Here is a 53,104-nt window from a genome sequence, read left to right on the forward strand (position 1 = left end):
TAGTCCCAGTCGGGGTGCCAGATTCTGTCCTAGTTGCCCCCCTTACAGGCCAGCTCTCTGCTGTGGCCCAGGAGTGCAGTGGAGAATGGCTCAAGTGCTTGGGCCCTGCACCCCATGGGAGACCAGGAGAAGCACCTGGCTCCTGCCTTCAGATCAGCACGGTGCGCCAGCCGCCAGCTGCGCGGTGGCCATTGGAGGGTGAACCAATGGCAAAGGAAGACCTTTCTCTGTGTGTCTCTCTCTCACTGCCCACTCTGCCTATCAAAAAAAAAAATATCTTGACTTCCAATTTTACCCACGAGAAATACTTCCACAGAAAGTCACCTTACAATTGGATTATTTACAGACTTTAAATGGTTTTCAAAAACTTCTAGGGGATATGAATTGGCTTTGTCCCCATCTCTGCCTCACAACAGGAGACCTTAAACCTTTATTCGATATCCTGAAAGGAGATAGTTCTCCTACTTCCCAACAAGTGCTTACTCCTGCAGCATGATTGGCCTTGGAAAAGGTACAACAAGCCTTATCTCAGAGCTTTGTTTCTTATATTGACTATAATCAGCCTTTAATTATTATTTTGGTTAAAGATTATTTACCCTCTGCTCTGCTGTGGCAAGAGGCTCCTTTACTTTGGATATATTTACAGGCTACCCCTAAAAAGAATGTCATACCATATTATAATGCAATAGCTGAGATTATAGCTAAAGGGAGATTAGAATGCAGAAAGGTATTTGGGATAGAGCCGGCATGTATATATCAACCATATGCTGACAAACAGCTGATTTGGCTCCTGTCTTTCCCCGAAGATTGGCCTCTTGCATTATCTTCTTTTTCAGGACAAGTTCATAATAACTCTCCAGCAGATAAAGTATTGCAGTTTTTGTGACAACATCCCTGTGTATTCCCACAAAATACAAGCTTTCAACCTTTAGAGAATGCTGCCTTGATATTTACTGACAGTTTCAACACTGGTCAAGCTTCTGTAATTCATGATGGTCACCGTACAGTTATTAACACCCCTTTTTCATCTCTATACCTAGTTACATTTAAAACATAAGGAAAAAGCTCAACAAGTTGTAAAATCCTGTTCAACCTGCTCTATCCTGTTAAGGTACCTTATTATGGAATTAACCCTCGCAGTTTGTTCCCCAATCAACTATGGCAAATGGATATCATCCACTTCATGGAATTTGGTAAACAGAAGTATATACATGTGTCTATCAATACTTGTTCTGGATTTATTTTTGCTTCCTTACATACAGGTAAATTACAAAACATGTTATTGCCCATTGCTTGTAAGCTTTTGCTTCCTTGGGAACCCCAAAACAAATCAAGATGGATAATGGACTACCTATACTTCTACTTCTTTTAAAATTTTTGCACAACATTTTTTATATCTCATGTTACTGGTATTCCTTATAATCCTCAGGGTCAATGCTATGTTGAACACACACATAATATTTTAAAGCAATATTTAAATCAAATAAAAAAGGGAGAGTTTGGGCTTTCTGTCCATTCTCCTAACAAATGGCTCTCACATGTTTTATTCATTTTAAATTTTCTCACATTGGATAAAGATGGTCATTCTGCAGCTGATAGACACTGGCATACACAAACAGCTGCAAAAAGAGCAATGGTGAAATGGAGGGATCCTATCACCAATCAATAGAATGGACCTGATACAGTATTGGTATGGAATGCGGGCTCCTAATGGATGGGTATTTTTCATGCAGCTAATATGCTTTTACATCATTAGCCCTTGATAATTTCTGAAACTGCTCATTGGGCCATGTGTCCCCGATGCTGACATCCGTATTTCCAAAGAGACGGTGGCAATGTTCATTACCTGAGAACTGCAATGACAATGTCATCCTAATCAGAGAAGACACTGCCTTTACCATGGCTATATCGGTAGTAGGAGTTCCTGGATTGGCTTATGGAAATAATCATGGACTATGAAGGCTTGCATGTTTGGTTACCAAAATAATATCTTACTGCTACTGCACTATCCAATATAGCTGAAGAATTGTATAGAGTTCACTCAGGAGTACTTTTAAACCATGCAGCTATCAATTACTTGCTGTTGAAAGATCATATAAGCTGTGAATCTGTGCCTGGGGGATGTTGTTTTAACATTACTAATAAAGTGCCATATATAGAGTCTGTTATTGATAAGCTTAAGAGTAAAATACAACATATGTTCATTAACAAGCCCCTATCATTTGGAGGATTTCAGAGGATTCATTGGTTATTAATGTTGGCTGGACCCCTACTGCTTTTCCTACTTTGTACTGTAAGTTTTCCGTGTGTTTTACAACTTATGTTAACTTCACTACAGTCTATATGAGCTGAGATCCATCATTTAAAACTTCTTACTAAACCTCCTTTGTAATGAAAATAATTTATATTTGGCCAAATATCTTATCAATCCTTGGCTCTCACCTAATGCCTAGCTGGAATGATTCTCAGAGTTGGGTAAGACACTCAGAATCCTGTACCAACCTAAGACAGGGCTCTATGCCAAGCCGCCAGAGTTACCAATGATGGGTATGTACAGAGATGACTGAGGACAACCTAAGACAGAGGCCATTCTCAATAAAATAAAAAAGGAGGAGATGTAGGCAGCCTTTGGACAAGTCAAGGCCAATCTTGGCTTGTGGAATTCCTGGGATAAGAAAGTCACATACTCCCATCCTGAAGGAGGATGATGATCAAGAACACTGTGTTAAAATTATCTGTGTTACTGGAGGCCTGATAAGCTGCTTGCATATGTTGTTATCTTTTGTTCTTCTTTGAGCTGCAGCTGGTTATGTATAAATATCACTGACACACTGGAATTAATGAGCCTTGATCAGCCTTGTTGTCTTGACTCCATTCTCTGCACCTTTGTCCCTCTTTTCATTACCACTCCCTCCTTCAGGTCCTGTTCCACTGGTGCGGCAGGCCAGCACAACTACTAATAAATAAAAGTATCAATGAGACATTATTTGCACATACCAACTCAGGCCACCTGTTAAGATCATCAACGTGAAGGGAATAATATTGTTATAACTGGCTACTATCCATAATCATAAAATTGGAGTGCTCTGCGGACATATGCCTACAATACTGTATCACACGAAATGCTTGTTTGCACAAATCATATGGTACTTTATCATGGATTCTCGGAATCCATTGGCTTACATCATAATGCAAAGATCGATGCCCTAACATCTATCTTCTATCAAAGATCTATGTACTCCCTTTCTACTGACTGCATTATTAATGTAGAAGTCAGTTAGAAAGTGAGGAACATTCAAAAATTGGTTTCAAATAAAATTATGCTAGACCTAAAAATATATTTAGGCCTGAATAATCATAAAGGAAAAAATATTTATCGTATTTTACTATGAAAGGAAAACCTAAGGTAGGAGTCAGAATAACCTATATTTTGAAATATCTATATTTAAGTAGTTGTCTAAACACAAAAATGTTAATCATCTGTAATGAAATATATTCTATCTTGGTCTATCTTTTATTTTCCATTGGGATATTTTTTAAAAATGCATTTCTATAGACCCAAAAACAAGTGCCTTGCAGAAAAGATCAGAGCAAGAAGAAGAGCTCAAGTAAACACAAGGATGTTCATTTCATGGCATCAGTTGGGAGACAGTGTTTGCCGAGGCTTATAGAATTTCTGAGCTGATCAGAGTGGAGAAGAAGAGAAGACAATACCCTCTCTTTTCTTCTATGAGGAGAAGCAGTCTCTCATCCCACAATTCAGAGATAGGTGAAAAAGAAATGTGATCATGAGACCACAAATAATTTATCAACAATTTCTATGTGAGGTAAGGGATGGACAGGCCAGGGACGCAGAATTATATCTTACCAATTATCTAAGCATTTATCTAACAATTTTAAGAATCCTCAAGAAGTAACTAACAGGACAACCACAGAAAACATAAAGAAAGCAAAGGACACTTAAACTTGGCATATGAATAAGGGATTATTGATGCTTCTGTTAGTGATATATCTATACATGGGGAAAAGCAGCAAGCAGCATATCTCCATCCTAATGAAGGCTGTTTTGCATCTCAAGAAAGTACAAACTATCAACCAGCCAACACACAAGGATGGGAACCTGCAGTGGGGGAATGAGAAAAAGCAAAGGAAGCATTTAGGAAATCTGTACAGAACCCTAGAACTCAATTGTGGAGGAACCTTCAGTGCTAGGCAGGTACACACACATACTGTATTTTTCTGCATTCATGTATGCTCATCTGTGTGTGTTTCTACTAGACTGGAGAGGCTGTTCCAATGATCTTCAATCTAACTCCTTTCTGCCAAGCCACCTCCTCTTCCATGGAGTATAGAATCATTCTTCCCTGGGGCTCTGCAGCTGAGGTCTTGTGTCTGGGTGAAAAATACAAGATGGAAATCCTATTTTTGGCCCATCTTTTCTACCCCCAGGTGCTTTGATGATATCAAAGTCTATGGATAGCAAGATCCTAGAGACAAACTGCTATTAGATTTGATCCAAAAACTTTGCTGTTTAATATGACACAAATAGACTGCCTCACAGGGTGCAATGGGAGCTGTCAGGTGAGAACCTAGAAAGGCCAGTCTCAATCAGCACTTAGCCAAGAGCATTCCAGCATCAGACTCCCCAGAGGACAAAAGAGGAAGGGGCAGCCCCACACACCCAGTATCCAGGGCAGCCACAGAACATTTCCTTGTTTCCATACAGATCTCATAGAAATCCTGTGCACAAAGAAACCCACAAGTACAGGTTTCCCAAGTACTGTGGCCCCACTCATTACTCTCAATTCAGAGATTCCTAATCAGTACATCGACATCAATGTATCTTTATGTTCACATATCCATGTATGACACCTATCCCGAATGTTCTAACATTCGCACTAATTCCATGAAGATTTACACCTAAAACCATGGGTATTTCTCATTTAAGCCCTTATGAGGCCATGGGAGCTAAGTGCCAAAGTCTCCATTTTCACCCTAAAGCAGAGAAATCAGCTGGAAATCATCTCTATTCTTACCATGATAACCACCAAGGGCAGAATCATACCCTACAGATATCTATGTATCTGGAGTGCAAGTGGTTTTCAGGACTACTCTCTAGAATACCATCATGGAGAATACATATCATTATTCCACTGCCAAAACTTGTGGATTGTGCAACAAAAAAGCAACCCCAAAGTAACCTAGAAACTTTAGGCAACGTGATGCATCAACAGTGGCTCATCAATTGTCCATTTTATCCTACTATTCTACTGTCATGAGAAGCGTGGGAGTTCAGCAGAGATGGAACAGGACCACACAGAGGGAGCAAAGAGCCACTGAGCGACAGAAGAGGTGTGAAGAAGAACCCAAATGGGGTAACTGATGTAACACCATCCCCCCCACCAGGTGTACCAGGTGTGATGTAATTTTACGAGACCCCAGAGCTGTGGTTAGCAGTGGGCAACTGTTTGAAATTCCCAGAGGGAAGTTATGGGAAAGGTCAGAGAACTAGGGCATACTCCTTCCCACCTATGTCTCCCCCTCCAATCAGCTGGGAGAAGCCATATTATCTGTTTACATCTCCGAAAATAAACACAGTGCTACCATATTTGCCTTCTGTGTGCATATCCATTGACTGTGGGGCTACTTCACTGCACACCTGCCTCCCAGAACAAGGATCACAACATTTCAGAGTACTTTCGCCCACTACCACCACATGAGCTATATGACAGTGAGAAGTTCTAAAGACTGAAATCCCTAGCTCATTTCACACAACAGAGCCTGGCCCAAGTACGCAGGGCTTAGTACACCAGAGCCCTTCTATCGGCCCCCATCACCATCCAGAAGCAAGCAGGACTTCCCGAGGTGTAACTACATATTTCCACTGGCAACGTAGTCACATAGCAGAGGGAAATCTTGCCACAAGCACCAAGACACATATTAAAGAGGAAAGAAATTGGAAGTGTCAAAAAACAAGGGGAAAAATTTTAATAAAACTAAGGATGATAGTATTAGCCCCAGAATGGAAGATTACATCAGCTCTTCAGTAATAGAAGCAGAAGAGCAAGGGATTGAAGATATTCCAGAAACAGATTTCAGAAAACTAATCATCAGAATACTTAGAAGCAATCAGAAACACATTCACAACCTAAATGAAATGTGCTCCCAGGAAATTGAGATATTGAAGAGAAATCAGAATGAAATTGAGATATGAAGAATTCAGTAAAGTAAATAACAATACAGTGGTCTAGTGTCAGAAAAATCCTCAAAGAGAAAGAACATCAGAACTAGAAGAAGCTCTCCTCAGTAGCACATTTTTTTTGTAGGTACTTCAGAATTTTCATGAAAATAGAATGAAAAGCTAATTTTAATTTGCTACAAAAATGTACAACCCACAAATAGTTTTTTCATAATATGAATTTTCCATAGTGTTTCTATAGATCCTTGTATGGATACATTTCAAGAATTTTTGCACCAAAGTAAACTTATCGTTTCATTCCATTTTCTTTTTTTGTAACTTTTATTTAATGAATATAAGTTTCCAACGTACAGAATATGGATTACAATGGCTTCCCCCCCATAACGTCCCTCCAACCCGCAACCCTCCCCTTATCCACTCCCTCTCCCGTTCCATTCACATCAAGATTCATTTTTGATTCTCTTTATATACAGAAGATCAGTTTAGCATACATTAAGTAAAGATTTCAACAGTTTGCTCCCACACAGAAACATAAAGTGAAAAATACTGTTTAAGTACTAGTTATAGCATTAAATCTCAGATCTTAAAATGTGCCCGAGAGAAATGCCAAATTACATTCAGAGGGAACCCAAATAAACTCATCCCAGTCTTCTCTTCACAAACCCTACAGGAAAGGAGAGAATGGCAAGATATATTCCAAGTCTTAAGAGAAAAATCACGGTCGACCCAGATTACTATACCCTGAAAAACTCTCATTTATGAATACATGAGAAAAAGGATCTTTCACAGCAAATAGAAATTGAAACAAACTTTTTTAGTACATGCCCAGCCCTAGGAAACATGCTCAAACATGTGCTGCACACAAACACAGAAACAGGAACATCACTGGAAAAGGACATAATTACCCAGCAAAAGAACAAATGAAATCCAAAGTGAATAAACAGAACAATTTACAGAAAAATGGAAGGGCAAAGTCGGTACATAACAATAATACTACTGACTGTAAATGGTCTCAACTCCTCAGTTAAAAGACACAGACTGGGTGAATGGATTTAGAAGAAAACTCATCTATTTGCTGCCTACAAGAAACACATCTGACCAAAAAACATGCTTGCAGACTGAAAGTGAAAGGATTGAAAAAGATATTCCATGCCGACAGAAACCAGAAAGAGTTGAAGTGGCCATCCTAATATAAGACAAGATAGGCTTTAACACAAAGACCACCAAGAGAGACAAAGAAGGACACTATATAATGATCAAAGGATCAATTCAACAGGAAGGTGTGAACATTATAAATGTATATGCACCCAACTACAGGGAACCTGACTACTAAAAAGAAATGTTAAAAGATTTAAAGGGATATATAAATTCAAATACCATAGGAATGGGGGACTTCAATACCCTACTCCAGAATGGACAGATCAACAAAACAGAAAATCAGTTACGAAACTTCAAATTTAATCAACACCATAGACCAAATAGACCTAGCAGATATCTACAGAACTTTTCATCCTACAGTTGCAGAATACACATTCTTCTCAGCAGTGCATTGAACTGCATACTACGCCATAAAGCTAGTCTCAGCAAATTAAAAAGAATTGAAATCATACCATGCATCTTCTCGAACCACAATGGAATGAAGCTGGAATTTGGCAACTCAAGGATCTCTAGAACATATGCAAACTCATGGAGACTGAACAACATGCTCCTTAATGAACAGTGGATCATAGAAGAAATCCAAAGAGAAATCAAAAAAATTCTGGAAGCAAATGAAGATGGCAATACAACATATCAAAACTTATGGGATACAGCAAAAGCAGTGTTAAGAGGAAAGTATATAGCAATTGGTGACTACATGAAGAAACAACAAAGGTACCCTACAAATGAACTATCTATTGGGACATGCTCAACCTGACATGCCTCAAATGGTAGAGTTAGAAACCTGCCAGGGGATTCCAATTCAATCCCATCTAGGTGGCATGTACCATTGAAATCTCACTAGTCCAAGTGATGAATTTCAGTTCACAATTGAACATAATGATAGGTCTAAGAGTCAGAGACCATATAAAAAAGACTAGTGTCTGCTAATACTATCTGATAGAATAGAAAAGGAGAGAAGGATACAACATGGGAAGCAGGATGCACAGCAGACTCATAGAATGGCAGACGCCCAAAACAGCACTCTGGCCTCAGAATTAGCCCTTAAGGCATTCGGATCTGGCCGAAGAGCCCATGAAAGTATTTTAGGCATGGAAAGCCAAGACACTCTTGCAAATAAAAAAAATGACCTAAATGAAAGATCTCGGTGAGTGAGATCCCAGTGGAAAGAATGGGCCATCAAAGAAGGAGGTACATTTCTCTGAAGGGTGGAGAGAATTTCCACATTTACTATGACCTCATTTAAATAAGATCAGAGTCGGCAAACTCAAAAGGCTTCCATAGCCTTCACAACTCATGACAAGAGCCTAGGGTTATTACTGACACCATAAACAAGAGTGTAAATTTGTTAAGTCAACAACAGGAGTCACTGTGCACTTAATAGTCATGTGGGATCTGTCCTTAATGTGTTGTAAAATGTGAATTAACACTATAACTAGTACTCAAACTGTATTTTACACTTTGTGTTCTGGTGTGGGTGCAAAATGTTGAAATCTTTACTTAATTTATACTAAATCAATCTTCTATATATAAAGATAATTGAAAATGAAAAAAAATAAACGAACTATCTATACACGTGAAGGACTTTGAAAAAAAGCAAACTAAACCCAAGACCAGTAAAAGGAAAGAAATCATTAAAATTAGACAAGAAATCAACAACACTGAAAGCAAGAAAAAAATACAAAACATCAGCAAAACAAAGAGCTTGTATTTTGTTTTGTTTATTTATTTATTTGTTTATTTATTTATTTATTATTGACAGGCAGAGTTAGACAGAGAGAGAGAAAGACAGAGAGAAAGGTCTTCATTTTCCATTGGTTCACCCCCTAAGCAGCTGCTATACCCAGCGCTGCGCCGATCCAAAGCCAGGAGCCAGGTGTTTCCACCTGGCCTCCCATGTGGGTGCAGGGCCCAAGCACTTGGGCCATCCTCCACTGCCTTCCTGGGCCACAGCAGAGAGCTGGACTGGAAGAGGAGCAACAGGGAACAAATCTGGTGCCCCAACCAGGACTAGAACCCAGGGTGCCAGTGCTGCAGGCAGAGGATTAGCCAAGTGTGCCATGGCGCCGGCTGGTTTTTTTAAAAAAATAAACGAAATTGACACACCATTAGCCCAACTAACCAAGAAAAGGAGAGAGAAGACTCAAATCAACAAAATTAAAAATGAAAAAGGAAATGTAACAACAGACACAAGAGAGATAAAAAGAGCTGTATGTACAAAGAGCTGTATGCCAACAAACTGGGAAAGCTAGAAGAAATGAATAGGTTCCTGGACACATACAACTTACCTAAACTGACCTTTGAAGACAGAAAACCTAAAAAGACCCATAACTGAGATGGAAATTGAGTCAGTAATAAAGACCCTCCAACAAAGTAAAGCCCAGGACCAGATGAATTCACTGCACAATTCTACCAAATATTGAAAGAAGAACTAACGCCAATTCTTCTCAAGCTAGTTAAAACAATTGAAAGGCATGGAATCCTCCCAAATTCCTTCTATGAAGCCAGCAACACCTTAATCCCTGTATATGGAAAAGATGCAATAGAGAAAGAAAATTATAGACCAATTTCCCTGATAAACACTGATGCAAAATCCCTCAACAAAATCCTGGCCAGTCGATTTCAACACCAAATCAGGAAGATCATTCACCCAGACCAAGTGAGATTTGTCCCCGGTATGCAAGGATGGTTCAACATTCACAAATCAATCTATGTGATACATCACATTAACAAATCAAAGAATAAAATTATCTCAATAGAAGTAGAGAAAGCATTTGATAAAATACAACACTCTTTCATGATGAAAACTCTACACAAATTTAGTCTAGAAGGAACAGTCCTCAACATAATTAAGGCAATTTATGACAAACCCATGGCCAGCATCCTATTGAATGGGGAAAAACTGGAAGCATTCTCATTGAGATATGGAACCAGAAAAGGATGTCCACTGTCTCCATTGCTATAAATATAGTACTGGAAGTTTAGCCAGAGCCATCAGGCAAGAAAAAGAAATGAGAGAGATTCAGATTGGTAAGGATGAAGTCAAAATATCCTTATTTGCAGATGGCATGATTATATATATAGGGGAACTGAAAGACTCCACAAGGAGACTACTGGAACTCCCAAAAGAGTTTGGTAGAACATCAGGATATAAAATCAATACACAAAAAACTACAGCCCTTGTATACACAGACAATGCCATGGCTGAGAAAGAATTTCTAAGATCAATCCCATTCACAATAGCTACAAAAAAGTAAATACCTTGGAAAAGATTTAACCAAGGAGGTAAAAGATTTCTATCATGAGAATTACAAAACTCTCCAAAAAGAAATACAAGACAACATTAAAAAATGGAAAAAACTTCCATGTTCATAGATCAGAATAATCATCATCATCAAAATGTCCATTCTTCCAAAAATAATTACAGATTTAATGCAATACCATTCAAAATACCAAATACATTCTTCTCAGATGTAGAAAAGATGATGCTGAAATCCGTTTGGAAACCTAAGAGGTCTAGGATAGCTAAAGCAATCTTATACAGCAAAAATACAGCCAGAGGCATCACAATACCAGATTTAAAGACATACTACAAAGCAGTTATAATCAAAACAGCATGGTATTGGTACAAAAACAGATGCATAGACCAATGGAACAGAATAGAAATGCAGAAATCAATCCAACAATCTATAACAGCTAACTTATATTCATTCAAGTAGCTAAAACCACTCCCTAGAGCAAGGATAGGGATTTCCACATGCAGAAATATGAAACAAGGCCCCTACTTTACACCTTACACAAAAATCCATTGAAAATGGATTATAGACCTAAATCTATGACCCAATACCATCAATGTACTAGAGAGCATTGGGGAAACCCTGCAAGACATCAGCCTAGGCACAGTGTTCCTTGAAAAGACCCCAGAGGCACAGGCAATAAAAACCCAGATTAACAAGTGGGATTACATCAAATTGCAAAGCTTCTGTACGGCAAACAGGAAAGTAAAGAAGCAACTAATAGAATGGGATAAATTATTTGCAAACCACACAAGTGATAAAGGCTTAATAACCAGAATATATAAAGCGATCAAACAACTCAACAATAGCCAAGCAAGCAACCTAGTCAAGAAGTGGGTAAAGCATGTAGACATTTCTCAAAAAACGAAATCCAAGTGGCCTACAGACACATGAAAAAATGCTCAGGATCACTAGCCATCAGGGAGATGCAAATGAAAACCACAGTGAGGTTTCACCCCACTCCAATTAGAATGGCTCTCATACTGAAATCTACAAACAAAAATGCCAGTGAGGATGTGGGGAATAAGGTACCCTAATTCACTGCTGCTGGGAATGCAAACTGGTAAAGCCACCATGAAAAACAGTTTTGAGATACCTCAGAAATCTGAATATAGCCCTACCCTAGGATCCATCCATCCCACTCCTGGGAATGTACCCAAAGGAAATGAAATCAGCAAATAAAAGAGACATCTGCACCTGTATGTTTATTGTAGTTCAATTCACAGTAGCCAAGATATGGAATCAACCTAATGCCCATTAACCAAAGACCAGATAAAGAAACTACGGGGCCAGAGACACAGCTCACTAGGCTAATCCTCCACCTGCGGTGCCAACAACCTGGGTACTAGTCCCACTCAGGGCACTGGATTCTGTCCTGGTTGCTTCTCTTCCACTACAGTTATCTGCTGTGACCCCAGAGTACAGTGGAGGATGGTCTAAGTGCTTGGGCCCTGCGCCCGCATGGGAGACAAGGAGAAGCACCTGGCTCCTGACTTCAGAACAGCACGGAGCGCCGGCCACACCACTCCAGCTGCAGTGGCCACTGGGGGGGGGTGAAGCAATGGAAAATGAAGACCTTTCTCTCTGTCTCTCTCACTGTCCACTCTGCCTGTCCCCCCCCAAAAAAAATAAATAAATAAAATAAAAAAAAAAACAGAAAGAAGCTATGGGATATGTACTATATGGAAAACTATCAGCAGTTTAAAAGAATGAAATTTGTTCATTTACAACTAAATGGATGAATCTGGAAAATATCATACTTAGTGAAACAAGCCAGTCCCAAAGGGGCAAATATCATATCTTCTCCCTGATCTGTGACAGCTAACAGAGCACCCAAAAGGAAACATGTAGAAGTGAAATAGACACTATGAGAAGCAATTACTTGAACAGCCCTTGGCTTGACTGTCGAGGAACACTTTATTATTTCACTTTATCTATTACTTCATTCTTTTTTCTTCCCTACTTAATGCCATTTGCTAAACTCCTTACTTAACCTAGAATTAATCACAAATGTATTATCAATTGAAAATAGATTCCAGTTAAAAATAAGAAAGGGAATGAAAGAGGGAGGAGCTGTACAGATCAGCACACATTCACACAGACCTACCCCTAATGGTGAAGCTAAAAATGTTCCATGGACTCCAAATCCCTTTTAGCTGGGTAGCACTGTTCCCATCTTATGTGTAAAAGTGATCATATTAAATATGGATTGGTCATATACATAGGAACATCAGACAAAGGGATCACATAAATAAGACCAAGTGCCTAACTCTACCGTTTGAGGTAAGTCAGCTTGAGCATGTCCCAAATTGCACATCTCTTCCCTCTCTTATTCCCACTCTTATATTTAACAGTGATCACTTTTCAGTTAAGTTTCAACGCTTAAGGATAACTGTGTATTGATTACAGTATTCAACCAAAAGTATTAAGTAGAACAAACAAACAAAAAAAACTAAGAGGGTTAATGTATTAAGTTGTTCATCAACAGTTAGGGCAAGGGCTGATCAAGTCACCGTTTCTCATAGTGTTCATTTCACTTTAACAGGTTTCATTTTTGGTGCTCAGTTAGTTGTCACCGATCAGGGAGAACATATGATATTTGTCCCTTTGGGACTTACTCCTCATGTAGGATCTCTGTCCTTAATGTGCTGTACATTGTGATTTAATGCTATAACAGTAGCCTAACAGTATTTTCCCTTGGTGTTTCTATGTGGGTGCAAACTGTTGAAATCTTCATTTAATATATGCTAAACTGAACTTCTGTATATAAAGAGAATTGAAAATGAATCTTGATGTAAATTCTAGGGGAGGGGGGAGGGAAAGGGGAGGGTTGTGGGTGGGAGGGAAGATATGGGGGGGAAGCCATTGTAATCCATAAGCTGTACTTTGGAAATTCATATTCATTAAATAAAAGTTAAAAAAATACCAAGTGCCTGATAACAACAATAGACAGAATTACAAAGAAGAGAAAGTTCCAACATGGGAAGCAGTCCACACAGCAGACACATAGAATGACAAACACCCTAAACAGCACTCTGACCTCAGAATCAGCCCCTGAGGCCTGACTGAAAACATGATGAGAGAATTTCAGGCATGGAAAGTCAAGACATAGTGGTAAAAACGGTTCTTCATGAAGGATCTGTGTGAGTGAGACCCCAGTGGAAAGAAAGAGCGATCAAAGAAGGATGTACTTTATCCTGAAGGGAGGACAGAACTTCCACTTCACATATGTCCCTGAATAAAAAACTGACAGGGTTTGTGAATTCAAAAGGCTTCCATAACCTTGGAAGCTCATGTTTAGAGCCTCAGGTGATCACTGATGTCATAGCTAAGAGTGTCAGTTGTTAAATCAACAACAGGAGTCACTGTGCACTTGCTCCCCATGCCTCTGTCCTTAATGTGTTGTAATACAAAAATTAAAGGGAAAACTTGTCTTCAAACTGTGCTTCATATTGTGTGTGTCTGTCTGGGTGCAAAGAATCGTAATAGAAAACGAATGGGAAAGGGACCAAGAGTACAGGTGGGAGGGTGGGAAAGGGCACGAGAAACACTATAACCCTAAAAGCTGTATATATGAAAATTTGTATTCATTAAATAAAAACCTTGAAAAATAAAATAAAAATAAAAAATAAAAAATAATGGAAACTGGAGGTGGGCTGTGGTGTAGTATAGTAAGCTTCTACAAGCAGTGCTGGCATCCCATATGTCAATGGCTTGAATCCTGGCTGCTTCACATCTGATCCAGTTCCCTGTAAAAGCAAAGCAATAGAAGCAAAACAGCAACAAACTAAACATCCAGTTAAGAAATGGAAAACTACTTCAACACTCATTTTTAAAAAAGAAGAAACTGAAATGGCCAAAAGCACTTGAAAAAAATGTTCAGAACCACTAGCCATCAGGGAAATGAAATCAAAACCACAATCAGGTTTCACCTCACCCGTCAGAATGGCTTTCATACAGAAATCAACAACCAACCTATGCTGGAGAAGATTTGTGTGAAAAGGTACCCTAATCCACAGGTGGTAGGAATGTCAACTGATGCATTCATTGTGGAAGAGAGTATGGAAATCTCTGAGAGCTGAAAAGAGATCTGCCATATGACCCAGCCAACTGTCTGCTAGGAATTAACCCAAACAAAATGAAATCAGCATGAAAAGGGTCATCTGTACCCCCATGTTCATTGCACCTCCATTCAATATAGCTAAGTATGGAATCAACCCGGCTATCCATCAACTGATGAGTGGATAAAGAAACCATGGTATATATACCCTAAGAATATTAATTAGCAGTAAAAAAAGAAATCGTGTCTTTTATAATAATGAATTCCTACAAGTAATTATCATTTTGTCATAAAAAATGTAAATACCTGCAATAATGTGGAGGCCCCTTGAAAACACCATGCAAAATGAAAGGTTACCTAAATCCACTGAGTCCAATATTTCATTTATATGAAACACTCAGGACCATTAAATCCACAGAAACAGGAACAGATTGCTGGTTGTGTAACTGGCAAGACAAGTAACTGAGAGTGACCATTAATGGATAAGGAACCTGATTTGAAGTGATGAAAATATTTTAAAATATGACAGAGATAACAGTTGCACAATAGAGTGAAAGGTCCAAATGTCATTAGATCAGTTTAAAATTGTTACTTTCTTTTGAATTATTTTCAGGTCGAGATGTAAAATCACTTTCTTTTTTCTGGTATTGGCAAAAGTAAATCTAAAGCCAAATCAATAATGAACAGAAATGAGCAGATGGAAAAGAAGTCTGCATAATCACTTCTATGTATAATGAAAACTTGATGTATGATTATCACATCATTTCAAATCCATACGAAATGGTATAAAATTAAGGAGTTCCAGGAAAATGCATTATACACATTAAAATGATTTAACATGTCTAATATTTCCACTGAAATACTCCAAATATATTATAAAGCCAACTTTAATAGTAAATGAATAATGAATAAATAAACACACTAATGAATGAATAAAAACAGCAAACAGGGGCAGACACTGTGACACTGCAGGTTAGCACCCTGGCCTGAAGATCCGGCATGCCATATGGGGGCCGGTTCGAGACCTGGTGCTCCATTTCTCATCCAGCTCTCTGCTATGGCCTGGCAAAGCAGCAGAAAATGGCCCAAGTTTCTAGGACCCTGCACCAGGAACCCCTGGCTCCTGGCTTCAGATCAGTGCAGCTCTGTCCAATGTGGCTAATAGGGAAGTGAACTGAATAGATGGGAGACCTCTCTCCTTCTGCCTCTCCTCTGTCTATGTAAACTCTTTCAAATAAATGAATAAATCTTAAAAAACAGCAAACATGTAACTCATTTTATTAAAATATGAATAATGCAATGTCCACCAGGTGACAATGAAAACACCGAAATAAAAAGCTTCAAGGAGAGCCTTGATCTGAGATTAGTTTGTGTTTGTGAACATGAAACACAGGCTAAGAAATTTATACACAGTATTATTTTTGAAGAAAGGAGGATTGCGATCAGCATGAGGGTGTAGTGGATATAACCACCACTTGTAACTATGACATCACATGTGGGTGACAGTTGAAATCCTGGCTGTTCCACTTGGAATCCAGCTCCCTGTTAATGATCCAGAAAAAGCAGTAGAAGATGGCCTAAGATGCTGACACTCCAATGGACAACTGAAATGATCTTGCTTTGGATGAACCAGCACTGGGCCACAGCAGATATATTCAGTATTTATCACCAGATGGAAGGTTGCTAAAACTCTCCCTTTCTTTTCTGTGAATTGGTGCATCAGAACAAAAACATTTTAAGGGAAGCATAAACTGTTCATAAGAAGGTTACATTCTGAAAGTTATTTTATAACATCACAATGCAAAATCGGTTTTGTAAATCTTAGTCTCTAACAACTGAAAACTGTGAGAGCATTAAGAGCTAAACCTGAGAACATTTGTTTCCTTGGAAACTATTCTGTCTCTTAATCCTTTCAAAGCATTCTTCTCAGGTCTTAGGAGAATAATGTAGCACTTGGGGACAAAGATGCAGCCTAGGAGACCTGCACCAGAGGACAAGATGGAGAAAACCTCCACAGCCACCATGACCTTCCCCTTGGTGCTGTGGTAGACAGGCAGGAAGGTCACCCAGACACTGCAGAACACCAGCATGCTGAATGTCAGGAACTTGGCTTCATTGAACTTGTCAGGCAGATTCCTGGCTAGGAAAGCCACAGTGAAGCTTGCCAAGGCCAAGGAACCCAGGTAGCCAAGGACACAGTAGAAGGCAGTGACTGAGCCCTTGTTGCACACCAGGATGATGTGGCCATGCTCAGAGTAGGCATCTGTGTCAATAAAGGGAGGAGAAGTCCCAAGCCAGATGGCACAGAGAACCAGTTGGATCAGGGAGCAGATGGGAATAACGGAGTTAGGTACCCCTGAGAGCAACCATTGTCTCATCCTTCCCCCTGGGGCAGTGAACTTGAAGGCCAGAAGCACAGTGATAGTTTTGGCCAGGACAGTGGAAACAGCCATGGTGAACACCACTCCAAACGTGGTCTGCTGGAGGACACAGGTTGTTGTGTTGGGACGACCAATGAACAATAAGGAGCAGAGGAAGCAGAAGATGAGGGCGATGAGTAGGATATAGCTGAGACAACGATTGTTGGCCTTGACTATGGGAGTGTCTCGGTGCTTCACAAAGACCCCAAGAACCACAGCGGTGAGGAGAGAGAAGCACAGAGCTGTGCAGACCAGGGTCATCCCCAGGGGCTCTTCAAAAGACAAAAAGTCACTTTTTTGTAGAAGCACTGGTCTCGCTCTGTGTTGGCATACTGAAAATCTGGACAGTTCACACATTGGTCCATATCTGGTGAGAAATGTACAATAACATCATCCCAAGTTCAGTTATTCCTGATACACAAGTACATTCTAGAATACCCAACATAGCTAGTTTAGGCAAATAGTCCTTATTTAATGTGAAAAACAGCATATAAAAATGACATATAAAATTACTGGCAATTATTTATGTCCATCTTCCTCATGTTAGCCAGAGTTAACACTTTGTCTTTCTAAGTACCTTTCATAATGATGAGTACATTCTCTTTTTCTCCTAACCAAGCCCTAAGGGCTAGTCTCTGAACCTATTCATGGTGCTTTAAAAACATACCTTAGCCTGTGTTATTTTAACAAGACAAATTCATTCTTCATTGTTTCTTTGGATTGGGAACTGATGATCAAGGTGCCAGAGGTTTGCATGTGTGGTGAGGGCTACTCTGCCCTTATACAGGGCACATTCTGATGCATGCTCATTTTGACAAGAGCAAGCAGCAGCCCTCAGTTTTTAAGTTTTTATTTAATGATTGCATTTTTCATACATTCACCTTTAGGAATATAGGGGTTCTTTTCCCTATACCCACCCTCCCACCCCAACTCCCATCACACCTCCTTCTTCCTCTTCCTCTACCATCTCCTTCTTCATTATGGTTCATTTTTAGTTTGATTTTAAATACAGAGGACCAACTCCATGTTAAGCATAGATTTCAACAGTTTGTATCCACACACACAGACCACATATAGGGCACAGTTTGGGGACAAATTTTGCAGTTGATTCTCATAGTACAACTCATTAGGGACAGAGGTCCTACATGGGGACTAAGTACACAGTGACCTCTGTTGTTACTTTAACAATTAACATGTTTATGTATGCATGATGTCAGTGATCACCGAGGCTCTTGCCATGACCTGCCAAGGCTATGAAAGCCTTTTGTGACCAGAGGCTCCATCGGTATTTGGACAGGACCATATGCAAAGTGGTTGCTCTCTCCTCTCTTCAGAGAAGAGTACATCCCTTTTTGATGACCTTTCCTTTCAACAGAGGTCTCAAGAGATCCTCCATGTAGTCTATTTTTTTACTGCAGAGTCATGGCTTTCCATGCCTGAAATGAGCCCTTCTTTTAATGGTGTTATTTCCTCTGTACTCTCATGGCCTATTCAACCACCCAATGGTTGCAGTCTTTGTTTTAATGAGTACTCATTTATTTATAATTTACATGAAAGTCAGAGTTTCAGAAAGAGGAGGAGAAGCAGAATGGAGAGAGAGAGAGAAAGAAGGAGAGGAGGACAGGGAGAAAGAGACAGGGAGAAAGAAAAAGAGGTAAAAAGAGGAGGGGAGAGATCTTACACCCAAAAGACATTAATAGCTGGACCTTGTCTGTTTTGAAGCCAGTAACTGGGAGCATCTTCTGGGCTTCCTGTATTGGTGTGAGCTCTGAAACTTGGGCCATCTTCTGCTGCTTTCCCAAGCATCAGGAGAGAGCTGCATTAGAAGTGAAGCAGCTGGGACTGAAACTGCTGACCAACAGGGATGCTACCATCCCAGCCAGAGGCTTAACCTACTATACCACAGCACCGGCCCTAGGTTCCCACTCTTAATATCATGGACTGGGAGATATACTTTGTGAATTTGGGTTGCACAGAAATCACCTAGCAATCTCACTAAAACATATCTCTTTAAGGTAAAATCTGGATTATGTCATGATAGGGGAAAGCTCTGATTGACAAACCACATTACAAGGCAAATGGTCAGGTTCTAGAGAAACACAAAAGAGCTGTACACTTGATACCAGCTGGATTACTTGCCACCCTTGAACGTTTTCATCAAAGAACACACTAGGATGCTGCCTGTAATCAAAGTCAGTCTGTAGATCAGTTTGAAACTTACTGGCATATTTCCACTTTCCTGTCTTTTTATCCTTAAACATGAATTTTATCTCCAGTCCTGTCTGTATCCTCTTATGTTCAATATATTGTTCCATTGATGACTGATGTCTCAACTTGCAGGTTTCTTTCAATATTTAGTTAGTCTTTCCTTTGGATAGTTCATACTTTTGAGACATTACATGTGCCATCTTTTGTAGCTTTGTTTTCCAGAATTGGTAAGGAAAAGTAACTGCTTTGTCCAATTTGGTATACCAGCAATACTTAATTCAATTACCGATTCACTGATTTCAATACACCATCCCAATATCACTTTAAATGATGCCACTTCTATGTCTTCCTTTTTAGTAAGTTGAATGTCATTCTTTTTTGACAATATGCATGGAGCCGAACCTCTTGGGTAATTTTCTGTGTAAGTTACATTCTTTCATCAACTTTGTATCCAATCTTCAGCTGTAATTTCCATGTTTTGTAGCATTCTAAAATTCACTTTAGGATTGAAAGCTAATCCTACTTTTTGTCATGTTTGAGTGGTTTTGTTCTTTCTTTACAATTCATAGATCACTTAGATTTTATTACCTATTTTTCTTCAGTTATGCTAATTAATGTTACATTTTTCATGTACTATAAACTGAATTAGACTTTATGAAACTCTTTGGGCAAGATGTAGCCTATTTAAAAAATACTGTTGGATTTACATTGTTTGAGATTTCAAATGTATGAATTTATTTCAACAACAGTGTCTTACAATTTCATTCTGCTGAAATATCTGGCAGTATTTTATCCATCAACTTGAGACGTTCCCATAGAAGAAACAGAATTTTATATTTTCCTTTTCTCTATAGGAGTTGAGAAAGGAGTTCATATGAAAATTATTTATCACAATTCAAGTATTGGGAATTATTTTAATAACTGTGAGGATATTTGGATTTTTCAAATATTGCTCAACATATTTCATAATATTTCTATCTGGAAATATCTGAATTTAATCTATATTTATCAATGTATCAGAATTAAATTATTAATAAGCTCTAATATTAGTATTTTATATTTAAATAGACATCTTCATTTCTCTTTGTGTATAGACACACACACACACACACCCAGTAATCTTATTGTTCACACTGTTCCATCTTGCTGAGATCCATAAATCTTTCTTGTTTATGATCACCAACTTTAAATTTTTCCAATGTTTACTTACTTCAGTTTCCTTATAATGTCCACATTTTACCTTCAAGGGCTTGTGCTGAATTTGCAGTCATTGACCTACCTTGGTATGCATACTTATTTTTTAAAGACAGAGTTACAGAGAGAGTTAGAGACAGAGTGAGGTCTTCCATCTGCTGGTTCACTCCCCAGATGGTTGCAGTAGTAGAGCTGTGCTGACCTGAAGACAGGAGATTCTTCAGAGTCTCTCATGTGTGTGCATTGACCCAAAGACATGGGCCATCTTCTACTGCTATCCCAGGCCACAGCAGAGAGCTTGATCAGAAGAGGAGCAGCTGGAACTAGAACAGGCACCCATATGGGATGCTGGTGCTTCAGGCCAGGGCTTAAACCCACTGTGCCACAGTGCCAGGTCCACTATGCATACTTATTACCGTGTATGTCAGCTTGTGTTCTTTTGATGTAAATTTTATAAATGTGTGTACATATGTAAGAATAAGAAGCTTCTTGAAGATTTATATTTTGAGCAGCAATGACTTTTGTCAAAGGCTAGTTTAGCCCCATTTATTTTATTTGATGTCTATTATACTCAGGATGATATGCTGTATGATTTCTAAGATAGTTTTCATATAACACACAGTTTGTTTAGAGTTGCACTTTCTCACTCCAAGCATGCTACACTTGAATTTGGGGACAGCATTTTACTTATACAAGCACAAAGAACTCAGACATGAGTTTTCCTATACTGAATTAGCACATACATCACACTACTTCCATGGACTGTACTCTGTTGCCAGAACCCTTCATTATCAATAATAAGTTTCAAAAAATTAGAATAATACTAAATATATGGTACAAATAACTACTCATACAACACAAGCAAAAACTGGAAAATATTTATGATACATGTGATAGCATAACTCTGATTCATAGAATAAATCTTATAAATGCCACACTGTTTTATGGGGTGATTATTCTCCAATCTTGGTTTCTATTCATTTTTTACCATATGCATATCATCCTGAACTCCAACATGGTCAGCATTTCAGAGACATTCAGTCTTTTATATGCTTTCAAAAATAATACAGATAATGTATTGTGGAAAGTTTTATCCTTCTGTGGATCATTATTGATTATAGGGATTAATTTCTACCTGAAGGTGAGAAGAGTATTCTCAGAAGTCATATTCCCCCTCTTTTTCTTTTCATGGATAAGTTGACAATTTAAGAAACAGGTGGTAACTTCTCCAAGAGGCAGGCACTGACTTACCTGTCTGATTGGAAATCTCATTCTCAGGACAAGGTGTGCAATCAAAACAACAGGCAGGCTTTCCCTCAAGAGGGGTTTTCCTGAATCCAGGGCTGCAACTCACACTGCATACCAAGCGTGGAATCTGAGAAAAATCAGATGAGTGTTGGTCATAGTTCAGACTATAACTTAAGTTCCAAGTAGAGGGTTTTCAAGTCCTGCAAACTTATTCACTTAAACTGTAAACACCTGTTTCTGACACAATGACAACATTCAATTTTATTTTCTTAAATAGATTAAAAAGACGTGGTGGAAAATGTGTGTGTACTGTCCATCCTCAGACACTAAAAACATAAGAAAGTATTTGGATTGGAAGGGGAGTGGTTTAATGTCTCTAAGTGTCTTTTGAATAAGCCATCCTGCACATATTCCCTTAGCAGTTGGGGGGTAACAATGTGTCATATGAACCTTATGATCAGTCCAACTTACCTCTGTAATTCCTGTGGCCCACTCTATCAAACTCTCAGAGAGAGACAACTGTTCACTCTGTGAAACATATGGGGAAAACCGTCCTACTTTAACCTTACGTCCAAAACCATATGGAAAATTCCAAAAGTTGAGAATGTCGTATTCAGCTTCCAAATTTCTCTTGTGATTCAAATTCACTAGGTCACCAGCTGGATTGGTAAACTGGAGGTTCTTCAGAAATGGGAGCAACTGAAAAAATGCATCATATTCTCATGAAGACTGCCCAAGTGATAACCCACCAAACGCAGGTTAGAGAAAGCCTCTCTTTGTCTATAATCACAAATAAACAATAGAACCTGTTTAGGGCCACCCAATGAATTGAAGTAAAAAAAAATAAACCTGATGAGAACTACATCAAGGTAAGTATGATTTCACTCATTTTTCTACAAAAACAAGGGGAGTCAAAAATATCTAGCTGTGAGATTCAGACCATTTCGAACAGTGCAGTCCAAGCTACCAACACTCATTTTCTCACTGTACCTAGCACAACTATCTGTAATAAAGTTACTAGAATAAAGAACTGTGCAAATTAAATGAGATCCCTTATGTTCATTGTAGATGAACATCCTCAGCAACATTTGGACCTCAAAATAATTACCGTACCTCTGAAGTTGAAAATGGAATAATACAGTCTAGGTATTTCACATGTCAAATTTAAATTGATAGAATTGGAGAATATTTTTAAGTCACAGCATTGATGCTTATCCAAATTACCTTCCCACTTTTCCTTGGAGCCCTTTTGCTAATGACAAATTACAGGCAGAGGCTCATTTTTATCTTGTGTTTTGGAGAAAGGTTCCCAAGCTACTTGGATTGAACACCTGCAGAAGCTCTTAAGGGGATCACTTTAGGAGAACATGTCAACAATGGAAACCAAGTTACCTGCCAGGGAGAAAGTGCCACCTTTGTCCCATTGTTCGCTGGCTGCATTTCTACCTCTTGTAGAAGCATCTCATGTATGCTGTGGGCCACAGCATACACAGCATTGTATATGTTGTAACTCCCGTCACTCATGGTCATATCAAAATGATGCGGAGGCAAGGATTCCAAGGAGGCATTCAGTGGACAGTTCTGCAAAGTTTTACAGGATGCCCCAGTAACTGAGCAATTAAAAGCCAGTGACCAGAATCTGGAGAGGTAAGAGTCTTCTGGGTACTTGGAAGGATTAACTGTCCGAAGAAAGTTTTTGAAACCAGAGATCTCACTATGGTGGTCTGAAAAAATGAGGGTCCCATGGAATGAGTTGAGCAGGAAAGGTACCTCAGAACTGGCAAAATCCCATTGTGAGGTGGTGACCCAGACTTTCCACATCATTAACTCCCTCCATGAATGAAAGCTGGTGCCTATGAGTGACTCCGTGACACAGAAAAGAATCACCACATTTGCTGATGATTTTAGGATCTGAATTTGAGCACTATTTTGGTATGAAATTTGTGACTCTACAGTGGCTGGGATCAATTCCACAAAATCTACACAGATGCCATTCTTCTGCAACTCTACTTTCAAATCAGTCATAAACTTAATACCTTTTGGGAGGTCTGAGATGACCAAACCCACCCAGGTCCACCCAAAATGGAGCATCAAGGAGACCATGCCATGGGCCAGAGAAGTGTCTTTGGGTGCCATCTGATAGAGGGAAGGGAACTGACCACTGTCACTCAGAAGAGGATCAAAAGGCCCAAGAGTCAGCTAAGGTAAAAGGCAAGAAATCAGTGTAAGGTTATTGTTGTAGTGTAAAATATTATTCCTGAAAAAGTTAAGCAGATATTGGAAGTGTCAGATTTTAGGATATTTCATTTACACACTCACCTGTGGAATTTTGTAGAGTTCCAGCAGGGTCCCCATTTGGATAGCAATGCTGCTTTCTGAAATTACAGCAACAGACTTGCTCTGTTTCCTACATGTGTAATTAGGAACGTACTTTTCCAGTCCCGCGAGCCAGATGAAGGGGTTCTCCATCACAGTCATATGAGTGTGCATGACATTATAGAGACCAAATCCCAAGGTCATGTTGGGTAAAAGATGGGGTTTTTTGTTGATCTCCTCAATAACGAAAACCAAGGCCAGAGCATACTGGTAGTTTTTGGACTGAAACCTGCATGAAAGGCACAAGGATCTTTAAGGGAAAAGCCTCCAATCCAGATTATCATCAATTCTGTGATTACTCTGACAGATGGATTGGTCATGGCTAAAAATTCATATGTTCTAATCCGTATGTGTAGATTTGCTGAGTACAGAGTGTGAACTGTTGTATTTGCAGGACACATGTCCTCACCAGAACCAAAGCTGCTACCAACTTATACTGGTTTCCAAGCCTAAATGATTCTGAAAAATAAGATCTGCTTTTACATCACAATGTCTTGGGTATGTTATCACATGGTTGTCCATGCAGCCAAAGAACATGATCTTATTTTTGGATGCATACCTCATCAATTTTAATCATTGCTGGCAACAGCTACCTCTTCTAAGTGTTTGTATTTGATATATAAAGTAAATACTACAACAGGTTCTGGAATGCCCTCTCTAAAGTTCATGCACAGCTAGAAGTACACTCCAGTTCTCAAAGTAAGCATGACAAGGAAAGTCACATCATCTTCAATACTGCCTCTAAATGTTTCCTACATCCACAAACTACAATGATTCTTCATCTTACCACATCATTAAGTGCTTTTTGAAATAGCAGTCTTACAATCATAAAGCTGCAGGTTGTAATGGGAAGAGACTATCTCACTTGAAGGCTATGTGATTGAAAAGAAGGATGATGGCAGAGCACTGATAATGGTAGATGGGAGTCTGTAATTGATCCTGAAAAATCTCTTCCCCATTAAACTTATCCATCAACCTCCATCACAAGCCATGAAAATGAAATCATATTCAGAGCTTGAAAGAAGGGAAATAGTGAAAAGGGAGGAGCACTTTAGAGAAGCTGGAAACACTCCCTGGGTGAACATGAATCACTGGGCTACGAGGCACCTGATGGTTTTCAATTAAGCCAGTCATGCATTTAGAACACTAAACATATGTTAAAGTAAATCACTATGAGTGGTATCAGTATTTACTCCAAACAGGCCTTCTTCACTCAAGTTTTCTTACAATATTGAATATAAATAGCCTTCCATGTGAAGGAAATGATGAATTTCTACTTTTCATTATGAGTGATATCAGTATTTACTCCAAACAGGCCTTCTTCACTCAAGTTTTCCTACAATTTTGAATATAAATAGTCTTCCATGCAAAGAAAATGATGCATTTCTACTTTCTAGGATCTGACATTTCACTAAGAATGCAAATGAGGAGCCCCTTGTATTTATTTCTGATGTCCTGTGTGTTAATTCCTCATGAATAGACTAGGTCATGCACACTGCTTGTTAAGGGTCACTGTGTGCTCCAGAGGAAGTGACAGTTTTTCAGTTCTTGGTTCTTGCTGTAACATAGTATGTATATATGTATGCATATTATATACGTATTCTCTCTATATATTTATGTATAGGTATACTATAACCATGCATACAATAGCTATATATATATATAGTGTTTTATGTATATATAGTTTCTATACATATTTGTTATCCAAATACGTCATTCATACTTTGTAGAATGAGGAAATTTGAAAATCATTGCTATGAATCAAATAAAATTCAGTTTTGTATTTCATATATCTGTTTCTCTCCTCATTACTATGACACTTCCATTGTTCCGCATCCTCTCATTTTTTTCTCCAGCTGCTGCCTTGTACCAAAATGCCTAGACGGCTCTTGGACACACTGGAATTTGTAAGAGTTTATCTCTTTTATGCTGTGTTCTTTATCTCTAAAAACAGTTTATCAGTAACTGATGTATATTCTAAAGTTGGTGAATCTAACATTGGAAGGTATAGCACCTAAATCTATTGACAGTTCAGTATTTCTTATTTTTCCAAGAATCATCAACACAGATATTTTCCATGGGTTTATTAAGATTTGATTATGATCTCCAGTTTGCATGGCATACATCTTGGAGGAATTTGAGCTCTATTCATAGCCTCTTTTCCTACTACTGGAAATTCACTATCTCCTGGTCTCCATCATTAAGGGTACACTTAAATGATGTGCTGCATGCATAACCATGGGGAATACTACTACTAATGAATAAATATTTCATGAATTGCATGCCATGTGCACATATCAAATTAGGTGAATTTATAAAAATCAATGTGAAGTGAATAATATTGTTATGCCAAGCTAGTATCCATTAGATTTTTTCTGCAGAGATCTTTGGATAAATGCCTAAAATACTTCATCAGTTGCATCACCTTGGTGGCACCAACTATACTTCTCAAATCCATTGGATTTAATGATACTGAAATGATCTATGTCCTAATACCTACCTTCTATCAAAGTTCTATGCAGCTGCAACCTACTTCCTGTAGCTTTACAGTAGAAACCAATTAGAAAATTGGCACCTTCATAAACAGGTTTGAAGAAAACAATTCCACTGTCTACAAGATACTATATTTGTAGGCATGAAATTTATATATGCTATATATGTATATGAAACATTTATATTTAGCTACAAATAAAGTATCTTTAAGAGGGGCAGAAACAGAATAATCCCCCTTAAGAAATCTATTTTGCCCAGAAAAGGCAGAATCAGAGAAACACTGTAAATGTAGTAGATTACAACCATTGAAATTATTATGGGTATATTCATCATTAAAATATAATTATTATATTTGTGCAAAGCTGTTGCCCTGAGATTACTTTTATATAGAAAAAAACTTTTTGAATCTTTTCTCCTTTACAACTGTAGAAGAAATGAAGTGTTCTCATTGCCCAAATCTAGTACGTAGCAGAAAAGAATGTGAGCACATGTGGAAGAGCTCATGTAACTCAGTTCATTCATTTCAGTGCATGGGTTCTGTAAGAATCTGCTACTGAGGCACAATAGACCCCTGAGCTGATGAAAGCAGACAGGGAAGGATAGGAGGATACCGACCAGATTCTGGTTCCACCTCTGATGAGATAACATTTCCTGAACCATCCATGGTGCCATGCAGAAAAAAATGTCTGCTTCATGCCCCAAATCAATTACCAGCAGTTTTTAGGAGGGACAGAAGATGGACAGGGCAGGGATACAGAACATATTTGCCTATAGAATTGCAGACCCAATAACAAGTAGCTAATATGCAAATAAATGGAAAATGATTATGGCAAGGAGAACTTACCAGCTGAATCTGCGATATTTGCTGAACCCCTTCATGATTATGGGAACCTCATATGTGTAAATGTGCAAAAAAGCAGCAATCTCAATATATCCATCCTTGTAAAATCTCTGTTCCATCTGGGAATAGCAGTCGGTACTATCCTGACAAGTCACAAGGGGAAACAGCTGCAGAAAGAGCAACAGAAAAATCAAAGGAAACATCTGTGAAAAACCCTATGATACAAGAGCAGTGGAACATGCAGGGTCATGCAGGTGGATACACAGTGTGTGTGTGTGTGTGTGTGTGTGTGTGTGTGATTGCTTGAAACAAGTCACTTTAATACTGCTCCATCTGACCTCTTTCCACCAGCTGTCCACTCATCCATGGGGGAACCTGAAACCCTTCCTGCCCTGAGGCTCTGAAGCTCAGGCCTTCTGTCCTGGTGGAAAACACAAGAAGAAAAACATGTTTGTGAATCATCCTCTTCACCCAGGTGCCAGGATTTCCTCCAAGTCCATGGATACAAAGACTCAAGGGAGAAACTTCTGCTAGTTGCATTTGGTCCAAGGGCTTTGTCAATAAACCACTCCATGAACTTTTGGCAATTATGTACTGGGATTGCATCAGAGGGCATGAAGGGAGGCATCAGGTGAGGCTTTCAGTAAGCTTTCAGACCAGAAATCTCCAGTGTCACACACTACAATGACTCAAAGTGCAACAGGGCAGCCTCCCTCAACCAGTGTTCTGGGCAGCCACAAATCACTTTGATAGCACATGGACCCCAAACCAATCCTGTTTACAGAGATACCCACTAGGACATGTGGTTTTCAATCACTGTGCAACCAGTAATCAGCCTGAATTCAGATATGTCCATTCTGCATTTCTAATCACTTCATCTTTAGTTGTAAAACATAAAAAACTTCCATGTTGCTGTTAACCAAGGTAATCCCATGATGATCTGTTTTTGCACCTACAACCTTGCTTGATACTCTCATGAGAACCTGGGATTATTTGAGTACTTATTTATAGCTTTTAACTCTAGGCAGAGAATACCAGCTGGAAGTCACCTCTTTATTCCCTCCACCACAAACACCAAGGTCAGGATCATGCCTGCAGACACCTGTACTTCTTGAATGCAAGTGACTTTCAGGATGCTTATGTAGGACACCATCAGTGCAGCTAGGTACTATTAATCCTTTGCCAAACCACAGACTGCACAACACAAGAGTGAACAAAATGGATTCCATGTCCTATAGGCAATAATGAGGATCAACACTGACTAATCATTTGTGCTTGTATACCTGTGTGAGGTATTGCCAATAGAATAAATCTAATAAGGGGGGTAGAGAGGGCATATATGAGAACTCTATTTTTCTACTCAAAAGTTTTCTAAACTCAAATTACTGTAAATGTGGTGCCTAATATTTTAAGGCAAACACATTTTTCATTGCTTAGCCACTGCTCTGATGCCATTAGGGAGATTTTGATTAGGGGTACATGCAAAGTGAGATGCAGTATAGGAACAAAATACCGAACAGAATTCAGTAACTTGCCTAAAAATGAAAATATAATTTCTTGACGAGTTAAACTTATTACTGATACATTGATGAAGCTTGTTTTCTATTCAGTGATACAAGAAAAATAAATCTAAATCAGAGAACAAGCATCCACTGTTCTCTCTAATGTGTAGGAACTAAAAATAGAGTCAATCTGAATGCACTTGATTCACTGAAAAGAGACTGGGAATGGAGAGGATGAACTCCATGCAATGAGGAGGCTTCAGGAAATCCATGGAAAATGTGTGTTATGAAACAGTTATGGATGAATTTTAAAAAATTGGCATCCAGATATATTCAATATTTTTGCTTAAGTGTTTCCTTCATATTTAACATTTTCATCTTCTATATCCTTAATGCTGCATTTGACATTTTTATAGTTTGTGATGAATGCTTCAATTTTAGAACTCCAGACTTATTTCAGGGAAATATATATTCTAATTGCATAAACTTATATGGAATCTGAGATCATACATTTATGTCAAATTGAACTTTAGCAACAACATCATAAAGGTTGATAATATTTTTCTATTTGAGACTTCTGATAATTTATATTGAAGTCCAATATCACGTAGGTTACTGCAAAGCAATTTCCAAAAACAAAAATATGTGGACATTTGAGTGGGTAGGTACAGAGTTTTCTGTGTGTACAGGGAACACACACACACATGAACTTACACTCATTCCACATCGAGAACACTGTCTCCAATGGACTATCCTGGACTATCTTCTCAGGCTCAATACACTTCAAATCAAAAGTAGAAATTGCTATAAGTACATTGTAGCATTAACGTCTTAGCAAGCAGTAAGGGGAACTAACAAAATCCACAATGCAGGGATGAGCTGGCATGTCAGCACTCACTGTATCAATTCTCAGTAACTCCAAATTAGCTGTGCTGGTATGCAAAGTCTACAACACAGCATTTTTAACCATTTTGAATTATGTACCAGACAAAAATCCCCACATCATCCATCTTCTAGCCATGCTTAATCTGATGCAGCTCCTCTGAATACAACAGAACATGACATTTTGCTAGTGTTGCCATTTATTGTAATCTATCATGAATCTGTTTCCACCATTATCCAACTAACCTAGGAATAATACTGCTGATTACTGAAGAGAGACCAAGATGGCTGAATGGGAAGGACATACTGTTTTAGGCTAGGAGATATAAAAGTAAAAGTGGAAGAAACACATTCTCATGGGAGAGTTAGAGAGAAAACCATAGTGGGAATTCTATGGAAGGAAGAAGAATGCTGTGGATCAGTGTGGAAGTTGCAGACATGCAATATGTTCAAGGACACAACAGACAATCCCAGCAGCCAAGAGCCAGAGAAAGCAACAGTGTTGGAGAGGGAGGGGAGATCAGACTGCAGTGCCTGAGCCACTGGTTATATAATTGGAGGGAGAGATTTCAAGAGTCAACCACCTGAGAGAAAATTGGAGAATATGGCTACATATCCTTCCAGATACATGTTTCCAACATACAAATTAAAAAACAGAAGGGACAATACAAATATCATCCAAACTGCATAGAGGAATTGAACAGACATTGCTGCACAAATAGAAGAGCCAAAGGCCTTACCAAGGGTGCTAAACATTAGTAAACTTGGAATACTATTCAAAATCACACTGAGATATCACCTCACATCTGCTCGATTGGCTACAATAATTTTTGTTTTTGAAGATTTTGAATGGAAGATTGAGAGAGCGAATGTGAGTGATACAGTCAGAGAGAGAGAGAGAGAGAGAGTATCTTCCATCCCATGGTTCACTCTCAAATGATCACAACAGCTGGAGCTGAGCTGATCCAAAGACAGGAGCCAGGGGCTTCTTCAGGTCTCCCAAATAGCTGCAAAGGACCAAAGACTTGGGCCATCTTCCACTGCTTTCCCTGGCCACGAAGGGCACATGCATCCTTAGGGATCTTTGGTAAATGTCTCCAACCATGATTATTATCAACTCCAAACCTAGAACTACTAGAGACTGAATGTTTTGTGCAAATATGTGGAGGTTGAAAGACTGCTCTGTAGCATGATCATAGTTGATGAGGTCTTTGGGTGGAAATAGCAATTTTTTATGGCTTACCTAGTTGCTTTCTTGGAATTTTCAATATGAGACTGCAGAGATGTAACAAACATCTCTGGAACAGGTGAAGACTGTGAGAAGAGGAAAGGAAAACTCTCTTTACTGGAGGCAGGAAACATGTCTTAGACAAACACCAACACCAACCTCATGTATATTGATCCTGGTCTTACCAGCCTCAGCAATTCTGAAAAATAAATTCCTTTTGTTAAGTCACAAAGTCATGGTATGTTGTTAAATGGAAACGAGATGACTAACACAACGAGTCAATTGGGATGAACACTAGTTACTCTCATTTATGTCAACAGACGGCTCTCCCAAGTCCTTGGATTTTGTATTTGTAGCAAATGCCAGAACAGGCTCTGGAATGTTCTGTCTAAATTACATGCTCCACAAGGAAGAGAAACTGATTTTCAAAGGAAAGCAAAATGAATTAAATACAAATCAATCTTGCTGAATTTTGCACATGTTCCATCATGGACCAAAAATGGTTATTTATATTAGCACATCATTAAATGACTCCTCGAACAGCATCATCATGAACATGGCATTGTGCAAGGTCTTGGGAAAGAATAACTCATCTGAGGGCTATGTGGCTAGCAGAGGCAGGATATCTAAGTGTGGAGCATGGTGGAGTACAAGGCTTGGCATTTATAACTGTTAAACCTCCTCCTTTTCAAAACTGGGCATCAGCTCCCACCCCAAATCAGGAAACTAATTCAGATTCAAAGCCTGAATGAAGGAGATTCTTAAATGCAGAACATTTAGAAGATGTCAGAATCACTGGGGGGACTTCAAGTACTGTAGATCAAAAGGCACTGCACCTAGTGAAGCTGAATGGCTGCCATCTAGTTTTCTATGGAAATCTGAAAAGTATTTTCATATAAATAATGACTATTGATAGCACTTCTAACTCCAAATAGGTCTTATTCTCTGAATCTTAACTCAAGACTTGCATGCAGATTGACTTGCAGGTGAAGAAAAACATTGTGTATTTCTACAGGCACTGACACAAAACTTCCCCAAGGTTAGAACACAGGTGCCCTTTGTGTTTCAAGTGTCCTGAGTATTCAGTCATGATAAACAGTCTGTTTCATGTTGATGGCTTATACATGCTCGTATGTTCTGACCAGAAGGGGTATCTTTCAATTGTTGGGCATAGGATTTTATATGTTTCCAACATGACAAATTGTAAACTTGACTTTTCAAGTATCTCTTTATTATCTATGTTGCTTTCTGGGTGAGATAAGTGGAAAATTGCCAATCTAAGCAAAAATATATTTTGTGATCTGTATTTAGTCTTTCTCTTCTTTGTCATTCTTCCAGTTTTCCTCTAATTGCTCTGTTCTCTTCATCTCCTCCTCCTCTTCTCTAGAAAGCTGTATATGATCTCTGCCAAACAGGCTTTTGCTGAGAGTTTGCAAGTGGATACGATATATCATTCCATCCTTTATCTCTTCGAACATGTCATCAGTGGTAAGAAGAGATTCTGACACTGGGAAATCTAACAGTTGGGGGTTTAGTGGCTAAAGCAATTATTTTAAATTTAATATTCTTTTATTCTGCTGTCATCAACAATGTTTATTTTTCCTTCACGTGTCTAATGAGGTTGCTTTATAAGGTGCTTCTTGCATGATTTTTCACTTGTGAGTTGCCTGTGTCCTTATCACAATCTTTTCCTCCACTTAAGAACCATGAGAGTTTCTCCTGGTCATGGAATAATCCCATGTTGAGTGATTTCATTTCCATCTCATGTCTCAGAGTTTATCTGGGATTCCCACATTAAGTTGCCCCAGATGCATAGTGAAATACACATAAATCTTTTCCTTTTAGGATGGCTCATAGCCTTTGTCTGTTGTTTTGTCTGCAAAAGCATTCAACTGTTTGCAATCCATTTCTTTCTTCCTGGGATTTTCTCATCTAGCAAATTTAGGGAAATAATCCAAATCATACTCTTTGAAAGACCTTGATTTGTGTTAAATGAAGAAGGGAAGTCTAAAAACACAAGGAAGTAGAATTGGGCAGAGGCTCCCACTCACCACAGGATTCCTGCCTCTGTCTTCCGATGAGAAAACTGTGTGCACAGTGCTGAGGCTCCAGACTTTGGCTGAAGATCAATTTGGGGGCATTCATTATGGCAGATGTGTGGATCTCTGCAAACTTCAGGTGTTGCTCTTGAAGAGCTGACCTGAGAGGTTCCACAAGAAGGAGCCCTTTAGTCCATCCCCTAACACTTCAGGTGCATTTACTGCAGTCTTGCAGGCAAGGTCAAATCCATGCTCTGCCTCAGGCACCCTCTAGTGCCTGAGGGTGGTATTGACCCTGACTGAAAGGAAGGGAGACATGGGCATAAGAGCAGCAGACAGCTCCAAATCAAGACTGGGTCAACTGAAACATCCAAATATAATGGAAAGGATCTCCATGGGAACATCAGATGGCCATGCAGAAATAAACACGTGTGTGTACAGGAAGTCTGAAAGACTATTTAGATAAGATAAGAGTCAGTGAAATCGAAAGGCTTTCATAGCCTTGGAAACTCATGACTGTAGCATAGGGAGATTACTGATGCCATAAACAGGAGTGTCAATTTGTAAAGTCAACAACAAGAGTCACTGTGCACTTACTCCTCATGTAGGATCTCTGTCCTTAATGTGCTGTGCATTGAGATTTAATGCTATAACGAGTACTCAAACAGTATTTTTCACTTTGTGTTTCTATGTGGGTGCAAACTGTTGAAATCTTTACTTAATGTATACTAAACTGATCTTTATATATAGAAAATTGAAAATGAATCTTGATATGAATGGAAGGGGAGAGAGAGCAGGAAAGGGGAAGGTTGCGGGTGGGAGGGAAGTCATGGTGGGGGGAGCCAATGTAATTCATAAGCTATACTTTGGAAATCTATATTCATTAAATAAAAGTTTAAAAAAATGCAAAAAAAAAGACTATTTAGATAGGAGCAATGGGATTGCAGTAGGTTTCCTTTTCTCTTTATAAATACTTAGATTCATTTGCCTTAAGGATACTATTGAATAATAAAGGATAACTGGCCAATTTCACATTAAATTTAAAAATGAATGCCAATGTGTTTCCTTTTTAATGAAATAAACAAGCCTATCATAAAACATACAACTCATGAAAAGTAAGTCAGCATAGAATATACTATTCAGATAATACATAAACATATGATCTAACTTTGAATGATAGAAATTATAATCAGATATATTATTGGCACATTAACTCAGGACTTAGTTTTTGAATGCAAAAATATAGAATTTCAGTTCCAGTAATCTTGCCTTTACAAACACACATACATACACAACAAAATTGTTTTGAAACTCAAGGACTCAGATACCAATTGACTTGGATATTTGAAGACACACATGCTAATGGCTATTCATACGCAACTGAGTATGACTCAGGAAGTGTTGCTATGTTCTGAGACAGCCACATAAAGTTACTTGGGTGGGAGGTATCATAACTTTAAGTGCTTCTCAGGCTATAGCTGCTGAAGACACTGTTGGAGGGTTTGGGGAGAAAGAAGTAATTCTATGAGGAACTGATGACTCTGCTGGAGATGATGGGGACATTTAATTTAAGATGCCTCAGTTAGGGAAAAGGCTCTCAAAAAGTAGCTGGAATCTAGTGCTTCACTACTTATCTTTGAGAATAATGGAAACTGGAGCTGGGCAGTGGTGCAGTATGTTAAGTTTCCACCTTGAGTGCACACACTTTATAACCTCTGCTGGAGAGCACTAGGGAGAAAGGTACCCTAATCCACAGTTGGTGGGAATGTCAAATGATGCAGCACTGTGGAATACAGTATGGAAATGTCTGTGAAAGAAAACATATCTGCCATATGACCCAGTCAACTGACTCCTAGGAATTTACCCAAACAAAATGAAATCAGCATGAAAAGGGGTCATCTGTACCCCCATGTTCATTGAAGATCAATTCAAAATAGCTAAGTATGGAATCAACCCAGATACCCATCAACTGATGACTGGATAAAGAAACCATGGTTTATACTCTAAGAATATTGATCAGCAGTAAAAAAAAAGGAATACTGTCTTTTGCAATAACATTGATACAACTGGAAACCATGATACTTAGAGAAATAAGCCAGTATCAGAAAAGACATGTACTGTATGTGTTCTCCTATCTGTCATAACAAGTGCCTAAAAAGTAATGTATTGGAGTGAAATTGACAATTGGAGATTTCATGTTTGTTTATAGCCTTTGTCTCTATTTTGGAGGAATACTGTTAGTTTCTTCCTACCATTGTAGAACACTTTACATATGGTAGGGTTAATCTCATGGGTACAAAGTAAACTAGAAAAGGGTTCTTTGTAAAAATAAAGAATGGGAATAGGAGAGGGAGGGGAAGAAGCATAAGATTGTTGACAGGAGGGAGGATTAGGTGGGAAGTATCACTACATTCCTAATCTGTATATATGAAATTCATGAAACTTGTATACCTGAACTAAAATTTGAAATATAAACACATTGAGTAACTTACCAACAATAAAAAAAAATTTAAAGGCAGAAGTTACAACAAAATACAAATAATTCATGACCAATGGGAATAGAATATGATGGACATTTCTGCACAGTTAAATATATGACCAGAGGGCATTACAAAGGATCCTAATCAGCAATAAGTATGGAGAAACCATTCTACACCAGAAGGAGCCTCCACCTTACATCCACTACATGGGTACAATAAATTGAGAAATTTTTCAAGTGATGTAGATAATGTAGGGAATTTGAAAACTTCAAATGTGATAGAAAGTAACAGCACATATGGTATGGAAGGCGGTTGTCATCTCCTTAGCAACTTCAACACAAAATTAATTTATGACCAAAACATTCCACACCTGAGAGTACACTCAAAAATTAGAAAATATGCAAAAATCTCTTCCATATCAGTGTTTGTATCCAAACAGCCAAAGTTGGAAATAGCACACAAATCAGTCTATAGTTAATTGGAAACACAAAACTCAAAAAATTACAGCAAGGATTTATCAGTTTGTCATGAAAAATGCAGATACTTGCAATAATGTGGATGCCCCTTGAAAACACCATGCAAAAATGAAAGGTCATCTAAATCCACAGAGTCCAATATTTAATTTATACAAAACACCCAGGACAATGAAAACCATAGAAACATAAACAGATTGGTGGTTGTGCAAAATCAGTTTTTCAATCTTAGTTTCTAACCATTGAAAACTGTGATTGCCTTAAGACCTACAAATGAGAAAATCTGTTTCCTTGGAAACTATCCTATCCCTTATCCTTTCAAAGCATTCTTCTCAGGTCTTAGGAGAATAATGTAGCACTTGGGGGCAAAGATGCAGCCCAGGAGCCCTGCACCAGAGGACAAGATGGAGAAGACCTCCACGGCCACCATGACCTTCCCCTTGGTGCTGTGGTAGACAGGCAGGAAGGTCACCCAGACACTGCAGAACACCAGCATGCTGAACATCAGGAACTTGGCTTCACTGAACTTGTCAGGCAGATTCCTGGCTAGGAAAGCCACAGTGAAGCTCACCAGGGCTAAGGAACCCAGGAAGCCCAGGACACAGTAGAAAGCACTGGTCTTCAAAGAAGGAGGTACCTTTCTCTGAAGGGAGGAAAGAACCTCCACTTTGACTATGACCTTGTCTAAACAAGATAAGAGTCGGAGAACTCAAGTAGCTTCCATAGCCTTGGAAACTAATGACTAGAGCATGGGGAGATTACTGAGGCCATAAACAAGAGTGTCAATTTGTAAAGTCAACAACAGGAGTCACTGTGCACTTACTCCCCATGTAGGATCTCTGTCCTTAGTGTGCTGTACATTGAAACTTAATGCTATAACGAGTACTCAAACAGTATATTTCACTTTGTGTTTCTATGGGGGTGCAAACTGTTGAAAGCTTTACTTAATGTATACTAAACTGATCTTCTGTAAAAAAAAAAAAAAAGAAATTATCGATTCCCAACTTGACTCTCACTGGGATTAAACATGACAATAGGTCTGATCTGATTTCATCATCATTTAAAAAAATCATCTATTATTTTTCAATTTATGTTTCTGTGTGGGAGCAAACTGTTGAAATCTTTACTTAATATATGCTAAACTGATCTTCTGTATATAAAGGGAATCGAAAATGAATCTTGATGTGAATGGATGGGGAGAGGGAGTGGGAGAGGGGAGGGTTGCGGGTGGGAGGGACATTATGGGGGGGAAGTCATTGTAATCCATAAGCTGTACTTTGGAAATTTATATTCATTAAATAAAAGTTAAAAAAAAGGAAAGCACTCACTGAGCCCTTCTTGCACACCAGAATGATGTGGCCATGCTCTGAGCGTGCATTTGTGTCAATAAAGGGAGGAGAAGTCCCAAGCCAGATGGCACAGAGAGCCAGTTGGATCAGGGAGCAGATGGGAATAATGGAGTTAGGTACCTCTGATATCAGCCAGTGTCTCATCCTTCTCCCTGGGGCAGTGACCTTGAAAGCTAGAACCACAGTGATATTTATGGCCACGACGGTGGAAACAGCTATGGTAAACATTACTCCAAACGTGGTCCTCCAGGAGGACACAGGTTGTTGTTTTGGGATGACCGATAAACACTAAGGAGAAGAGGAAGCAGAAGATGAGGGCGATGAGCAGGTTGTAGCTGAGACAATGATTGTTGACCTTGACTATGGGAGTGTCTTGGTGCTTCACAAAGACCCCAAAAACCACAGCAGTGAGGACAGAGAAGCACAAAGCTGTGCAGATGAGGGTCATCTCAAGGGTGTCTTCAAAAAACAGAAAAGTCACTTTATTTGTAGAAGCACTGGTCTCACTCCATGGTGGCATCTGATGATCTGGACACTTCATACACTGGTCCATATGTAGTGAGAAAAGTACAATAACATCATCCCAAGTTCAGTTATTTCTGATTCACAAGGTTCTTCTGGAATACCCAACTGTGCTATTTTAGGAATATTCTGATTTGATGTTGAAGACAGCATATAAATGACATTTAGGAAATTATTGGCTGTTATTCATTCCCAACTTCCTCATGTTAGCCGCAGTTATTACTACACCTCCCTAAGTACTTACATACTGATGGATACATTCTCTTGTTCTCATAACAAAGCTCGTTCCTTCTTAACCTTTCTTACCAAGCACACATTTCTATACTTGTGATGTTTCCATCTCCAGTTTCCTGGATTTACATTTTTTTAACTTTTTTTAATGAATATAAATTTCCAAAGTATGACTTATGGATTACAATGGCTTCTCCCCCATACCGTCCCTCCCACCCACAATCCTCCCCTTTCCCACTCCCTCTCCCCTTCCATTCACACCAAGATTCATTTTTGATTATCTTAATATACAGAAGATCAGCTTAGTATACATTAAGTAAGGATTTCAACAGTTTGCTCCCACACAGAAACATAAATTGAAAAATAATAGATGAAAGTGAGAGTGACTATGAAAGAGACACTATGAAAAAAGTGACTGTATTCTGCATGCTCACCAGTCCAATGAGATTATCCAAGTTTGGATGCACATCACATAAGAGTTGCAATCTGAGTCACATTGGAGTTGCTCTCCAAGTAATGGCACCAAAAATATTATGGGAAATGGTGGCACAAAAATTATTGTTACCTTGGTTCTTTGCCTCACATGGAAGAAGAATTTCCAAGCGGACAGCAAAGAAATTTAAAAGTATTTATTAGAAACAAGGACCTTCAGCCAGAGTGGCATGGAGGGGGGCTTCCAAGAGAGGAAAACTGCGAAAACCCACATTCATTTGGGTGAACTTCTCAGGTGCACGAAAGCTGTAAAATGGAGATTTTCTTTGTTCATAGGTATGATTAAAGAGGAAGTACTCAGAGATTGGAGTAGCCATATTTGTGGTGCTTGAAGTAGAGAAGAGGAAATGGAAAAGGAGAAAGGGACTTTCCTGGATGACTGTGTCAGAAGAGTTGGGATCTACAAAGCTCTCAAACCATGGGAGATTGTCAGGAAAATTAGAATATTCTAGTCTTCCACCACTTTCAATCATTGTTGACAAATTTCAGGGTTGAGATTGTATTTTATGGCTGTCCTCTTATGTTGAGTGCTATTTTTTCTCTCCCTGTAGCTGACCTTTTGCTCTTTTGAGCCTGCGTGACCATGGTCATGTTTCATTCTCTCTTGCAGATGGCATTGAAGAACACATCTCAGACCCTTGCATGGTCACCTAGATGCTTCATTTCAGCTCACCCCATGTGGGACTGAACATTTCTGATCACCTGAAAGGTATTCAATTTATGTCAGGTTTGAGAGTTATAGATAAACAGGAATAGCATCTGTGAAGTGGTGTGGGATTGATCTCAGTCACTGAGAAAACTCATTAAGCAATGGCCTGGCCATATCAAATACTGCTCAGATCATCATCAGCAAACATGGTTATTCTTTTCTTTGCCAACAAATCTCTAATAGATATTAGCTTTCAAACATAAGAACACTTAATGACATGGAAAATCTGGGTCCCCATCTCCCAGTAGGATTTTACAACCAGTGAGACACATTTCCCGCTCCACTCATTCACTGGTTTTGAAAACTTGATAGCTAACCCTTCCAGATATCCTGCATATGCTTACCTCACTAGATTCTGGCTGATGTCTTTTCATTGCTCAGTTTTTGGGGGCATCCTGCAGTATCTTGCATTACTGTCCACTGAATGCCTCCTTGGAATGGATGCTTCAGCATGATTTTGACATGACCATGAGTGATGGGGTCTACAGAATAGACAATGCTGTGTATGTTTCTGCCCACACCATACCTGAGATGCTTCTATAAGAGTTAGACCTGCAGCCAATGTGCATTGGGGCAAAGGTGGCATTTTCAGCCTGGCAGGTTTCCATTTCATGAGAGGTATCCTTGAACTTTTAAAAATTTTTACTTTTTTACTTTTTTTCTTTTTTTCTGTTATTTATCTTTTTTGTTTAAGGCATACAAATTTCTTGCAAAAACTATTATTGTGGCTGACGCTGTGGCATAACTGGTAAAGCCACTGCCTCTAGTGCCAGCCTCCCATATGTACCAGTTCCAGTACTGGCTGCTCCATTTCTGATCCAGCTCTACCATGATCTTAGAAAGCAGTGGAACCTGGCTGAAGTGCTTGGTCCCCTGTACCTGGCTGGTAAATCCAGAAGAAGCTTTGGCTCCCCGCTTTGAATTGGCTCAGCTCCAGCCATTGTGGCCATTTGGAGAGTGACCTGGGGGATGGAAAACTCTCTCTCTCTCTCTCTCTCTCTCTCTCTCTCATTTTCTCTCTTTTTCTCTCTGTCTCACTCACATTCACCCTCTCCCTCTGCCTTTCAAATGAAATCCTTGAAAACAAAAACTGTTATAGCCAATGGAACAGATGTGAGGTGGTCACTCTAAGTTTACTGATGATTAGCACGTTTGATAAGGCCTTTTGCTCATTTATCTCTGCAGAATGTCTGTTCAATTGCTATACCCATTGTTGATGATATTATTATTGTTCCTTCTGCTTTTTAAAATATAAGTTGTAAACATGTTTCTGAAAGAATGTGTGGCTATATTCTCCCAATTTCTATCAGGTGTTTGACTCTTGAAAGCTCTCCCTCCAGTTATGCAAACATGGCCCAGGCCACTGAGTGCAGTCTGATCTCCCCACCTTCCCCAAGCTGTTGCTTTCTCTGGCTCTGGGCTCCTGGGATTATGTGTGTCCTTGATTGTACTGAACATCTGGACCTTCCACACTGATCCACAACATTCGTCTTCCTTCCATAGAATTCCAACTGCACTTTTCTCTCTAACTCTCCCCTGAGAATGTATTTCTTCCACTTTTACTTTTTCTACTCCTAAACTAGAAGAGTATGCCCTTCCCTCTCAGCCATCTTGGACTCCCCCAGTAATCAACAGTATTAATCCTAGGTAAGATGAATAATGGTGCAGGGTCTTAGTCCACCCAAACAAGGATGAACTGGGAACAAGGAAAGGTAAGTGCACCACTTGCCCGTTTCCCAGCCTTATGATCCCAGAGACAATCGGATGCAGCGGGGAGCCAAGTCAAGCAAAAACTCATTTATTGTGCACATAACAAACCCTTTTAAAGCACAAAACTGCAGAGTCATTGGGGCAGGGCATAAGAACTAACCAATCACTTAAAGGTCATTTTTTTTTTTTTTTGACAGGCAGAGTGGACAGTGAGAGAGACAGAGAGAAAGGTCTTCCTTTGCCGTTGGTTCACCCTCCAATGGCCGCCGCGGCCGGCGCGCTGCGGCCGGCGCACCGCACCGATCCGATGGCAGGAGCCAGGAGCCAGGTGCTTTTCCTGGTCTCCCATGGGGTGCAGGGCCCAAGCACCTGGGCCATCCTCCACTGCACTCCCGGGCCACAGCAGAGGGCTGGCCTGGAAGAGGGGCAACCGGGACAGAATCCGGCGCCCCGACCGGGACTAGAACCCGGTGTGCCGGCGCCGCTAGGCGGAGGATTAGCCTAGTGAGCCGCGGCGCCGGCCCAAAGGTCATTTTATGGGGTGATTTTTACAGGACTAGCCATATGTCTGTACACTCATCATCAATTGTTGTCACTTCTCCTGATGTTGTGTGGCCAATTAGCTTTGGTGGTAAACAACTTTGGGTTCCACCCACCTTACTTCCTTTGGGTGTCATCTTTGAATTGAACCACTTATCTAATTTCCTTACAAAATGGTAGAAACAGATTCTTGGTAGATTACCATATGTGGCAAAATTAGCAAGGTACTATGTATTGTTATACTCAGAGGAGTTGCATCAGATGAAGTATGGCTGGAAAATGCATGATGTGGGGATTCTTGGGTGGGACATAATGAAGAGCAGTTAACAAAAATGCACCATTGTAGGCTTTACATACCAGCATAACTAATTTGGAGCTACTGAGAATTGACACAGTGAGTGCTATGTGCTAGAGCACTTCTGTGTTGTGGATTTGCTTTATTTCTTTTTCTGCTTGCTATGACATTATTCTTGCAGTGGGCTTATAGTCATTTCTACTTTTGATTTGAAGTGTGTTGAGCCTGAGAAGATAGTTCAGGATAAAGTCCATTGGAGACAGTGTTCCCGATGCAGATTGAGTGTAAGTTCATGTGGGTGTTCCCTATACACACAGAGAACTCTGTACTTACCAACTCAAATGTCCACTTGCTTTCATTTTTGTAAATTGCTGTATAGTGAGCTAAATGTTATTAGACTTCAAAAGAAATTACAAAAAGTCTCAAATAGAAAAATATTATTAACTTTTAAGGTAGTGTTGCTAAAGTTAAAGTTAGACAGAAATGTATAATCTCAGATTTTTATACTTTTATGCAATTAGCGTATATATTTCCGTGTAAGACTGAAATTCTGCATTTGAAGCATTCATCCCAAGCTATAAAAAATATCAAATTCAGCATTAAGAATGCAGAAGATAGGGCTGTGCTGTGAGTCACTAGGCTAAGCCTCCACCTGCAGCCCTGGCACTCCAGGCTCTAGTCCCAGTTGGGGCACCGGTTCTGTCAGGGTTGCTCCTCTTCCAGTCCAACTCTCTGCTGTGGCCTGGGAAGGCAGTGGAGGATGGCCCACGTGCTTGGGTGCTTGCACCCACATGGGAGACCAGGAGGAAACACCTGGCTCCTAGCTTCGGATCCACACAGCACACTGACCGTAACGGCCATTTGTGGAGTGAACCAATGGAAGGAAGTCCTTTCTCTCTGTCACTTTCTTTCACTGTCTTACTCTGCCATTCCAAAAAAAAAAAAAAGAATGCAAAAGATAAAAAGTGATGAATATGAGGGAAATAGTTAAGCAAAAAAATAATGAATATATATTGATGAAATTTGTGCATGTTTGGTTCATAACACACATTGTCCATGAATATTCTGAAGTCTACATTCTGGCTGGTATTTTCAGATTTATAGCAAAAAGTGAGAAGTACTCAAAAAGTCCTGAGTTCTCATGAGTGCATCAACCAAGGTTGTAAGTGCAAAAACAGATCAGCATGGGATTACCATGGTTAACAGCACCGTGGAAGGGTTTCATGCTTTACAAATAAAGATGAAGTGATTTGACATCCTGAATGGGAACTTCTGAATTCAGGGTGATTACTGGTCCCACAGTGATTGAAAATCACATGTTCTAGTGGGTATCTCTATAAACAGGATTGGTTTGGGGTCTGCGTGGCATCAAGAAAATGTGTGGTTGCCTGTTGCTATTTAGGTCTTTGAATTCTTTGACACTAGAGATTTCTGGTCTGAAACCCAACTGAGAACCTCACTTGATGCCTCCCTTCATGCCCTCTGATGCAGTCCCAGTACATAATTGCCAAAAGTTCATGGAGTGGTTTATTGACAAAGCCCTTGGACCAAATATAACTAACAGGTGTTATGCCCTTGAGTCTTTGTATCCATGGACTTGGAGGAACTCCTGGCACCTGGGTGAAGAGGATGATTCACAAACATGTTTTTCTTCTTGTGTTTTCCACCAGGACAGAAGGCCTGAGCTTCAGAGCCTCAGGGCAGGAAGGGTTTCAGGTTCCCCCATGGATGAGTGGACAGCTGGTGGAAAGAGGTCAGATGGAGCAGTGTTAAAGTGGCTTGTTTCAAGCAATCACACACACCCAGACACACACACACACACACACACACACACACATGCATGCTATATATATATGCACCTGCATAACCCCGCATGTTCCACTGCAATTGTGTCCTAGGGATTTTCACAGACTTCAAAGATGTTTCCTTTGATTTTTCTGTTGTTCTTTCTGCAGCTGTATTGCCTTGTGACATGTCGTGATGATCGTTACTGCTTTTACCACATGAAACAGAGTTTTACAAGGATGGAGATGTTGAGATTGGTGCCTTTTTCCCCATTTACAGATACTTCATTGATAGAATCATGAATAATTCAAAAAATAATATAACATTCAGAGGGTAAGTTCTCTTTGTCATAATCATTTCCCTTGATTTGCATAACAGCTCTTTGTTATTTGGTCTGCTAATGATTGATAAATGCATTCTGTGTCCCTGCCCTGTCCATCCTCTGTCCCTCCTAAAAATTGCTGATAGTTAGTGTGGGGTCAAGAGAAAGACATTTCTTCTTGCCTGGCATCTTTAATGGTTCAGGAAATGTTACCTCATAGGAGGAAGGAGAGTCTGGTTGCTATCTTTTTGTCATTCCCTATCCATGTTCATCAGCTCAGGGGCCTATTGTGCCTCAGTAGCAGATTGTTAGAGGACCCATGCATTGAAATGAACAAATCTGAGTTAGATGAGCTCTTCCACATGTGCTCACAATGTTTTCTAATATGTGCTAGATTTGGGATCATAAGAACACCTCATTTCTTCTACAGTCATAAAGGAGAAAAGAAATTCAAGAAAGTAAGTTTTTTATTAGATAAAAGAAATCTCAGGGCAACACCTTTGCACAAATAAAATAATAATTAAATTTTAACAATGAATATACCCATAAAAATTTTAATGGTTGTAATCAACAACATTGATGATGTGTCCATGATTCTATCATTTTCTCAGCAAAATACCTTTCAGATGGGGTTTTATCTGCTTCTGCTCCTCTTTCAGATACTTTCTTTTTGTAGCTAAATATAAATGTGTTATACATATACACATATATATATTTAAATTTCATTCCAACACAATATACTGTCTTTTAGGATAGCGTGATACAACTAATTAAGTGTTTTAGGCATTTGTCCAAAGATCTCTCCTGAAAATATCTAATGGATACTAGCTTGTTATAATGATATTATTCACTTCACATTGATATTTATAAATTCACCTAATATTATATGTGCACATGATATCTCATTTATAAATATTTATCCAATATTAGCAGCAGTATTCTCCATGTTTTTGCATACAGCACACCATTTAAATGTTCTCTGAAATGATAGAGACCATGAGGTAGTGAATTTCCAGTAGCAGGAAAAGATGCTATGAATAGAGCCCAGGTTCCTCCAAGATGTATGCCATGCAAATGGGAGATCAAAATTAAATCTTAGCAAACCCAGTAGAAAGTACCTGTATTGGTGATACTTGGGAAAAAAAGCAATACTGAACTATCAATAGACACTATACCCTGCAATGTTAGATTCATAAACTTTAGAACATAAAATAACTACTTATAAACTGTTCTTAGAGACAAGAAACAGAGCACTAAACAGACCAAAAGGGAAACTCTCAAAAAGCCCAGTGTGTCAAAGAGTGTTCTAGATATTTTGGTGCTGGCAGGAGCTGGTGAACAAAATGAGAGGATGGGGAATTGATGGAAGTGTAGAAGAATGAGGAGAGGAGCAGAGATATATGAAATACAAAACTGAACATTATTTGATTCATTTAGCAAGGTCTTTCATTTTCCCTCATTCTACATACAAAGTATGAATGAAATATTTGATAACACATATTTATAGGAACTGTATATATCAAACTATATATATATATATATATATATATATAAAGCAACTGTATACATGATTATAGAACACCTGTATATAAATAGAGAGAATATGTGTATAATATACATACATACATATTATGTTTCACCATGAACCAAGAAATAAAAAAAACTGTCACTTCCTCTGGAGCACAGAATGACCCTTAGCAAGCATTGTACGTGACCTAGTCTATTCATCAAGACTCAACACAAAGGACATCTGAAATAAATACAAAGGGCTCCACATTTACATTTTTTGTGACATGTCAGATCCCAGAAAGGAGAAATGCATCATGCTCATTGAATGGAAGGCTATTTATGTTGAATTCTGTAGGAAAAATTGAGTGAAGAAGGTCTGTTTGAAGTAAACGCTGATACCACTGGTCATGATTTACTTTAACATATGCTTAGTGTTCTAAATAAATCCATAACTGTCTTAGTTGTAAAGTGTCACAGGTCTCACAGCCCAGTGTTTCAAGTCCACCTACTGAGTGTTTCAGGCTTCTCTAAAGTGCTCCTACTTTTTCACTGCTTTCCATCTTTCAAGCTCTGAATCTGATTTCATTTTCCTGGCTTGAGATGGTGGTTGATGGCTAAATTTGATGGGGAAGTGATTTTTCAGGATGAATTCCAGATTTCCATCTGTGATTCAGTGCTCTGACATCACCCTTCTTACTGATCACATAGCCTTCAGTTGAGTTACTCTCCTTGCCCATGACAACCTGCAGCCTTATGGTCATATGACTCCTGTTTTAAGAAGTGTTTAATGATTTGATAAGATGAAGAATCATTGCAGTTTGTGCTTATAGGAAACATTTATAGTAGCAATACTCAAGATGATGTGCTTTTCCTTATCATGCTTTCTTTGACAACTGCAATGTTCTTCCTAGGTGACCATGAACTTTAGGGAAGGCATTCCAGAGCCTATTTATTATTTAGGTTAGATATCAAATAAAAAACGTAAAAGAGGTAGGTGTTGCCAGAGATGATTTAAATCCAAATGCATGGTCAGCCATGTGAAAACATGCCCAAGATAATGGTGTAAAAGCAGATCTTATATTTCAGAATAATTTAATCTGGGAGACCAGGATCTAGGGAGTAGCAGCTTTGGTTCTGGGGTGGACATGTGTCCTGCAAATATGGCAGTCTTCACACTCTCTCCTTAGCAAATGTACAGAGAAGGATTAGAACATATGAATTTTTGGCCATGGCCATCCATTGCAGTAATTACAGTAGAAGTGATGATAATCTGGATTGGAGGCTTTTCCCTTAAAGATCTTTGTGCATTTCATGCAAGTTTCAGTCCAAAAACTACCTGTATGCTCTGGCCTTGGTTTTGGCTATTGAGGAGATCAACAAGAATCCACATCTTTTACCCAATATGACATTGGGATTTGATCTCTATAATGTCATGTGCAGTGACATGATGGTGATGTAGAATCCCTTCATCTGGCTTGCGGGACTGGAAAAGGACATTCCCAATTACACGTGTAGGAAACAGAGCAAGTCTGTAGCTGTAATATCAGGAACAAGCATTGCTATCCAAATGGGGACACTGCTAGAACTCTACAGAATTCCACAGGTGAGTGTGCAAGGGAAATAGAAGGAAAAAGATCAATTTAGGTCCCTTATTCTACCCAAAAATTTAAGCAACAGTGACCTTATATATTTGCCACAGGGGGTGATCTAAAGAGAAGGCATGCAGAGGATTGGTGGATTAGTGACATTTATTCTGAAGCAGAGATGTGGATGAGTTAAAATGAGAAGTGGTTATGTCAACTTGTGAGGCTAATGACTCATGAACTAGGAAGATCTCATGTAGTGGGAGATAAGAAAAATGAAATATTCTAAAATCTTCTGACACTTCCATCGTTTCCTTAATTTCTTCAGGAATAAGATTGTACACATTGTACACTATAGCAATAACCTTACACAGATTTCTTGCATTTTCCCTTAGCTGACTCTTGGGTCTTTTGAACCTCCTCTGAGTGACAGTGGTCAGTTTCCTTCCCTCTATCAGATGGCCCCCAAAGACACTTCCCTGGCCCGTGGCATGGTCTCCCTGATGCTTCATTTCAGCTGGACCTGGGTGGGTTTGGCCATATCAGACCTCCCAAAAGGTATTCAGTTTATGTCCAATTTGAAAGTTGAGATGCAGAAGAATGGCATCTGTGTAGACTTTGTGGAACTGATCCCAGCCACTGAGAAGTCACATTCTTCAGTCCGCTGGCCGTATCACAATCAGATCATAAAATCATCAGCAAATGTGGTGATTCTTTTCTGTGACACTGATTCCCTCATTGGCATCAGCTTTCCAACATGGGAACGTGTAATGACAGGGAAAGTCTGGGTCACCACCTCACAATGGGATTTTGCCAGTTCTGAGGGACATTGCCTGCTCCACTCATTCCATGGGACTCTCATTTTTTCACACCACCATAGTGAGATTTTTGGTTTCCAAAAATTTCTTTGGACAGCTAACCCTTCCAAATACCCGAAGACTTTTACCTTTCTACATTCTGGTCATTGGCTTTTGATTGCTCAGTGTCTGATGTATCCCGCAACACCTTGCAGAAGTGTCCACTGAATGCCTCCTTGGAATCATTGCCTCTGAATCATTTTGATATGACCATGAGTGATGGGAGTTACAACATATACAATGCTGTGTATGCTGTGGCCCACAGCATACATGAGATGCTTCTACAAGAGTTAGAAATGCAGCCAGGAAACAATGGGGCAAAGGTGGCATTTTCTTCCTGGCAGGTAATTTGGTTTCTATTGCATGACATGTACTCCTGGAGTGATCCACTTAAGAACTTCTGTAGGTGTTCAAACCAAGTAACTTGCGATCCTTTCTCCAAAACACCAGAAATCATGCAGTTGTTTCAGTTTCTAAGATATAAATCTTCCCCCTTCATTTAGTTTGCCATCAGCAACAAGGTTCCATTGACTACTGGGATGTAATTGTGAATAAGGATCAGTATGTGTGTTAAAAAGAATGCAAGAGTCTCTCCATTTAATGTTTATATGTGAAATATGTAGATGTTGTCTCTGTTTTCAAACTCAGCAGTAGGAGAATTCCTCTTTCAGTGTCAGATAGTGCTCAGTAGTTTCTGGATCCTGGAGATCATGATCTCATGTAATTTTCACACATTTGTATGTGGGTAACTTCATTTTGCTGTTTGTTGCCATACGTACATGGAGAAAATAATAGAGTGTGTGTAGCTTTTGTTTGAATCTCACACCTATTGATTTTTGGTTGTCCTTGTTTTTCAATGAAAATGACTGAAATCCAAGTTACTGTGATATAGTTCTCTATCAGGTTTCCTTTGTTTGGCTTCATTGGGTTGCTACAATAATTCTCCTATGTGTAGTTGTGATTACAAAGATGCTTTCTCTAACTTGAGTTTGTTGTACAAATTCTTAGGCAGTCTATGAGAGGATGACACATTTCTTTTAGCTGCACCTGTTTCTCAAGCACCTCCAATTTGCCAATCCTGCTGGTGACATGGTGAATTTGAATCAAAAGAGAAAATTGGATGCTGAGTATGATATTCTCAACTTGTGGAACTTTCCAAAAGGTATTGGATGTAAAGTGAAAATAGGACAGTTTTCTCCACATGAGCAACTGTTGTCTCTCTCTGAGGATGTAATAGAGTGGGCCACAGGAATTACAGAGGTAAGTGGTTCCTAACTTAAAGTTCACACTACACATTGTTACCCACAATTGGTTTGGCATTTTGTGTCACATGGTTTCATAAAAAGACCTTTACAGACATTAATCCACTCCCCTTCCCAACTATGTATGTTTCTTTTGTTCATGGTGTCTGAGGAAGGATAATAAACACATTTGTTCATCCACTTGTTTGAGTCTATTTCATGGCACAGAGTCAATATGGCATGCAATCAGTGTATTAGAAACAGGTACTTACAATTTAAGTGCATAAATTGTCCAGGACTAAATACCCTAATTTGAGCTTAGGTAACAGTCCCAACTGTGACCCATATTCATCTGATTTTTCTCAGATGCCACGCTCAGTCTGCAGTGAGAGTTGTAGCCCTGGATTCAGGAAAACCCATTTGGAGGTAAAGCCTACCTGTTGTTGTGCACACCTTGTTCAGAGAATGAGATTTCCAACCAAACAGGTAAATCAGTGCCTGTTTCATGGTGAAGTTAACACCTGTCTCATAAATCTTCATCTTTGACAAAATAACAAAAGGAAGTGGTATGTGACTAATGAGAAAATTCTTCCTACCTTTAGGTAGTAATTAATCCTTTTCATCCATAATAGTTTCCAGAAGTATATAGTTCTCTTTCTCTGTCATGTCTTTTTATGAATTAGAACTTAATGTAAAGTAGCCTTCATAAAAGGGTTCTGGAAGGATTCCCTCCTTTTTGATTGTTTTGAATAGTTTGAAAAGAATTGGGATTTGTTCTTCTTTAAATGCCTGGTAGAATTCATCAGTGAAGCCACCGGGACATGGGATTTTCTTTTTTGGGAGTGTCTTTATTACTGATTCCATCTCTGTCTTGGTTATTTGTCTGTTTAGGTGTTCTATTTCCTCATGATTCAATTTATGTAGGTTTTATGCATCCAGGAATCTATCCATTTCTTCTAGGATTCCTGATTTGTGGGCATACAGTTCTTTGTAGTAATTCTTGATGACTTTTTTTCTCAGTGGTGTCTCTCGTTACATTGCCTTTTTCATCTCTGACTTGCTGATTTGGTTCTTGTCAGTGTTTTTTAAAGAGGCTCCATTATGCTTAAATTGGTGCACACAATATAATTCAGTTTATTAGTCCATGAAATACTAGTGATAGTAATTAGCATTACTGCATAAAAATAAATCAACAGAGATCTGTGATTTGTAAACAAGGAGCTAAAATAACCCATGGAATGCAAAAAAGAACACTTTTAAACCCTAAAGGTTATTTTCAGATTGCTTAAGAATTATGAAAATTTTGAGTGAAGGTTGGAAACAAAGTTGAGGTAAGAATGTTTACTACAACGTGTGCTAGAAATTACCCAGGAGGCACTGCTCTGTGCATATTATTTTCTTAAAAGATTTCTTAGTTTATTTGAAAGCCAGGGTTAAAAAGAAGCAGAGAAAGAGAGAGTGGGATCTCCATATACTGGTTCACTCCCCAGATGGCCACAATGCCTGGAGCTCTGAAATCCAAAGCCAGGAGCCAAGAGCTCTTTCAGGTCTCCCATGCAGGTGCAAGGGCCCAAGTGCTTGGGTCCTTTTCCACTGTTTTCCCAGGCCATAGCTGAGAGCTAGATTGGAAGAGGAGCAGCAGTTACTAGAATTGGCACCCATTGTTTATGCTGAGGCCACAGAGAGTGGATTAACCTACTGTGCCACAACTCTGGCCATTGCTCCATTTCTGATCTACCTCTCTGCTGATGGCCTGGAAAACCAGTGGAGGAGAAGCCAAGAGCTTGAGCCCCTGTACCCAACTGGGAGATCAGGAAGAAGCCGCTGGCTCCTGGCCATAGATCAGCTCATCTCTGGCTGTTGTGGCCATGTAGGCTGTGAACCAGCAGATGGAAGAGTTCCCACTTTCTCCATGTCATTCTTCCTCAATCTGTAACATGGCAATCCAAACAAATTAAATCAATCAAACAATAAATATATCTTTCATTACAAATTTTGTGAACTGTGGGTTGTTATTAGGCCATGAATATAGGAAATGAATTGCATCATTAAAGTAATGGTTGAGGGAGGGTGCTTGCTCTTGTTCAAAGCGAGAATGCAGCAGGAATGTGCCATGTAGAAAGGCAGATTAGCCCTCAAGACACATGGATTCCTCTGGATCATCACTTCCCAATCTAAAGAAACCATGGACAATGAATTCATGATGTTACAAATGACACAGATTAAGGTATTGCTTAAAGCATCATGAATATGTTCAGAGCACAAACCTTAAGGCTTCATTAGGAGAAAAAGGCAATGTACCCAACAGTATGTAAGATAAAATAGGGAGATGAAGTAATAGCAATCTGGCTAATATGGGAAAGATGGGCATAATTAATTGCAAGTGATTTATGTTTTCTCTCTTCAAAAACAATAAAGAGATGTTGCTTAAATCTACTCGGCTATTTAGAAGGTCCTTGTGAATCAGAAATAACTGAACTTGGGATGATGTTATTGTACATTTCTCACCAGATACAGACCAGTGTGTGAAGTGTCCAGATCATCAGTATGCCAACACAGAGCGAGACCAGTGCTTCCACAAAAAGGTGACTTTTCTGTCTTTTGAAGAGCCCCTGGGGATGACCCTCGTCTGCACAGCTCTGTGCTTCTCTGTCCTCACCGCTGCGGTTCTTGGGGTCTTTTTGAAGCACCAAGACACTCCCATAGTCAAGGCCAACAATCATAGTCTCAGCTACATCCTGCTCTTCACCCTCATCTTCTGCTTCCTCTGCTCCTTACTGTTTATTGGACATCCCAACACAACCACCTGTGTCCTCCAGCAGACCACATTTGGAATGGTGTTCACTGTGGCTGTTTCCACTGTCCTGGCCAAAACTATCACTGTGCTTCTGGCCTTCAAGGTCACTGCCCCAGGGAGAAGGATGAGACACTGGCTGCTATCAGGGGTACCTAACTCCATTATACCCATCTGCTCCCTGATCCAACTGGCTCTCTGTGCCATCTGGCTTGGGACTTCTCCTCCCTTTATTGACACAGATGCTCACTCTGAGCATGGCCACATCATCCTGGTGTGCAACAAGGGCTCAGTCACTGCCTTCTACTGTGTCCTTGGCTACCTGGGTTCCTTGGCTCTGGGGAGCTGCACTGTGGCTTTCCTAGCCAGGAATCTGCCTGACAAGTTCAATGAAGCCAAGTTCCTGACATTCAGCATGCTGGTGTTCTGCAGTGTCTGGGTGACCTTCCTGCCTGTCTACCACAGCACCAAGGGGAAGGTCATGGTGGCTGTGGAGGTCTTCTCCATCTTGTGCTCCAGTGCAGGGCTCCTGGGCTGCATCTTTGTCCCCAAGTGCTACATTATTCTCCTAAGACCTGAGAAGAATGCTTTGAAAGGATTAATGGATAGAATAGTTCCCAAGGAAACAGATATTCTGAAGAGTAGCTCTTAAGGCTTTTTTAGTTTTCAATGGTTAGAAACTAAAATTTATAAAACTGATCTTGCACTCTGTTGTTAAAAAATAAGTTGCAGAATATACCCCCTTATGAACAATTCATATTTTCCTTAAAATGTTTTTGTTGAGGGACCAATTCACAGAAAAGAAAGGGAGAGTTTTAACAACCTTCCATCTGGTGATAGACTGTAAAGATACCTGCAGTGGCCCAACACTGGTTCATGCCAAAGCAAGATTAATTCAGGTGTGCATTTGAGTGTCAGGGATGACATTTTCCACTGCTTTTTCTGGATTATTAACAGGGAGCTGAATTGCAAGTGGAGCAGCCAGGATATGAACAGGTACCCGCATGGGATGTCGGGATTATGGGTTGTAGTTATATCCACTACACCCCTCACTGCTGCCAGTCCTCC

At 39.4% G+C, this 53,104-nt stretch overlaps 2 pseudogenes; one reads left to right on the top strand and one right to left on the bottom strand.

Moving 5' to 3' along the window:
* Positions 1 to 16,566: 16,566 nt before the first annotated feature.
* On the bottom strand, positions 16,567 to 31,239 carry LOC149121445 (vomeronasal type-2 receptor 116-like; annotated as a pseudogene).
* Positions 31,240 to 32,581: 1,342 nt separating this feature from the next.
* Positions 32,582 to 52,688, top strand: LOC138847794 (vomeronasal type-2 receptor 116-like; annotated as a pseudogene).
* Positions 52,689 to 53,104: the final 416 nt, after the last annotated feature.

This window comes from Oryctolagus cuniculus, chromosome 16 (genome assembly GCF_051225735.1).
Source record: "Oryctolagus cuniculus isolate XC-2025 breed Fujian yellow rabbit chromosome 16, ASM5122573v1, whole genome shotgun sequence".
Taxonomy (NCBI): Eukaryota; Metazoa; Chordata; class Mammalia; order Lagomorpha; family Leporidae; genus Oryctolagus; species Oryctolagus cuniculus.